Here is a 60,948-nt window from a genome sequence, read left to right as displayed (position 1 = left end):
TTTGTTAGCTTTGAATTCTTTCAAGTTGGAGGCTTGCCTCCAATGACTGCTCCTATCTAAAACTTAGTCATTAAAAAGAATGTGCCTGAGTGAATATTTTCAACTGGGAGACTTCCCCATACAGGGATTTTAACTGGGGGCTCCTCAAATGTTTCTATTCATGTCTTTTTTCTGGGCACATTCATTTTCTCCATCAGCAGCGGTATAAGCTTCCTGCGCAGTGTTTTTAATAGCCGAGGAAGAGGTTTGGGCCCTCATTTTTCAGTTTTTATTCTTCTGTTTTTGGTCAAGTCCCCTGTCCTCTGCTGTGCCTGGTATCCCTGATTTTGCAGTATTTTTTTTTAATTCACATTTTCCAGAAAGTAAACTTCCCTTTATCTGCCAAGCTGAGGAGCAGTCTTCTGGCTGTGTGAACAAGGGAGAAGTTTGAGAAATTTAAAAATCTTATTACTCTGAATAAACTTTCAACTAGAATCTTTTTGTTTTTTAAATGTTTTTATTGATTTCAGAGAGAGAGAGATAGAAACAATGATGAGAATCATTGATCGGCTGCCAGCGCAAGCCCCCTATTGGGGACTGAGCCCGCAACCTGGGCATGTGCCCTTGACCTGCATTGAACCTGGGACTCTTCAGTCCACAGGCCAACGCTCTATCCACTGAGCCAAAGCAGCCAGGGCCAGAATCAGTTTTTATCCCAACCCTTGATCCCACGTCCCTTAGGACCTCTGGAGCATATCTCCTCACTTCCTGTTAGTATTCCCCAACTCGGAAGGCATTCACACTTTGGCTGCCTCTGGTCTGCTAAGTCAGTTACCCCCTTCCACCTGCTTTTCATTTTCCAAGGACTGTTGGCACTTTTGCTATTTCCTCTCCCACCTTCTAGTCCTTGAGGTGTATGTCTCTTTTGAGTCCTCTGTTGTCAACTCAGGGGGGGAATGCAAACCTTAATCTGGGGGTTAAATCCCCTGGTCCAGGATCAGGGAAAGGTGAGAAAACTCTCTACTTGGTCCAGACTCTAAATGTGTTAATTGATTCATTTGATAACACCGTAAAAGATTCAGAACTTCAAGGATCCAAACATTAGTCAAGTGACTTTTCAACAAAATGCTTTTTATTTAATTCACTAGAAATCACTTTACTGATGAAATCATCAGAAATCTTCAGCACAAAATTTAACATCTTAATGACCACCACGGCCTGGGCTCTGGGGCTTGCTCTGCCTCTCCCAGTCCTTAAAGGGGTTTAGAGGAAGAGACATCATTAACAGAGACCAGGACAGATGGTTGCAGGTCTTCCTTTCCCAGTCATTGGACAAGCTGCTCAATTCTTGTCCAGAGCAGGAAAGAGACAGTATTTCAGAAAAGTCTAATAAAGAACCTGTCATTGCATTATAAGATCTTTCTTAACAATTTATATTTATCAACCGTATTGGTCCAAATTTAGTTGCATATGTATATGCATTTCCCCCCAATTCTCAGATGGGAATTTCCTCACTTTGCTCTTGGAAAGAGGAAACAGGTTTTTGTGCTCCCCTTCCAAGCCAAAATAAAACCACCTTCTCCCAAAGTCCAAAATGGTACTTCTGGCCTCGGATGTGCAGCTTATGATGGGCTGACTCAAATCACCTAGAAAGGGCAACTGTGGAACTACTATGCAGGCAGCCTTCTTTGGAAATCTGTTCCTAAAGTTAACTCTTCAGAATCACCCATGATTGTGTCCACAGGCTGTAAGGTCCAAACAACTTCTGCTATTCCATCTCAAGAGCTAGGTTCAGAAGAGGCACTGGAATGGTCTGGAGCGAGAGCTGTAGCAGTGGTCCCACGAGGTAGGACCTCAATAACTCGAGGCTTGTCGATGATGCGGGCCGTCCGGTTTCCCTTTTCCACAATGCCAACGATCCATGCTTGGTGACCCTCTCCATACTTGGAAGATTTTATTTCAGAACAAAAGCGAGCAGCCTGTTCCCTTGGCAAGCAGATCAGTAACCCCCCAGAAGTTTCTGCTGAGGTTCCTTGAAGGAGCCCAAAGCGCCCACTGGCCTTGCTGATGGCGGCCATCTTGGCAATGATTGGCAGATTGTGGATGACAAAGGACACCTCATTTCTTTGTTGTTTGGCAAGATTCTGAGAGTGCCCCAGAATGCCAAAGCCTGTGATATCTGTGGCTGCATGGGCATTAAATGTGTGCATTAGCCCAGCAGCAGTTCTGTTTAGGGTAGCCATATTGAACATGGCTTCCTGATAGGCCAGCTCTACCTCTTCTTTGGAGACCACCATCTTTATCTTATTCCATCTTTCGGGGTTGTCCAGCCATTGGTGGGCATTGACAGCCACTTGGGTTCCTAAGGGTTTGGTTAACACCAGCACATCCCCAACCACTGCACTGTCAGGCATGATGAATTCATTGGGCTGACATACCACAGTGGCAACCCCACCCACGATTATCCAAGGGTTTACCACAGTCTGTCCACCAGTCACTGCAGTCCCTCCTTCCTCGGCAGCATCCCGAAAGCCTTTGACCAGGAGCGGGGTTATCTTTTCTCGTTCCTCCTCAGTCATATTCTGGCTGACGCTGAGTAACATTAACATGTTGTCACATTCAGTAATGCCCATGGCATAGAGGTCGCTCAGCACGTTGGCACAAGCTATGCGCCCCATCATGTAGGGATCTTCCACCAAGGGGTAAAAGAAGTCCGTGGTTTGCACCAGTGACAGGCCTCCGTGCCTCAGGGGTATGACGCAGGAGTCCATCCCAATGCCCAGGGCTGGAAAGGTTGGGCTGGGTTCCGCCATGACCTGCAGGCCGGCTTCCTGGGCCACCTCTTCATGGCCTCCGACCAGGTCCCGGCCCAGCTGGGGCCGCTCGTCGGGCCGCGTCAGTCCCGCCAGGAGTTTGAGCAGCGTCTCCTGGGGGACCTTGCAGCCTCAGCCCTTCATGCCGGAGAAGCCTGTCAGCCGCCAGCTCGGGCTGAGCCCCAGCGCCTGGGGCTCGAAGGGCCGGTAGCTCGAGAAGCCGTGACCCAGAGACAAGCCCGCCAGACCCGCCGAACCTGCCGCTGCCGCCGCCGCCATCGCCTCCCCACTGGCACCCGTCGCCGCGGGGTCTGCCATCACGCCTGCCTGGCCGGGAGGGGAGAGGAGGAGAGGAGAGGTCGCCTTTATTTCCTACTCCAGTGACTGTGGGCGAACAGTCGGCTATGACCGCGGCGACTGTAACCGGCACGACTCGCGCCGCGGAACTACAAGCACGCCGCGCGGTCCTGGCCTTCCTGAGGGCGGAGCCCACGGCCTCCCGTATTTATGGTCCTGCTGATTGACAGCCCTTTCCTCCAATAACCACCTTGGCCCACAGAGGCGGGCCTCCTTTGGTCTGAAAGACTGACGTATTACAAATCGACCTCCAACTTGCGAACTTGGTGGCGGCTACTTTACGGAGCTGGCGCTTGGTTCGCTGCCCTCGCTGTAATTTAAATGAACTCTCGCCCGTGGCTGGCGGAACTCTGCTCCCCTAGAGGCAGTTTACCAAGTACAGCATGTTGACACAGGGAAGATCGCTAGCTTGGCAAACCTCAACGGTCCAAGGGTCACTTGACAGCGCACACGATCAATCCAGGGTAGGAAAAATAACCCGTGGAAAAAATAGGAAAGAATGATAAGAAATCGGATAAGCAAACTCCTGCATAAGAATAATGCAAGGTTAAAAAGGACTTTAACGAATTTGAGGACTCCAGACACCGGCATGGGTTCTGGTGCTCTTTCCACCACCAACTCTGTTTGAGAGTCTCTCTCTCTCTCTCTCTCTCTCTCTCTCTCTCTCTCTCTCTCTCTCTCTCTCTCTCTCTCATCAGTTGACTCATCCAGACAAAACAGTAGCTCACCTACTTTTCTCTTCTTAAGTTTCTGTATCCTCTAAGTTAATAGATGCGAGAATCTATGCTGTATCCATGAAGGGTCGTTTGCCAGTATCTATTAAAGTTGTAACTGCACATAATACCTTTGATCCAGCAGTTCCAATTCTAGAACTTTATCCTACAGATGTCACCAGCCCGAGTGGAAAATAATATGTTAGTTATTGCTGTGCTGTTTATAATATCAACATACTGGAAACAACTTAAATGTTTATCTATTATGATTAAAATAAATTGTGATATCTGTAATAATAAAAGCATAATATGCTAATTAGACCAGACATCCTTCCAGAGGAAGCAGGGGCTGCCGGGTCCTGGGTACAAGGGGAAGCCAATGATGGCAGCCGGGGACGGAAGGCCCACTCTTTTTTTTTTTTTTTAATATATTTTATTGACTTTTACAGAGAGGAAGGGAGAGAGATAGTTAGAAACATCAATGAGAGAGAAACATCAATCAGCTGCCTCCTGCATAACCCCTACTGTGGATGTGCCCGCAACCAAGGTACATGCCCTTGACCGGAATCGAACCTGGGACCCTTCAGTCCCCAGGCCAACGCTCTATCCACTGAGCCAAACCGGTTAGGGCGGAAGGCCCACTTTTGCACAAATTTCATGCATTGGGCCTCTAGTAGTTATATAATAAGCTACCAAACAACTGTAAAAAAGGATGAGAAATCATTGATGTAATTATATTGCTAATAGTTACAATTCTAATAGGCACAGTTCTACGTTATTAACTTATTTAATTTATATTAACTTATTTAATTCTCATGAAACCTTTTGAGTTAGGATTCTTTCCACACCGCATATATAAGGAATATAAGGCACAATGCGATTTATTGACCTATTGAAGGTTATAGGCAGTGTAGAGGAGCAGTATATGCATCCAATCAGATCCAGAGACCACCAGGTTATGTGCCTGTGATGTTTGTTAAGAGGAGTAAGCAAGCTTCAGAACTGTATGTATAGAATACTATTATTTGTTGTAAGAGGGGGAACTACTGCCGAGACCGGTTTGGCTCAGTGGATAGAGCGTCAGCCTGCGGACTGAAAGGTCCCGGGTTCGATTCCGGTCAAGGGCATGTACCTTAGTTGCGGGCACATCCCCAGTAGGAGGTGTGCAGGAGGCAGCTGATCGATGTTTCTCTCTCATCGATGTTTCTAGCTCTCTATCCCTCCCCCTTCCTCTCTGTGAAATATCAATAAAATATATTTAAAAAAAAAAAAAGAGGGGGAACTACTAGTATATGCAACTAGAAACTGTTAATATAGGTTGCCTCTGGGAAAGGAATGAAATGCTTAGGGGATACGATATTTTTCATGTATTGCCTTTTTAAAATCTTTTGTTTATATTGATTTCAGAGAGGAAGGGAGAGGGAGAGAGATAGAAACATCAATGATGAGAAAGAATCATTGATTTGCTGCCTCCTGCATGCCCCCTACTGGGGATCGAGCCCGCAACCTGGGCATGTGCCCTTACCAGAATCAAACCCAGGACCCTCCAGTCCTCAGGCTGACGCTCTATCCACCAAGCCAAACTAGCTAGGGCAGTGTATTGCCTTTTTGTTCCTTTAACATTTGGAACTTTATAAAGAACATTTGTAAACATTTTAATATATTACATAATTTTTAAAAAGTAATTGTCAATGGGAGTATAAACTGGTGCAACCATTTTGGAAAAGAGTTTCATCTTAACTGATAAAGCTGTACATATGCAAACCCATGCATTCCACCTATAGGTGGACTGCCTTAGCAATTCTACCCATAGAGGAAATCTGGCACATGTGCCCCAGGATATAATGTAAGAGCCCTGGAAGTGGATTGCAGAGTACTGGGGATGTACTTAATACTGCTGAACTGTACGGTTACAAATGGTTAAGATGGCAAATTTTGTGCTATGCGTGCTTTGCAATCATTGGAAATATAAATTATATAGGAACTACTTGTAAATCTTGTAGTACATCATTTCACTTGTTTTTTATCAGTGCACAACACAGTATTAAGGCCTGGAGTGAACTTGAACATTAGAATTAGATTGAGTTGTGATCTTGGCTTAGATGAATTGACCTTGGGCTAATTGTCTAACCTCTAGGAACCTCAGTTTCTATTGCCTATAAAAATAGTCATTTAACCTAAAGATAATACACACTAGATAGGAATGTTATGAGAATAAAATTTTTAAATGTGTGTAAAAGCATCTAACATAATTCCTGGCTGACGGTAAACTCAAAATAAATGACAGAACCTATTATCAATTTAAATTCATAAAACTTAGGACATCTTGGAAAGTGTTTTTTTTTTTTTAAATATATTTTATTGATATTTTTGCAGAGAGGAAGGGAGAGGGACAGAAAGCCAGAAACATCGATGAGAGAGAAACGTCGATCAGCTGCCTCCTGCACACCCTCCACTGGGGATATGCCCGCAGCCAAGGTACATGCCCTTGACCGGAATCGAACCCGGGACCCTTCAGTCCACAGGCCGACGCTCTATCCATTGAGCCAAACCGGTTTCGGCAATCTTGGAAAGTTTTTAAAATATATTTTTAATGATTTCAGAAAGGAAGGGAGAGGGAGAGAGAGATAGAATCATCAAAGATAAGAGTAGTATCATTGATTGGCTGCCTCCCACAGGCCCCACACTGGGGATTGAGCCGGAAACCTGGGCATGTGCCCTGACTGGAAATCAAACCGTGACTTCCTGGTTCATAGGTCCATGATCAACCGCTGAGCTATGCTGGCTGAACTTGGAAAGTTTTTTATAAAAACAAATCCAGCCCTGGCGGGTCTAGCTCAGTTGGTTGGAACGTTGTCCCCTAACCTGACAGGGCCGGGGTTTGATTTCTGGTTAGGGGACATTCACAGGTCATGGTTTCAATCCCTGGTGTGGGTGGGTAAGGGAGGCAATTGGCAGATGTTTCTCTCTCACATGGATGTTTCTCTCTCTCCCTCTTTCATCTCCTTTCCTCTCTCTCTAAAATAAATTAAATAACAAACACAAACCCATTTACAGTCCTTAAGAAAAAGGATAACTATAAGAGCAAAACACTGAAAATAACCCAAGTATCTGTTAAAAGGAGAATACATGCCTAGCAGGCGTGGCTCAGTGGTTGCGTGTGAACCTATGAACCAGGAGGTCACTGTTGGATTCCCAGTCAGGGCACATGCCCAGTTTTGAGCTCTATCCCCTGTGTGGGGCCTGTGGAGGACAGCTGATCAATGATTCTCTCTCATCATTGATGGTCCTATTTCTCTCTGAAATCAATTTAAAAAATATACATATACATTTTAAAAAAGGAGAATACATAGCCCTAACTGGTTTGGCTCAGTGGATAGAGCATCAGCAGACTGAAGGGTCCCAGGTTCGATTCCAGTCAAGGGCATGTGCCTTGGTTGCAGGCACATCCCCAGCAGGGGGTGTGCAGGAGGCAGCTGATCGATGTTTCTCTCTCATTGATGTTTCTAACTCTCTATCCCTCTCCCTTCCTCGCTGTAAAAAATCAATAAAATATATTTTTTTTAAAAAGGAGAATACACAAATAAACGTGGTATAATCACACAGTAGAATATTATTTATCTGGGAAAATGAATTATAGGTCTAAGAACCCATATGGATAATATTATAAAAAATGTTGGTAATAAGAAGCAAGTTACAGCCCTGACTGGTTTGGCTCAGTGGATAGAGCATCGGCCTGCAGACTGAAGGGTCCCAGGTTCGATTCTGGTCAAGGGCATGAGCCTTGGTTGCGGGCACATCCCCAGTGGGGGGTGTGCAGGAGGTAGCTGATCGATGTTTCTCTATCATTGATGTTTCTAGCTCTCTGTCCCTCTCCCTTCCTCTCTGAAAATAAATCAATAAAATATATTTAAAGAAGAAGAAGAAGAAGAAGAAGAAGGAGAAGAAGGAGAAGAAGGAGGAGGAGGAGGAGGAGGAGGAGGAGGAGGAGGAGGAGGAGGAGGAGGAGGAGGAGGAGAGAAGAAGAAGGAGAAGAAGAAGGAGAAGAAGAAGGAGAAAGTTACAGGGTAATTGCCGCCAGGCCCTGCAAAGGTTGCAAAGGTTCACGCAGAGGCCTGGGCGGCGTGTGGCTAGCCAGGACTCTGAGATGGCCTCGGTGGCAAGGCCTCCCAGATGCTTGGTTGGGCTCTGTGGAGCAGAATGGAGGTTGGGCCAGGGCTGCTGGAAGGGTAGGAGGCGGATGGGCCCGGAGTGGGGTGGATGCGGCATCCACCAATCAGAGTGATGGACATACTAGGAAGAGAGTTTAGGTCTGTCTTCCTCTTTAGCCTTTGATGCAGAATTGGATACTGTGGTTGGCTATTTAGAGGACATTATCATGGGTGAGAGTTCTAGTTATTACAGAGAAATTTCATGGACAAGTACTACCAGGAGTTTGAAGATACAGAAGAGAATAAACGTACCTACACACCTATTTTTTAAAAATATATTTTTATTACCCTAACTCAGTGGTCGGCAAATTCATTAGTCAACAGAGCCAAATATCAACAGTACAACCATTGAAATTTCTTTTGAGAGCCAATTTTTTTAAACTTAAACTTCTTCTAATGCCACTTCTTCAAAATAGACTTGCCCAGGCCGTGGTATTTTGTGGAAGAGCCACACTCAAGGGGCCAAAGAGCCGCATGTGGCTCGCGAACCGCAGTTTGCCGACCACGGCCCTAACTGGTTTGGCTCAGTGGATAGAGCGTCGGCCTTCAGACTCAAGGGTCCCAGGTTCGATTTCGGTCAAGGGCATGTACCTTGGTTGCGGGTGCATCCCCAGTAGGAGGTGTGCAGGAGGCAGCTGATTGATGTTTCTCTCTCATCGATGTTTCTAACTCTCTCTTCCTCTCTGTAAAAAATCAATAAAATATATTTTTTAAAAAATATTTTTTTTATTGATTTCAGAGGGAAAGGGAGAAAGGGGAGAGAGAGATAGAAATATCAATGATGAGAGAGAAGCATTGATCGGCTGTGGAGATTGAGCCCACAACTCAGGCATTTGCCCTTGACTGGAATCAAACCCTCACCTCCTAGTTCATAGGTTAATGCTCAACCACTGAGACACGCTGGCCGTGCTGGGCCTATTTTTAAGAATATATTTATTTGGTAGAAAAGAATATTGAAGAACAGCTGCTTAGGAGACACCTGGGTGGCCCTGCTTGTGTCATTGGGAGTCGTTGTCTCTGCCACTACCCTCAGTCCATGAGGAAGATTCTCACTGCGTGCTGTCAGGTGCTGCCCACCCAGAAGCGGGCAAGCTGAGTCCTGGTGGCATCCCGTAATTTTGCAAATGATGCTACATTTGAAATTAAGAAGTGTGACCTTCACCGGCTGGAAGAGGGCCCTCCTGTCACCACAGTGCTCACCAGGGAGGATGGGCTCAGATACTACAGGATGATGCAGACTGTTTGCTAATTGGAGTTAAAGGCAGATCAGCTGTATAAACAGAAAATTATTCATGGTTTCTGTCACTTGTTTAATGGTCAGGAAGCTTGTTGTGAGGGCATGGAAGCTGGCATAAATCCCACAGACCATCTGATCACAGCCTATCGGGCTCATGGCTTTACCTTTACTCGTGGGCTTTCTGTACAAGAAATTCTCACAGAGCTTACAGGATGAAGAGGAGGCTGTGGGGGAGGAGAAACCAAGATGGTGGCATGGGTAAACATCTAAACTGCTGCCTTGCACAACAATTTCAAAACTACAACTAAAAGACAAAACGGACATCATCCAGAACCACAGGAAGGCTGGCTGAGTGGAAATTCTGCAACTAGAAGGAAAGAGAAAAGCACACTGAGACCCAGAGGAGCTGCAGGAGGCAGAGGTACTGAGGCACACGCAGAGAGAGTGGGCAACTGATTACGCGGCTGGCTTTCTCAAGCAGAAGGGAGACAAAAGCTCCCGACTGCACTGAACTCCAGTTCCGGGCAAGACTCTGGGGACCCAGACTCATTCGGGGACAAACTGGACTGTCTGGCAGAAGGCGGAACTCGAGGGTGGCTTTCTCTCAGAGGTGCTTGCAGTGATTACCAAGGGACACTGAGACACAGGGACCTATTAGGGCAGGGCTGATGGGAAACCAATGCTGTCTGCTCTGCCCTGAGACTCTACCCCATCCAAGCTGTGCACAGAGGCTTTTGCAAGTCTTGTCTCATAAGGGTGTCTCCAGCACAGAAGTTCTCCCAGCGTAGACACAGCTGATCCTCACAGCCAACTGGCCTGGAGGTCAATTCCTCCCAGTGACACCAACAATAATCAAGGCTTAACTACAACAAGACTGCACACAGCCCACAAAGGGGTGCACCAAGAGTGTCCACCTCATGTAACTGGGGAGGCTGAGCCACTGGGCCCTATAGGACACCTAGCACACAAAGCCACTCTATCAACTCAGGGAAGCAGCCAAAATGCGAAGACAAAGAAACAGGTCACAAATGAAAGAAATGGAGGAAAGCAAACAACTGGATATAGAGTTCAAAACCACAGTTATAAGGTTTTTCATGAATTTTCTAGAAAAGGCCGATAAATTTAGCGAGACTCTTGAGGATATGAAAAAGGACCAACTAGAAATTAAGCATACACTGACTGAAATAAAAAATAATATACAGAGATCCAATAGCAGACTAGAAGATCTCAAGAATCAAGTAAAAGATTTGAAATACAAAGAAGCAAAAAACACCCAACCAGAAAAGAAAAAAGAAAAAAGAATCCAAAAATATGAAGATAGTGTAGCGTCGGCCTGCGGACTCAAGGGTCCCAGGTTCGATTCTGGTCAAGGGCATGTACCTTGGTTGCGGGCACATCCCCAGTAGGGGGTGTGCAGGAGGCAGCTGGTCGATGTTTCTCTCTCATCGATGTTTCTAACTCTCTATCCTTCTCCCTTCCTCTCTGTAAAAAAAAAGATAGTGTAAGGAGCCTCTGGGACAACTTCAAGTGTACCAACATCCGAATTATGGGGGTGCCAGAAGAAGAGAGAGAGCAAGATACTGAAAACCTATTGGAAGAAATAATGACCGAAAACTTCCCCCACCTGGTGAAAGAAATAGACTTACAAGTCCAGGAAGCACACAGAACCCCAAACAAAAGGAATCCAAAGAGGACCACACCAAGACACATCATAATTAAAATGCCAAGAGCAAAAGACAAAGAGAGAATATTAAAAGCAGCAAGAGAAAAACAGTTAGTTACCTACAGGGGGGCACCCATACGACTGTCAGCTGATTTCTCAACAGAAACTATGCAGGCCAGACGGGAATGGCAAGAAGTATTCAAAGTGATGAATAACAAGAACCTACAACCAAGATTACTCTACCCAGCAAAGCTATCATTCAGAATTGAAGGGCAGATAAAGAGTTTCACAGATAAGAAACTAAAGGAGTTCATCACTGCCAAACCAGTATTATATGAAATGCTGAAAGGTATTCTTTAAGAAGAGAAAGAAGAAGAAAAAGGTAAAGATAAAAATTATGAACAACAAATACATATCTATCAACAAGTGAATCTAAAAATCAAGTGAATAAAAAAACCTGAGGAACAGAATAATCTGGTGAATATAATAGAATCAGGGGCATAGAAAGGGAGTGGACTGACAATTCTCGGCAGGAAAAGGGTGTGGAGGGTACAGGAAGAGACTGGACAAAAATTGTACACCTATGGATGAGGACAGTCGGGGAGGGTCAGGGCAGAGGGTGGGGTGGGAACCGGGTGGAGGGGAGCTATGGGGGAGAAAAGGAGGAACAATTGTAATAATCTGAACAAGAAAGATTTATTAAATTTTGAAAAAAAAGAATTTCTGTGGGGGCAATGGCATCATTGGAGCTCAGGTGCCCCTGAGAGCTGGGATTGCTCTGGCCTGCAATTATAATGGAAAAGATGAGGTTTGTTTGACTTTGTATCATGATGGCACTGCTAACCAGGGTCAGATATTTGAAGCTTACAATATGGCAGCTTTGTGGAAATTATCTTGTATTGAAGCATAGTAATAATTCCTCCTTTGGAAAAATTGCTGTTTGAAACTGCTGTTTGAAATTCTCTGCTATTTTTAGATAGTCCCTTGCTCTGTAAGTCAACTATGTTATTTTTAGACGGTCTCTTATTCTGTAAAAATAACCTTGTTTTTTTAGCTTGAATAATAGAAAAGATAAACTGTCTGACCTTGCAAGCTAGCCATCTAAAGGGGCTGATACGCTGATACTGATAATAATTCCCATATTCTCATGCCACATGTTTGTTCATTATGTATCCAAGGTTACATGTGTCTGTATAGATATATGTACTCAAGGTTACAAGTTGTCTGTATAGATATGAAGGTGTTTGTTAGATATGATATATACTCAAGGTTATACGCTGTTTGCAAAAATAACTTACACAAAGACCTAGAAGGATATAAAGAGGGAATATTCCTTCCTGTGGTTGTTCAGAATTTGACAGAGATATTCTGCTCTGAACCCGCAGGCAATAAAAATGACTCCTAATTAATTGGCTCATTAAGGTGTCTCGTATCTAGCTCACTGATTGACAATACAACAGTATTTTCATCTGTGAAAATAACTGCTATGGGATGGGAACGTTTGTTGAGAGAGCAGCAGCCAGCACTGATTACTATAAGAGAGGCGACTTCATTCCTGGGCTGAGGGTAGTTGAAATGGATGGCCTATGTGTCTGGGAGGCAACAAAGTTTGCAGCTGTCCATTGTAGGGCTGGAAAGGGGCTCGTACTAATGAAGCAGCAGACTTACTGTTACTATGGACACAGCATGAGTGATCCTGGAGTCAGTTCTCGTACACGAGAGGAAATTGAGGAAGAAGTAAGAGTGACCCTATCATGCTTCTCAAGGATAGAGTGGTGAACAGTAGTCTCGCTAGTGTTGAAGAATTAAAGGAAATAGATGTTGAAGTGAGGAAAGAAATTGAGGATGCCGCCCAATTTGCTACAGCTGATCCTGAACTACTTTTGGAAGAACTAGGGCTATCACATCTACTCCAACAATCCACCTTTTGAAGTTTGGGGTGCAAATCAATAGCTCAAGTTTAAGTCCATCAATTAACAGGAGACTGCATGTAATGGATGGTTACATCTTCAGTGGGCTACTTGATAGCAACTGTAAGGAACTCTTGTTGTTCTCACCCATAGAATGTATGTACATTAAGGTAGTAATTGCATGCAGTCTATCAGTATTGCAGGGGTCCTCAAACTTTTTAAACAGGGGGCCAGTTCACTGTCCCTCAGACCGTTGGAGGGCCAGACTATAGTTTAAAAAAAAAACTATGAACAAATTCCTATGCACACTGCACATATCTTATTTTGAAGTAAAAAAACAAAACAGGAACAAATACAATATTTAAAATGAAGAACAAGTAAAGTTAAATCAACAAAGTTACCAGTATTTCAATGAGAACTATGGGCCTGCTTTTGGCTAATGAGATGGTCAATGTCCGGTTCCATATTTGTCACTGCTAGTCGTAACAAGTGATGCAAGTGTGCATCAGTTAGTCTAGATCTGGTTGGAGATTCAGATGTTTCATTCTGGAAGAAATCTGTTCACAGACATAAGTGCTGCCAAAGATGGTTGCCATTTTGAGTGCATGATTCCTGAGATTAGGATATGTCTCAGAGGGGAGAGATGCATAGAAATTAGGAAGGCTGCTTGACTTGAATGCGTCTTTCAGAGAGTCACAATTCTGCAGTTCAGCCAGTTCCAATTGGTAAATTGTATCCACATTTTCAATGTCAATAGAAAATGGGTTATGGAAAAGCTGTATGTCCTGTTCATGGAGATAAAGCTCTTTAAATCTAAATTGGAACTCCTTTTGCAACCTTTCCAGTGAATCCACACATGTTTTGTTTGGGAATGCAACCAATGGTTCTTTCACTAACAGATTTTGAGTTGTGGGGAGATGGCAAAAATTTTCCTCCTTCACTTGTTTGATGAGGAGGCCTGATTTTACTTCAAATGCTTTCACATGTGATTGCATATCACAGATGAGCTTTCCCTTTCCTTGAAGTTGCACATTGAAACTGTTAAGTAGCTCTGTTACATTTGTCAGAAAGGCAAGGTGCCATTTCCATTCTGCATCAGTGAGCTCTGGTACTTCTTTGTTTTTTGAAAGCAGAAAAGCTGTAATCTGTGGAAGTAAGTTATAGAAATGTTTCAAAACTCTCCCTCGACTCAGCCAATGGACTTCTGTGTGGTATAGAACATCTTCATAGGCAACATTTAGCTCAGACAGAAATTCCTGAAATTGTCTGTGGTTTAGTGCATTAGCTCTAATGAAGTTAACACAAGATACCACAATTTTCATAACAGAGTCCCACTTCAGTGATTTACTACACAGCGCTTGTTGGTGGATGAGGCAGTGTATGGCTATTGGATGAGAATGGTTATGTTTGTCCATCTCTTGGTTAATGTGAGCAATTACTCCTTTCTTAGACCCCACCATGCTAGGAGCACCATCAGTTGTCACACTGGCTAGTTTAGCCCAGTCCAGCTCCAAACCATTCACAGTTTGGCAAACCTTTTCATAGATATCCTCTCCTGTAGTTGTTCCTTTGATGCTTTGCAGTGCAGCAAGCTCTTCTGTGACTTCGAAATAGTCATTCGTCCCACGAATAAAAATTAGAAGTTGTGCAGAATCATGAACATCATTACTTTCGTCGAGTGCCAAGGAAAAATAGGAAAGTTTTTTTGCAGAGTTTTGAAAATGCTGATGCAAATTGTCTCCCATTTCTTCAATCCTTCGTGTAATTGTAGGTCCTGAAAGACTCACTGTACTAAATAAATCGGCCTTCTCTGGACACATCTCTTTGGCAACAGAAAGAAGGCATTCTTTAACAAATTCTCCCTCCACAAGTGGTCTGCCAGTGCACGCTATTAGCTTGGCAACTTGAAAACTTGCTCGCAGTGATGAAATATTTAGCTGCTTCTGCTTCACAAAAGTATTTTGCTGAATTGTCAATGTATTTTTCAGTTTTAATATTTTATCTTTTCTCACTTCTCCGACCAAACAATCATATTTATCTTTATGTTGAGTTTGATAGTGTCGACGCAAATTGCATTCTTTGAACACAGACACTATATTCTGGCATATCAAACACACAGCTCTTTCCTTGTACTGCATGAAAAAGTAATCATAAGTCCACTGTTCTTTAAATATCCTACACTCCGAGTCAATTTTTCTCTTTCTTGATATCATTGTTTCCTAGGGATTCCAAATTGCTATTAGCAAAATACCAATATATATATATAGCGCTACAAAAACAATATACCAGCAATAACTTTGCCCACACAGAGACATATAGACTGCACTGCCCATCAATGCAGTCTGATCAGTGTCCATCAATGCAGCCTTGCCAGTCCACATCATTTCAGCCTCACCAGTGCCCATATTGGTGGAACTCCGCTTTTACCTCAGGCTCACACTGGTGCGGTGTGGGAACCAGCACGATTACAGAGCCGGTTCCTCCACCACCTTTCCAGTTCACACTACCCTGTGCGAACCGCACTGCGAACTGTGAACTGGCACAGGAATCTGATCGCATGGGTGAGAAGACCCATGCGATCAGATTCCACTGCAGGAAAAAAGAAGGCACGTATGCCTTTTTTCTTCCGAATCTAATGCGAGTTCAGCCATACAAGCATATGGCTGAACTCGCACTGCTCAGAGATCGCAACAGTGTGAACCGGGGCTTACACAGCACACAACATACAACATCATACACAACTGAATAGCAATCAAAATATAAATGCACTTACTGTCAATTAAATTGGGTTTCCTACTCCTCGGCTGTCTGCAGAGCCGGATTAAGTTCCCATGGGGCCCTAGGCAGATTACCAGTTTGGGGCCCCCATGCAATAACACTGAGCACTGACCATTTGCATTAACACTGACCGCTGACCATTTGCGATAACACTGACCGCTGACAATTTGCATTAATACTGAGCGCTGACCATTTGCATTAACACTGAGCACTTACAATTATCATTACCACTGAGCACTGACTATTTGCATTACCTCTGAGCGCTGACCATTTGCATTACCTCTGAGCACTGACAATTTGCATTAACACTGAGCACTGACTATTTGCATTATCACTGTGATGCAACCCCCCTAGAAACCACCCCCAACCAACTAACCAACTTTAAAAAAAAAAGGCTCTCCTAACTTCAAAAAAAGGCGCCCCCTATCTGCAAAAAAAAAAGACCTCCTAACTTCAGAAAAAAAAAAGGCCCCCTTAACCGCAAAAAAAAGGCCCTACTAACTGCAAAAAAAAAAAAAAAAAAAATAGACCTCCTAACTTCAAACAAAAATAAATCCTAACTTGTTCTTACCTCGGTCCTCAGGCAGCAGCAGGCTCTGCACAGGCAAGCTCGTGACTCATGACTCGTCCATCACACCCGAGACTGAAAGGAGGAGTTGAGAGACAGAGAGAAGGAGGGGAGTCGGAGAGTGCGGCGCACATTCCACACATGTGCACTGCGCACTGCGGCCCGGGATGAGTTGGCTGCTAAGCAGGAAAGGCAGCGGCGGCAAAAACACCCGGCGGGCCGGATAAATGTCCTCGGCGAGCCACATGTGGCCCGCGGGCCGTAGTTTGAGGACCCCTGCAGTATTGCATTAAAGGTTATGTTAGATTTGTATAGATCTAAATAGGTAACAGACTTTGCTTAACCTTCCTTCAGATTATTTCCTTAAAATAGTTCTATTTGATCTAGTTTGTACACTATTTTAACAAGTACTTTTTAGTTTTTGAAATGAAAAACAGTTCCTTGTATGCCTGTTTAATTCTGCACCTTATTGCTGGGGGGTAGGGGCTCATTCCCCTGTCTCTGGCCCAACCCCACAGCTAACAACAGCGTATATTAATGCACACACATGCCTATAAGACAACAGTGGGTAGAAGAACAGTTCCATTTTTAAATAGGACTATTTCACAATCATTTCAAAGGTCAAATAACTTAAAGTGCAATTAACCAGTTACTATTAACTTATAACCTAAAATAGTGATTCCCAGGCTCTTTGTTAAACACCCATTGTTTTATCTTTGCAGCAAGTGCTATAGAGGATGTGCTGATTTTTTTCATTGAAGTAAATTAAAATTCATTTTTAAGAATTCCATAAAAATAATAAAAAAGGACAGCTGCTGGAGCGGATTTCTGAGTTTAACATAGTGGCCTTCACTACGACTTTGCAGCGCCACAGAGATGAAGTGGCTGGTGACATATTTGACATGCTGCTCACATTTACTGATTTTTTGGCTTTTAAAGAAATGTTTCTGGATTACAGAGCAGAAAAAGAAGGCCGGGGATTGAATTTAAGCAGTGGTTTAGCGGTGATGTTACTACTGGAACTGGTGAGCAGGAATTCTTCCCAGGATCATGTCTCACGGAATCAAAGAATGAAGCCAAGGACCAGAGGAGTTCAAACAAGGCAGGAATTTATCATAAGCGAACACAGGCTCCCCGCCTGACCCAAGGGGGCTGACCCTGAAGCATTCTGTTCTTCCCCTTATATCTGCTAAAGGCCCGCTCTTTGTCTATCTGTGCCGCTCTCTGATTGGTTCCTAGCCTTTTTGCAACAATTTATTTTGCACTTGCAAGAAAAGCATCCTTGTTTCAAAACACCCTGTTTTTCTGCTAAACATTTTGTGGTTTCAGCTAGCTCCATAATTTCTCCTTCCACCCCTTACCCCGTCTACCTAATTCTGCTTTAACTCCTTTCAACGTAACTGTGCAAGTCATTCTCTCTGCCAGCTTCCCAGAACAACCTGTGGCACGAGGTGCCCCTCCAGCAATGAAATTGTTCCAAACATCAGCCCATTGCATGGGGAGAGCTTCAGCTAGCAATGGAAGGATAGATCTTGGGGAGACCAGCTTTGTTCTGCAACTCTTTGTTAATGCCAAGTACTTATGGGCCAAGAAAAAAAATTGTGTGACCCTCCTGGGATCCGTTTCTTCAGAAAACCCTTGTGTTCAGTGACCCTACTACTCCTCCCTCGGTGGACATTCTCCCTTGAGTTGGCTCCTCTGGACAAATCCACATCCAGCATTCCACCTGGGGGGCCTTCCCTAGTACACGTGTTGATGTGTTGCACCAATGGGGTTTTTACTGTTTGGGAGCATTTATCGAGAGTGTTCCTCAAGCCAGCTGCCTGTCTTGAAATTTCTGGAGCTCCTATTGTCACAGTGAGTCTTGGCTGTAGGAATCAACCAAGATGTCCTTTACCTAAAAGCTACATGTCCAAGTCAATTCCTAGTCTCACATTTGTAGTCCCTGTATTGCTGTCTTCTGCTGGTCCGATATATAGTCTCCCTATTTCTAGAACTCTCCTTTAAGCATTTTTGAAAAAACTTTTTATAGATAAATGCTCAGGCTAACCTAGTGGATATAATCTTGGAAGCTCCATGATTACCCACTTCAAAATCAAAGTATTATATACCCGGTGCTTTTTAGTTGTTAGTGCTGGTGAAATGGAATTTTTGGACTGGAACACGCGGTGTTCCCCTGGGCAGATTGGTTCCCGGGTTCTTTGTCGTAGGAATTGAAGAATGAATCCACAGACAGAAGGTGGTATAGCAAAGGTGGAGATTTATTGAAGAACAAGTACAGACTCCCACATAGGGAGAGGGACAGAATCTCACAGCACAGACGCCCACGTCGGGAGGGGAAAGAGTCCCCCTGAGTTCCCTTTTCCAAGGTTTATAAAGGCTGTAGATCTTTGTGCCTTGATATCCCCTCTAATTGGTCACTATTCCCTTAGACTGGTTACTATAGTAACTTCTGAACTCAAAGGTCAAACCTCACGTGGGACATGGGAGGTTTTCCTCCCCTCCTTCCGTTTATTTTATAAATATAGACCTTTTGCTGTTTTCCGCTCCCTCATTCTATGGAAATGTACCTGTTGCAGTTTTTCAGCTCCCCTATTCTATGGGAATGTACCTTCTGCTGCTCTGCAGCCCCGTGCTTTTCCATGGTCCCCTTAATTTCTAAAATTTCCTAAACCTGTCTTTTTCACCCCTAAAAATCCCTGTTTCACTGGGAAAGCAGAATGCTCTCTGTCGGCGCTCCAGTGAGTGTGTGCTTACGCTGAAAGTAAAGATCTCCTTCTCTTATAGCATGTTGAGTGTTTGTGCAGGTTTGCTTACATTTTTTCTGTATAGCTCAGTTGGTTAGGGTTTCTGTTGGGATAGAGGGTCTATAATGCCTTCTTCCTGTCAAAATCTTCCTGCCAAGACAGACTTCTGCTGGTCTAGCTCAGCAGAAGCAGGAGGGAGCAGACAGCTTTCCTGTGCAGGCTGCTTTGATTTAGTACATCGGCTTAGTGCTATGTGTGATAGACCAGAAAACGTGGCTGTCACATCTCTAGAAAGAGAAAGCAGTTCCATTCCCAGTGTGTACCTTAGATTTTTAAGTAAAAATGAGAATCTGTATGACTCTTCACGTGACTGTTCTGGTTTTAAAGGATGAGCTATATATAGGCTGTGTGTTTTCTGTACTGATGTGGCACTTATTAAATACTTTTGCACCATGAGTAAAATTTGAGGTGTTTTGCAAGAAAAAAAAATTAGAAGCAAGTTACAGAATAATACATAAACTATGATGCCATTTATCTAAAGTTCAACACAAGTAAGGGAGAATTGTGGCCAGTCGCTCTAGTACAGACATAGAAGGCCCATCACTGATGCTCTGCTTACTGGGAAACCCGGCTTCCCTGAGTCTTTTCTTTTATATTTGTCAAGAAATAGGTCATTTGGCTGAAAACCCTAAAGTCTTTATCCCCTGGAAAAGGCAAACATCCCATGGATTAGGAGCTGACTCCATTTCCTAGCTTTTTCCAAGGAGGATGTCAATAGGGAGGAAGGGGTGAGAGGAACTGATATGACTGGCCAGGGACAAAAATGACTAAGGCGGATCACCCACCTAAGAAATGAAGTACAAGACTTTCACTACTTCACTAGTTGGTTGCCTCTGCTAATCTGCATGCGGGAGTGGTACCCAGATAGAAGCTCTTAAGAGATCACAATAGTTGGACAGGCTTGCCTAGAAACTGATAAAAATTGTTACAGTGCAGTCTCTACGCCCCGCGCGCCCCCCCCCCCCCCCCCCCCCGCTCCCACCGACCAAGTTGTTATACACACTCAAAACCTTAGAGTTGTGCATTCAGGCCTGGGATTCTTGGAGGCTTTGGCACACAAACCCATAGGCCTAACTGGAGGTCCTTTGGGGCTTTTGGAAGGTCCTCCTTGCTGGTTTTCTTGCCTCCCCTCCTTGGCAGATTGGCCCTGAAGCCCACCTTCAGTGATTTGTAAAATTACATCTGATTATGTTATTCCCCAATTAAAAACCCTGCCTATCTTTGCATGTCTCCTATAAAACAGAACTCCTTAGTTGACATTCAAGGCCTTCCACTTGTGTGGTTTCAGCCATTTGCCTCTTAAATGTTGTTTCCTTTTATTGATGTCCCTTCCCACCCACCCCCTGCCCCCACCCCCGCCCTCACCACACACAATATTTGGTTAACCTCTCCAGTCCAAACACCTGGAGCATTACTTCCTCCCAGAATCCTTCCCTTCGCCTCCATCCTGAGTTAGAATCCCCTTCATCTGAGCACTTAACAGATCTAGAGCTTCTTGAGGATAGTCACTCAAAAGCACTACCTAGTGTGTGCTGGTTACTGGGGACAGAAGGATGAATAAGACCAAGTCTCTGCCCTGTTTCTACACAGAAGATTGCCACTGAACAGGTGATTTCAAGTGTGGTAAGGACTATGCTAGAAGCACACATGCAGCAGAGAATTCTGCGTGATCCAAAGACCTCTCCAAAGAAGAGGTAAAGAATGACTTGGGCCCTAGCTGGTTTGGCTCAGTGGATAGAGTGACGGCCTGTGGACTGAAGGGTCCCGGGGTTCGAATCCAGTTGAGGCACATGCCCAAGTTGTGGGCTCAATCCCCGGTAGGGGGCATGCAGGAGGCAGCTGATCAATGATTCTCTCTCCTCTTTGATGTTTCTCTCTCTCTCCTTCTCCCTTCCTCTCTGAAATCAATAAAAATATATATATTTTTTAAAAAGACTTGAAGTTCTAGTGAGGCTGAAGACAAATACTGTAGTGACATGCAGAGTAATGAGGAAGATAAAGACTTTCCCAAATTCAACTTTCTATCTCCCAGTCCTCAAAGGGGCCGGGCACACAGTAGGCCTCACTAAATACTTCGGTGAAGTGTCCTTGGACCATCTCACAAGCTGCTACCTCTTTGTTAATCTGGCAAACTCCCACTCATCTTTGAAGGTCCTTTCACATTTGTCTCCTCAGTGAGGCCTGTACCCAATACCCACTCCCTTCAACAGTTATTCATTTACCTCTCTATCTGCCAGAACTATTGTTTCCTTTTCATGTGTAATCAATTTATATATACTCCTATGCATTTTTCATCACAATCTTCTTTACTAGACTATGAGACTCTCAAGAACAGGAACTAGCTCCAATTCTAGGTAGATACTTGTACATGTTTGCAGAGCAAATGGATGCAGTCCTTTTCCATTTCAAAGGACTGTTCCTTAGTCCTTCCATAGCAGAAGGCCTTTCTAGAAGGAACTTTCAGTGCTCCCAGCCCAGTCTCCTCACTGACTCTCTGAATCAGGGCAAGCAGGCCTTGCCTTTTTAGAGGTGGGGTTTCAGCCATAACTGGGTCCCTGCCTAACCCACTTCCATCTTCCACACTACATTTTCCCTCCTTAACTTACTTGGCTCCAGCCACACAAGCCTTCTTTCTGTTTCTCAAATAGGCCAAACTCATTCCTACCTTAAGGCCTCTGTAGTTCTCTCTCTCACTCTTTTTATTATTATTATTATTATTTTTAAAATATATTTTTATTGATTTTTTACAGAGAGGAAGGGAGAGGGATAGAGAGTTAGAAACATCAATGAGAGAGAAGCATCGATCAGCCGCCTCCTGCACACTCCCCACTGGGTACGTGCCCGCAACCAAGGTACATGCCCTTGACTGGAATTGAACCTGGGACCCTCGAGTTCGCAGGCCAACACTATCCACTGAGCCAAACCAGTTAGGGCTTATTATTATTATTGATTTCAGAGAGAAAAGGAGAGGGAGAGATAGTAACATCAATTAAGACAAAATCATTAATTGGTTGCCTCCTGCACACCACACATTGGGGATTGAGCTCCCAACCCAGACATGTACCTTGACCCGGAATTGAACCATGACCACCTGGTTCATAGGTTGACGCTCAACCACTGTGCCACGTCAGCCAGGCTGTAGTTCTCTTTAGACACTCTTCCTCCAGAGTTTCAAATGGCTAACGTTTTTTCATCATTCAAGGCATCTCAGATTATTACTTCCTCAGAGATGCCTTCCCTGCCCATTCAAGAAGCCCCCAACCACACCACTCCCTATCTCATCCTCTTGTACCTATCAGGATCTGAAATTCTCTTGATTATTGTTTACTAGAGGCCCAGTGCACGAAATTCGTGCACGGGGGGGGGGGGGGGCGCGTGTCCCTCAGCCCAGCCTGCACCCTCTCCAATCTGGGACCCCTTGAGGGATGTCCGACTGCCTGGTGGGATGGGGCCTAAACGGGCAGTCGGACATCCCTCTCACAATCCAGGACTGCTGGCTCCCAACTGCTCACCTGCCTGCCTGTCTGATTGCCCCTAACCGCTTCTGCCTGCCAGCCTGATCACCCCCAAACCACTCCCCTGCCAGCCTGATTGATGCCTAACTGCTCCCCTGCCAGCCTGTTTGCCCCTAACTGCCCTCCCCTGCAGGCCTGGTCACCCCTAACTGCCCTCCCCTGCAGGCCTGGTCGCCCCCAACTGCCCTTCCCTGCAGGCCTGGTCACCCCTAACTGCCCTCCCCTGCAGGCCTGGTCGCCCCCAACTGCCCTTCCCTGCAGGCCTGGTCACCCCTAACTGCCCTCCCCTGCTGGCCTGATTGCCCACAACTGCCCTCCCTTGCAGGCCTGGTCCCTCCCAACTGCCCTCCCCTGCTGGCCTGATCGCCCACAACTGCCCTCCCTTGCAGGCCTGGTCCCTCCCAACTGCCCTCCCCTGCTGGCCTGATCGCCCACAACTGCCCTTCCTTGCAGGCCTGGTCCCTCCCAACTGCCCTCCCCTGCTGGCCATCTTGTGGTGGCCATCTTGTGTCCACATGTGGGCAGCCATCTTTGACCATATGGTGGCAGCAATCTTGTGTGTTGGAGTGATGGTCAATCTGCATATTACTCTTTTATTAGATAGGATAGAGGCCTGGTGCATGGGTGGGGGCCAGCTGGTTTGCCCTGAAGGGTGTCCTGGATCAGGGTGGGGGTTCCCTTGGAGCATGGGGCAGCCTGGGCGAGGGGCCTGTGGTGGTTTGCAAGCTGGCCACGCCCCCTGGCGACCCACGCGGAGGCCCTGGTATCTGGGATTTATTTATCTTCTACAATTGAAACTTTGTAGCCTTAAGTGGAGGCCAAGGCAGGCCAGGGCTGCAGAAGCTTGGCTTCCTCCATCGCCGGGGGCAACCCTAGCCTCCTGCTCTCTCCAGCTCTGTGGCTGCCGCCATTTTTGTTGGAATTTATTTATCTTCTATAATTGAAACTTTGTAGCCTGGAGTGCAGGCCTGGGCTGGCCAGAGTGTGCGGAAAGCTTGGCTTCCTCCATCGCCGGGGATACCCAAGCCTCCCTCCTGCTCTCTCTGTGGCCGCAGCCATCTTGGTTGGGTTAATTTGCATACCCGTTCCTGATTGGCTGGTGGGCATGGCTTGTGGGTGTAGCAGAGTGATGGTTAATTTGCATATTACTCTTTTATTAGATAGGATATTTTTTACATCCTTAGAAGGACCCTGGTAGTCACGATTTTTGTCTGCTTTGTTCACTACTGCATCTCCAATACCTAGAATGGTACCAGGCACATAGAGGGCTCACTGAATACTTGAGAGAATGAACACAATCAAAGTGGCTTTGGGGATCTTAGGTGTGAATATTCAGCCATTTAACACCTTTGCCTACCTCTGGGGAGGCACAAACATTCGACCAGATTTAATCCCAACATCCAAATTATGCACTGGGCTCTGCGGACTGAGGCTCAGGTTTGAGTCCTGGCTCTGCTACCAATTTCCTTGTGTAACCTCATTTCTGATAGTTTGGTGCAATAGAAAGAACATAAGCTTTGGAATCTGCTACTTACCAGCTGTGTGACTTGGAACAAATTAAGTTTTCTAACATTTAGTTCCCTCATTTGTCAAAGGGAGATACTGGTCCACACACAGCTGTTGTAAAGAGGCAAGACAGGTTTTTTAAACATTTACTGATTTATTTCTCTTTACTTTCATCAATTTTGATCTTTACTTGCCCCATCCATAAAATGGAAGAAATAGATCTCTTTTTCAAGAGAAATGGGAAATACAGAACCTTTAAATGAAATATCCAAATTCTGAAATGTTAGAAATAAAAAACTGTAAAGACTTTTTTTAAGCAATTTTTAAATATGAAAACACCCTGAGGATCAAAAAAGGTACTACTGTGCACTGGATTTGGCCTGTGAGCTACCCATTTTCCACTTAGGCTCCTGGGTTGTGGGGTTAGGGTTCTGATATGAGAACCCTTACTATGTAATTTAGGCAAATCAGTTTACTTCCCAGAACTTCCATTAGCCCATTCGTAAAATGGACCCACCTTTGTGTAGATGAAAAGAGATCAACAAACTCATACAGACAACACCAGGGAAGGTAGTGGGGGGAGAAGGACGTGGATAAAGGCGATCAAATATACTGTGTCCGAAGGAGACTAGACTTTGGGCGGCGATATTTTACCCCAATACATTTAATTTTTTAAAAGAGATCAGTTGTGTGAAATGCGTAGCATAACACCAGCGCATAGTAGGCACACCACAAAGGGCAGGACAGCGGTAGTTTTTTGGTGGGGTGTAGATTGGTATGCACGTATTCAAGGAGCAAGCTATGCCAGAGTCCAGGAGACCGGAAAAGCGTCGCTGTTAAAGGAGAAAAGAAGGCAAAGGGGGAGAAACAGGAAAAGGGAAGAGGTGAGGAGGAAACTGGGTCCGCCCTCCAGGCGGGGCGCCAGCGAGAGGCCCAGGCCCGGGCTGGAGCGCACGTGGCCTATTTTGGGCGGAGCGGACGTGCCGGGCCGCAGCGGAGACCTCCGAGCCGGACACAGGAGAAACGCCTAGAAGGTGGGTCAGAACCGACTGCGAGGACCTTGAAAGTCGGGGTAGAGCGGACTGGGGTCCTGGGAGCTGGGGAACAGCGGAGCCACAGGCTCTGGCTTCTCCACCCTCCCGGGGCAGCTTGGACCGGACGCTCGGGTCCTCCGGACCCCTCCCCTAGGGGCGGGGTTAGCAGTTCTGACCAATGACCGGACGCCCCGAGGTCCCGCCCCCGAAGCTTCACGAATGCCCAACCGCCGGGAGCCCTGGCCTGGGGCTGCGTGAGCTCTGAACCTGCGGCTGGTGAGTGCGCACCCTCAGGGTCTCCGCCCCGATCCCGCCTCCAACCCGTGCCCTAGAGTTCCGGGCCGCCGACCCAGGCGCCCGGCAGTGACTCAGCGCGGGAGGGTGGCGACTCGTTGGGACTGGAGATTCGAACTGTTCTGGGCCTTGAATGCCGGGATGAGTGGGGTGAACGAGTGTCTTCGGAGCTGGTCGCGGGCAAGTGCTGGTGCCTAGGGCCGAGCTGGGGTGGGAGGGAGAGGGCCAGACCCCAGGGTCGGGCAAGAGAAGCCACGGCTGCACCGCCTTGCCTGGGCCAGGGCCGGGGTGCGGGGTGGGTCCTGAGCTTCTGACCCAGCTGCCCGCCCTAGGACACCAAGATGCCTGGCGAACAGCAGACACTGAAGGTGGAGGAGGAGGAGGAGATGCAAGAGGAGATGGTGCTGCTGGTGAAGGATGAGGAGGATGAGGGTGAGGAGAAGTATGAGGTGGTGAAACTCAAGATCCCCGTGGACAACAAGGAGGTATGTGTCCCACACCCTGATCCCTAACCTGGTTCCGGCTCAGCCTCCATCAGACAGAAGCCATGGATCCTGCCCCCGGCAGCTACTGTCCTATGTGAAGAGAACAGGCACCAGCGGGGAGAAGCCCAGAGCTGGGAACGTAATGCAGACGTGGTGGGGGAGGGGCCAGGTTAGGCAAAGAAACCCCTGACTCTTGGTAGCATTTACTATTCCCCAGACACTGTTTTAAGCACCTCAATTCTATAACATAGGTAGTATTTGTTCCATTTTACAGGTGAGGAAACTGCGGCCCAGGAAGCTTGATAGCTTGGTGACTGGCCAAGGTCTCAAAGTTAGTAAAGAGATGGCTTATCTGAGACCAGTGAGAGTGAGGGGTGAGGTGAGTGACTACTCCAGGCAGAAGAAATGGGCCTTTCAGTGGCTCAGAGGGGGTAAGTGGGGCACTGGGAGAAGCGTGGATGAGCTTAGGGTGTGTGGCAGGCCAGGTAGGGCATTTGGGATTTATCCTGAGGGTGATGAAGGTTTAAAGAGAGGAGCTTTAATATCAGAATATGAGTTAGATTTTCCCATTCAAGCCCCGAACTGCCACAACTTCCAGTGCAACCCTGCTCATACCTGGAGAACTCTGGCTGGGCCAGGTTTCTGGGCCCAGGCTCTGGTTTCTTTCTGCAAGGGAGCCAGTTGCCAGGGAAAGAACGTTCTGCTGCCCCCTAGTGAGTGTGGTGGGCCCTAGGGGGCGGGGGCTGGCTGCTTTGGCCTCTGCTCCCAGTCAAAATAACTCTGTAGGTCTGTTTTTCTCAGGCCTCCTTGGCCCATCATCCTAGCTTAGTCTGCCTCTTCTGGCCCTGTGGATCTCCTGATCTCCTCATTTCACCTATAAGTTAAGAACTCAGACTCCAGAGCTGAGGGTGGACTTCCTTTAAACATTTATTGATTTTTTACAGAGAAGAAGGGAGAGGGATAGAGAGTTAGAAATATCGGATCAGCTGCCTCCTGCACACCTGCGGGGAATGTGCCCGAAACCAAGGTACATGCCCTTGACCAGAATTGAACCTGGGACTTTTCGGTCCACAGGCCGACGCTCTATTCACTGAGCCAAACCGGTTAGGGCTCAGGGTGGACTTTTATCTCGGTCATTTACCAGCTCTAAGACCTTGGGCAAGTTTCTTAACCTCTTTGTGCCTCACTTTCCTCATTTGTAAAAGGAAAATCATACCCACATCTACACTTCTTAGTGTTGTGAGGATGAAATGAGTTAACACACTAAAGAGAACTGTTTACATAATAAACACTATGTAAATATTCATTCTGCTATTATTCCTTCTTCCCCTAAAGTTTAGGACCTTGGTCTAGGTCATCCTGGAGGATTTTCAACTTATTTTTATCAGAGGCCTTTTTGGGCTGTATCCTGACGCTGGGTATGAAAGGGGAAACCAACATGGAGGCCCAGACGGAGGATTGAGGGCAGACAACTCAAGGCAGTGGGGAAGGTTCACAGACAAAACTCAGTGGGGATTTGGCAAATGGAGGCAGAGGAGGGGCATTCCAGGAGGAGGAAACAGCAAAAGCAAAGGCTCAGAGGAGATGGGGCCAGAGAGCTACAGGTGTTGGAAACCAGCATAGGAATTTTACCTACCGCGTGAGGTTATACGGTGACATCAGAAGCCTCAAATCAGAGGAGACACATTGGCTTTCTGTTCAGAAGATTCACTGGCTGTTGTGGGGAGAGCAGGCCATGTAAGGCTGGTAGCCTGCTCTCAGGTAGTGACAGCAGTGGAGACAAGTCAGAAAGCTGGGGATATTTGCGAACCTTGATTGGACTGGCTAGAGCTAAGGATGGGATGAAGGAGGCTGGGCATGGCTAGTCATGAAACATACGGAGGGCTAGACTCTAACCAGTAGCAGTCAAAAACATTGGTTCAAATCCCAACTGCACCATTTATCAGCTTTGCCTTGGCTTTCTCATCTGTAAAATGAGATAATGAAAGTAAGATTTTTGAAAGCCTGACTGAGTATCCTCAGGGTGACTGGATTTGGAGGAGGAGAGTGGAAGTGAGGATTACTCACACACATCCCATCAACATTTAGCACAGCACTCTGCCCTCAAGATGGCTCATGAGCTCGCTGTGTGGTCTCCTTGAGCCTCCGTTTCTATGAAAATTGTCATCTCCCAAGCTCTCTCCAGTGCTGACATCCTGTATCTCTTAGCTATCATCACCCAGTCCCATGGCCACAACAGGTCTGAATCATGCTGCACGCAGGCGCCGAAGCATTCTCTCACTGCCTATCAAAATCTAACCTCTCCTTAATGAACACAAAGATTTTCTCCAAGGGCTCTGTGCACATCTAATCCTCTCTCTCTGTCTGTTCAAACCTTTGAGTGTTTTTCTGTTTCCCTCAGGATAAAGTCTCAGCTTCTAGGTCTGTCATTCAAAGCTCTACACCACCTCACCTCATGTCCTGACTTAATGACCCAACACCCATCCCCCGCCCCAGCTTCAAACAGACCTGGCCCTTTCTCACCTCCAAGACTTTGCCTGTGTGGTCCTTCAGCCTGTAACACTCTCTTCACCTTTCCACCTGCTTTCTCCAGGAGGTGTCCTCTCTTCTAGATTAAAAGTGTCTTAATTTTAACAAGCATACGAAACACCTGGGAATCTTGTTAAAGTGAAGATTTTGATTCAGTAGGTCTGTGGTAAGACTTCAGATTCTAGCAAGGAGCTAGAGGATAGGGATTGTATTACCAAAAAGAAGGGGGATTCTGAAAAGGGTCCAGGGCGGGGAGACAAGCTGTGTAGGGTGACCTCAAACTTGTCAGTGAGGTAGACCTGCATCATGATTAAGAGAACAGGTGTTTTGGATGATGAGATTTGGAGTTCAGACCCCAGTTCTGCCATTGATTGGCTGTAGGGCCTTGTGTGGTCACTTTCCTTCTGAGTCTTGTTTCCTTATCTATAAAATGGAGCTAATGAAACCTAACCCAAAGGGTTGTGAGAATTTAACCAGAACATGGGTGAAAAGCACTTAGCACAGTCCCTGGCACATAGAGAACTCAATTCATGGTAGTTGTTGTTATTTTAAAATAAACTTTTATTAATTTCAGGAGGAAGGGAGAGGGATAGAGAGATAGAAACATCACTGATGACAGAATTATTGATCAGCTGCCTCCTGCACGACCCACACTGGGGTTTGAGCCCGCAGCCCAGGCATGTGCCCTGACCGGATATGGAACTGTGACCTCCTGGTTCATAGGTCAATGTTCAACAACTGAGCCATATTGGCCAGGTAGTAGTTATTACTAGAAAAGTAATGGCTAAGGAGGAAATTGGGAACTTTGCTCTGTTTAAATAAAACAAAATAAAACTTAAAACAGGAAGACAAGCACAATCACTTCATGTACTTGGGTTATCATATTACTATAGTACATTGTATTCCCATTGGACCTTCTTGTTATAGTGCAAATAACATTTATTCTAATTTTTAAATCTAATAGCTGTAGAATTTAACACATGTAAGGGCCTTGACTGACCACCTAGTCTGGTATTTGCCCACCTTTAGTTGCATGTTTATCACTCACCTGCTGTGCTCATTACTGAATGCTTTTCCTCAGGTTCATAGTGTTTGTAAATCCATTTTTATCCAAAAAATAATACTGATGAAACTGTGGGTTTCATGTGATGCATCTTTTTTCTAATATCTGTGAAAAAAAGATACATAATGATCATAATGAGATAGGAGTGCGCCAGCAGAAGCCTTTGAATCCTCTTACATCCTGTGATGTGTGCCTACCTCCAGCTGGGCACTTTTTAACCCCCCTAGCCGACCTCGCCTTCCTGGGTTCACTGGGGCCTGGGAAGGGAGTGACCTGCCTATGGTCTTAAGAGTTAGTCTCAGCCCCTCTTACCTAGATTTTTCCTGGGGCATCCAAAGCCCTTTCTCTTGGAGCTAACGATGTCAAGAGTACTTGTGTGAAGAGTTTCCTTTTCCTGAGTCAGTGACCCTGCATAAGGACATCCTCAGGAAGGCTTTAGTCATCTTAAAGAAGGGTGCCAGAGAAAAAAGGGCCAGAATAAAATGTAGATATAATAAGAAAAGTTCTCTCCACAATGGCTGCTGTGCTGCAATAAACCCAACAGGTGTCAAAACCAATGGAAAGTGTGACCTTGAAGTCTCCCTGTGCCAAATCAGCTATGGGGAGTTTCTTGATCTAAAGTATCAGGTTGTACTTTAACTTTGAATCCCTTTTGGAAAGTGCCAGGACTTGGAGTCCAGCCTCTGTCACATCTTGGCTGTGCGAGCGCAGGGCAGCGCAGAGTAGCCTGCTAGTTAAGTAAGGGTCCTGACTCCCACTGGTTCTGGGAATTTAATCTGCCTCAGCCTGTTTTCCTAAATATCAAAGGATAACAACTGACTCAAGGTGGGTGACAGGGAGATTTAATACAATAATGTACATCCAATAGCATTTAGAAACTTTACGCTGTAATGTTGGTATCACTGTTATTATTATATATACTGTTTAAACCAGAATTCTGATCTTCAAGGCCTTGAAGTTCCTCCTTGCAGCTTAAGAAAGTAAAGGCCTGAACTGCTCACAAGCTGTCACCCTCTCTTAACCAGTTTCCTTATCTATAAAATAAGACTATGGTAACTGCTTTGTGGGGAGAAGCTAAGATTGTCTTGTCCTTAATATGTGTCAGGTATTTCATTTAATCATTAACTAATGTACCTAACTGCTCCGCCCGCTGTAGATACTCAATATCACTTTGCCTGGATGAGCCCTCTCTTTCCTAAGAAGGGAGCAATATGCCCTCAATAGTCCTCTTCCTTCTACTGTTAATACAAAATGTTAACATAATACAATGTTAACACTGTTAATAGAATGTATGCCCTTCACCTGCCTTTTATGAAACATTTTTCTGATTTTATCTCTAGAAGCCCAGGCTTCATGAAACTGACTCATTTTCATTTCAGGCCTCAGAATTGTATTTGGGTTTTACCCTTGCCTCCTTCTTCACAGCTTAAAAAAATGCTACGTGCTGTATCTTAAAAGTTTATTCAAAAGCCTGGATTTGTTTTTTGCCTCGCTTCTAAGTCGCCATCCTCTCCTACCTCACTTGGCTGCTCCTCATCTTGCTGCCCCTGGTTCTATCTGCCAAATCAGCTATGGGGAGTTTCTCGATTTAAAGTATCAAGTTGTATTTTAACAATTAACATCTCTAGGCCTATCTCCTGAGCTCCAGATTATCAAGAAATGGAGAAGTGACCTGAAACAGATCTCACTCTTCAACTTGCTCTTTCCACCATCCTCATGTCTGCAGATGGCAGCTCGACTTCTGTTTGAACCTAAATTCAAAATCTTTGGAGTAATTTTGACGACTCTTTTCCTTACATCTCATGTCTGATCTTATTTATCAAATCTGTTGTCTCAAATGGCAAAAATATATTCAGAAGCAGACCACTTCTCGCCACCTTCACTCCTTCGCTTTTCACCTGTCACCAGGGCCTGAGCCACTGTATTCTCTTGCCAGATGACTGCAGTGCAGTAGCCTCCTCCCTGGGCTCCTGTTCTGCCTGCTGCCTCCTTCTACCCCAGCATCCTGATGGAGGCTTTTAAAATGAGTCTGATCTAGTCATTTCTCTGCTCAATACCACTAACATCTCTAATGGTTCTCCATATCTTTCTTTTTTAAAAAAATATTTATTAAATTGATTGGGGTGACATTGGTCAACATGAACATATAGATTTCAGGTGTGGGTTTCTATGTTTAAGATCTGTATGTTGCACCATGTACCCACCACCCCCCTACTCCTACTACCTCCTTCCGTCAGGTAGCTCACACGCTGCTGTTTGTGTTCATGAATTTCAGTTTTAAGATCACATGGTTTTGATCCTTCTTTTGTTAATGTGGTGTATTACATTGATTACATACATTGAACCATTCTTGTGCCCCTGGAATGAACTCCACTTGATGGTGATGTATTATTTTTTGGATGTACTGTTGTATTCAATTTGCTAGTATTTTGTTTAGGGTTTTTGCATCTGTATTCATCAGAGATATTGGTCTGTAGTTTTCTTTTTTTTGTGTTATCTTTCCCAAGCTTTGAGAAGGATAGTTTTAAATCTTTGAAAGTCTGGTAGAATTCACTGGTGAAGCCATCTGGTCCTGGACTTTTGTTTTTTGGGAGTTTTTTTGTTTGTTTTGTTTTTGTTTTAATCTTCAAAAGGGATATTTTTCCATTGATTTTTTTAGAGAGAGTGGAAGAGTGAAAGAGAGAGGGAAAGACAGAAATAATCAGTGTGAGAGAAACACGTCGATTGGTTGCCTCCTGCATGAACCCCGACCACAGCCTGGTTTGGGGAGGAACCTGCAACCGAGGTACGTCCCCGTCCTTGACCAGAATCAGGCCAACACTCTATCCACTGAACCAAACCGGCTAGCTTCTCTATATCTTTTGATCTCAACTTCTATTTCTTTAACCCAGTCATTTTTTAGTAGTATGTTGTTTAATCTGCATGTATTTGTGGGTTTCTTTATTTTTGCATTTGATTTCTAATTTCAAGGCATTGTGGTCAGAGAACATGCTTGGTAAACTTTCAACCTTCTTGAATTTGTTGATGCTAGTTTTGTGACCCAATATATGGTTAATCTTTGAGAATGCTGTGTACTGGAGAAGAATGTATAATCTGATGCTCTGTGATGAAAGGTTCTGTAAATGTTAATTATGTCCATTTGGTCTAGTGTTTCATTTAAGGCCAATATTTCTTTAATGATTTTCCGTTTGATTGATCTGTCTAGAGCTGTCAATGGTCTATTTCTCCCTTTAGTTCTGTGAGTAGTTTTATATATTTCGGTGCTCCCTAGTTGGGTGGGTATATATTAAGAAGTGTTATGTTTTCTTTTTCTTTTTTAAAATATATCTTTATTAATTTAAGAAAGGAAGGGAGAGGAAGAGAAAGGTAGAAGCATCCATGATGAGAATCATTGATTGGCTGCCTCCTGCACACCCCATACTGGGGATCGAGCCCACAACCCAGGCAGGTGCTCTGACCGGGAATCAAACTGACCCCTCCTGGTTCATAGGTCCACACTCAACCACTGAGCCACACCAGCTGGTCAGTTTTTTCACTTTTGAGTAAATCTGATCTTCATCTTCCTTTTCCAGTTCAGACCTTTCCCCCTCCCCTTTTATGTTTTTGTTGTCACAAATTATCCCTATTTATGCTGTAAGTTTGTTGTTGAACCTACTCGTAGTGTTATGGCCTTATGTTCTTTGTTTCAGGTAGAATAACTCCATTGAGTATTTCCTGCAATGAAGGTTTTCTGGTGATGAAATCCCTCAGCTTCTGTATGTCTGGGAACGTCTTTATTTCTTCTTAATATTTAAAGGATAATTTTGCTGGATATATTATTTGTGGCTGGTAATTTCTCTCTTTCAGGAGTTTGACTATTTGCTTCCACTCTCTTCTAGCTTGTAGAGTTTCTGCTGAGAGGTCGGATGATTCTGATGTGTTTTCCTTTGAGGTCACTTCCTTTTTTTCCTGGCTGCTTTGAGAATGTTTTTCTTTGTCATTATTTGTGACAGGCCCTTGAAGAAGGCCTTTTTGGATTGAGGTAACCTGTTTGCTTCTTGGACTTGAGGATCTAGTTCTTTCCATAGATTTGGAAAGTTTGCATCCACTATTTGTTTTAATAGACTCTTCATTCCATGCTCCCTCTCTTCCTCTTCTGCAATGCCTGTAATTCTAATATTGCTTTTTTCTGATGGAATCAGATAGGTCTTGTAGAGCTCTTTCATTTTTCTTTATTCTCAGGTCTCTCTCTTCTTCCCTCTGCACCATTTCTTGATTCCTGTCTTCGATATCACTAGTTCTTTCCTGTATTTCATTTGTTCTGTTTTCTATGCTCGGTAGTTTACTCTTAATCTCCTTAATTGCATACTTCACTTCCAGGATTTCTTATTGGTCCTTTTTTTAAAGTTTTTAATTTCATTGGTAAAGTACTCGTTTTGTTCATTGATTTATTTTCTCAGTGCACTGAATTGCCTGTCAGTATTTTCTTGCATCTCATTGAGTATTTTCAGGACTGCAATCTTGAAATCTCTGTCATTTATTATTTTTAAATTTTTAATTTTTCCATTGATGTTTAGAGAGAGTAGAAAGAAGGGGGGAGAGACAGAAAGAAGGAAACATCGATGTGAGAGAGACACATCGATTGGTTGCCTCCCATATATGCCCCGACTGGGGCTGCGGATCGAGCATGCAACCAAGTTATGTGCCCTTTACTGGAATTGAACCCAGGACCCTTAAGTCTGTGGGCCGACACTCTATCCACTGAGCCAAACCAGCTAGGGCGAAATCTGTCATTTATATCACATATTTCCATGTGTTCCAGCCTGCTTTCTGAGGATTTTTCATTTTCTTTCTGGTCATTGTCATCACTGTGGTTCTTCATGGTATTTGCTATCTTCCTTTGCTTATGCATTTATCTCTGAAGAGGTCTTTCTACTATTTTCCAGTAGATGGTGCTGAATCACAAGATTTTTACCTCTGATCTCCTGGTCTTGAACCTCCGCTGCTTCCCCTAAGACCGCATAGCTGTGCTGCACCTAATGGTGACCTCCGTGGATCCCATCCCCAGCACCCCTCCTGGGGATCAGTCACAGAGGGAAACAGGGATTCTATTGCAGTAGGTTTTGGTTTACAGATAATATGCTCCTGAACTTGACTTCAAGGGCAACAGGAGGCAAGTTTTGGGAGTCCAAGCAGTGGCAGGGCTCTGTGGTACATTTCTTTGTCTGAAACACCACTGTCTGTCTCCGAGCCACATGTACACGGCAGAATCCTGTGCTCTGTCAGGCGTCTGCTGACTCAGACACTGTTCACTCTCTCACTGTTTGCCACTTGCTATGAGCTCCTGGCTACAGGGCTGCACCTGGGGCCATCTACGCTTTCCGCTCTTGTTGTCTCCCGTTTATTCCTGGTTTCCCACCATTAGAAGTTTCAGTGTGCAGGTCTCTCAGGCGTGCGTCCGTGTTGAGCAGGGATTTCTTTGTTGAATTATACATGGTTAACTTTGAAATTTCAGGGGGAGAGGAAAAGATGCAGCCTTACGCCATCATTCCTCTGACATCACCTCCCATGTCTTTCATATTAGAGGGTCCTAGGCTAAGAGATCTCCTCCAGGAACATTCCATCCATTACTCTCCCCTCCATGCATTCTGGGCTAGGCACTTTTTCTTGCCATTCCTGGGTCTTCACTGGCAAAAGCCCTGCCTCAGGGTCTTGCTGTGCCCTCTGTAGACTGCTTTCTCACTTCCTTAGTTTTTGCTCTTGTTACATCAATAGTTTCTTAACCTTATTTGCAGCATTCACCCAATACCAGCACTCATCCATTTTTCCCGTAACCAGGAATTTAAAAAATATAATACTGAATCCCCAGTGCCTAGAACACAGTCTGGCACATTGTACGCCCTTAATAAATACTTGCTGAATTATTAAAGAACAGGCAGGATGACACTGGGCATGTGCTATGTACATTAATGCAGTACCTAATTTAATGTGCACAGCAGTGCTATGAGGGAGGAACCCTGGCTTTCCTGTTTTCCATAAGTGGGACTGAGATTGCAGCTTGCGGAGACCCAGGTCTCTTGCTCCCGGGCCTGTGGGTCAGGACTGACTTGTCTCCTTTCTCCCCACAGGTCCCGAGGGAGGCAGCAGCGCCTTCTGCAGACCCGGCGCGTACACACGTGTGCTCGGACTGTGGCCGTGCATTTGCACGCCGGTCCACGCTAGCCAAGCATTCGCGCACGCACACGGGTGAACGGCCTTTCGAATGCCCCGAGTGTGGCCGGGGCTTTTCCCAGAAGTCGGCGCTGACCAAACACGGCCGCACGCACACCGGCGAGCGGCCCTACGAATGCCCCGAGTGCGGCCAGCGCTTTTCGGCCGCCTCGAACCTGCAGCAACATAGGCGGCGCCACACTGGCGAGAAGCCCTATGTGTGCACGCAGTGCGGGCGCCGCTTCGCACAGAGCTCCAACTACGCGCAGCACCTGCGCGTGCACACAGGCGAGAAGCCTTACACTTGCCCCGACTGCGGACGCGCCTTCGGTGGCAGTTCGTGCCTTGTGCGCCACCGACGCACGCACACAGGGGAGCGGCCGTATGTTTGCGCCGACTGCGGCACGCGCTTCGCGCAGAGCTCGGCGCTGGCCAAGCACCGGCGTGTACACACGGGCGAGAAGCCGCACCTCTGTACCGTGTGTGGCCGCTGTTTCCGCCACCGGTCCAACCTGGCAGATCATACCCGCACGCACACAGGCGAGCGGCCCTACCCCTGCACCGAGTGCGGACAGCGCTTCCGCCTCAGCTCAAACTTCGTCCGCCACCGTCGTTCGCATATGATGCGCCGTCTCTATATCTGCGCTGTGTGCGGCCGAGACTTCAAGCTACCCCCTGGCACTAAGGCCACCACTGTCACTGAGCGCTGCCCAGAGTGTGAGAGTAGATGAGCCCCCTTGTCACTGCGGGCTGCTAGTGTCTGGCTGAGGAGGAGCATGACAGGGCCCTGACCCCCAGGGCCTGGACTAACCTGGACAGGGACCATGGGACCCTGGTTTGGGAAAGGGTGGGATGGCAGAACTGGCTGCCGGGGACCTGGGAGACATAGTTAATCCCCTACTGGGATTTTTGGAAACCGTGGCCTCTTTCCCCTCACTACAAATCCTTGACCCGTGTTAGTGAATAAAGTCTTATATATTCACGCACATGTGCCTGTGAATGAGGTTAATGGGGAGAGGAAGCAAAGTTGGGATTTCCCCTGGGCTTAGGTGACTTAAGTGAATCGTCATGGAACCAAGTGGGGCTATTAGTCCAAAAGGGTTCCTGGAATTGGGTTTGTGTGTGTGGAGTCATCTCACACTCGGCCCTTGGTTATGTCCTCATAACCTCTGATCTGGAAGGGTCCATAAATATAGCACATTCGTGTTTAAATAGGCACCGAATTTTGCAGAGCTTTGGTGAGCAGCCATAGCATCATGGGCTCAGTATAGTGAAGAGACAATACTTTAAAAAAATAAATAGATTTTTTTTTTTTAATTTCAGAGAGAAGGAGAGAAATATAGAAACATCAATGATAGGAGAGAATCATTGATTGGCTGCTCCTGCACACCCCATACTGGGGATGGAGCCTGGAACCCTGGCATGTGGCCTGACTGGGAATCAAACCCATGATTTCCTGGTTCATAGTTTCCCGCTCAAGCACTGAGCCATGCCTGTCAAACATACTTTATAGCACTATGTGAAAGACTTAAGTGCTTTTTATTATTGTCAGCTCATTTTCTTCCTCAGCATCCAAGTTAGGTGATCATATCTCCATTTCTGCAGATAAATAAGTACTGACAGGGAATGGCAGAGCTGGGACAAGTATACAGGCATTTGCAGGACATTGTCATTTGCCTATGATGGGGGGAGTTGTTAGGTTTTTAACGCAATCTTGGGAGTTTAGAGAGGTTGTCCTTGGAGGTATGTTTAAGCTGGTGGTGAAGGCTAAAAGTGGGAACTAGGGAGAGTCCCTGAAAGTGCCTGACAGACTTGTTAGAGCTTGAAGATAGGGACAAAGAGCAAGGAGGTTGGCAGGAGCTAGACTGCTAGGGATTTTAGAAGCCAGGTGACAGTATCCAAGGCAGCAAAGAAGCCTTGAGTGGTAAGGGGAGGGGTGGAGTGGACATATTAAGGAGCTAGAATTCTGGGGATAAGGGAGGTAGGGCTGACTTCATTTCTTAGCTTGGATGACCACAGGTAGTGTCACAGATGGTACAGGATGAGTAGAACAGTTGAAGTGGCAGCAATTGTTATCCCCAATCTGGGCATGTGGAATGTGAGGTCGATGTAGAGGGGTCAGAGAGGTGATTGAAAATAACACCTTGGGATATCAGGTCTGAAGTGCATGACTCCACCCAGAATAGGGTACCTGTGAAAGAACAGCCAGAGATAGACAAATTCAAAAATGCCTCATTTGGGAAATCTAAAGAGAAGTGTTTCAGCCCTGGCCAGTTTGGCCTAGTGGATAGAGCGTCGGCCTGCGCAAGAAGGGTCCTAGGTTCGATTCTGGTCAAGGGCACATGCCTGGGTCACAGGTTCGGTCCCCACTGGGGGGCGTGTATGAGGCAGCCAATCCACGATTCTCTCATCATGGATGTTTCTCCCTTCCTCTCTGAAATCAATAAAAGTATTTTTTAAAAAAGTCTTTCAGAGGAAGTGGTCAGATTTTGCTCTGGTGCCCACTGGTTGTAGGAGTTTGGGGAAGTGGTGAGCAGTTTCAGTGGAGTGATGGTTAGGATATAAATGGGAGGATGAGGAAACAGAATGGGTGGGTGTAACAACCTTTCTCAAGAGGTGGCTGTGAAAAGTATGAGGGCAGTAGCTGGGGAGTTTGTTGGTTTTGTCTATAGGGAGGAGAGTCAATTTTTTTTAAAAATATATTTTATTGATTTTTTACAGAGAGGAAGGGAGAGGGATAGAGTTAGAAACATCGATGAGAGAGAAGCATCGATCAGCTGCCTCCTGCACACTCCCCACTGGGGATGTGCCTGCAACCAAGGTACATGCCCTTGACCGGAATCGAACCTGGGACCCTTCAGTCTGCAGGCCGACGCTCTATCCACTGAGCCAAACGGGCTAGGGCGGAGAGTCAATTTTTGTGCTTCTGGTGAGGGGTAATGGAAAGGAAGAGAAGTTGATTATGTAGAGGGGAGATAATTGATCAAGGAGAGGTAATGAAATCAAACCAGTAAGGATAAGCTCCCACTATCACTGGTAGGGCGCAGGGTGGGCTTGGGAACACAAAGCTGAAGCAGTGCCAATCTGGAGTTTTACCTGGGAAGTAAGAGATCACTGGTAAGAGGGATAATGTCACCGAGAGGAATGAGGCCAGTAAAGGGGAACCCTCATTTTACTGATGTGGAAACAAGTTGACAAGGGCAGCAAAAGTAATTTAAAGGTCTTTTTTCCAGCATTATCCCAGGCCATGGGCATCTCAGAAAAATGATGTGTCTAAGGTCACACAACAGGTAAATCACACACCTAACACTATTTTTAGGGATAGAAATGGAATGAGAAATTGATCTGGAGATGGCAGTACAGGGGCAAGAGGCCCAAGTCCAAGAGGAGTGGAAGCCCTGTTCTGCTCTACTTGAGAGATCTGATCCCAGTTTGTGCTGGGGCCTGAGGCTTAGCCCTGGACCCAGGCCTAACTCAACTGTTGACATTTCCTACTCTGGTGATCTGAAAGTTTTGAGTTGAAAGTTAATAACTGGATGCCCTAGCCGGCTTGGCTCAGTGGATAGAGCGTCAGCCTGTGGACTGAAGGGTCCCGGGTTCGATTCTGGCCAGGGGCACTTGCCTGGGTTGCGGGCTTGATCCCCAGTGGGGGGTGTGCAGGAGGCAACCAATCGGTGATTCTCTCTCATCATTGATGTTTCTGTCTCTCCCTCTCCCTTCCTCTCTGAAATCAATAAAGAAATATTAAAAAAAAAAAGTTAATAACTGGAAACTTACAAAGTCCTATGTATCAGGCACTGTCCTAAGCACTCTACTGAAAGTAATAACTCACCTAAGTTGTTTTTACATTTTTATTGATTTCAGAGAGAGAGAAACATCAATGAGAATCATTGATTGGTTGCCTCCTGCACACCCCCTACTGGGAATCGAGCCCGAAACCCAGGCATCTGCCTGGCTAGGAATTGAACCGTGACCTCCAGGTGCATAAGCCAATGCTCAACCACTGAGCCAAACCAGCTGGGCTCACCTAAGTTTAAAACCTTATCAGGTAGGCACTTTATTTTCATTTTAGATGAGGAAATCAATTAACACTATCAGCTAAGTATGAAAAATGTCATTTGATCCCTGATGGCCTGGCTCAAAAATCTGGGCTCTAAAGCTATGTATAGCCTCCAATCTGTTAGAGGCCCCGAAGGGAAAGGAAACCAGCTGGAATCTCACAGGCAACCTGCTAGAAATCAGATCTCTGCCCTGCAGGTGGGAGCTACAATAGAGAAACATGGGAGTTGGGCTCAGAGGAAACCCTGGTGCCCCTCTTCAGCACCTGCTGAGACGGAGCCTCCCCAGCCACCGCAGAAAGAATCTGGAGGTAGTTGAACAAAACTTTTATTGAGGGAGAAGAGTACCAAGAGGCTGTCTTCCAGAGGTTCTTGAGCCTCAGACCTCAGGACGTGCCCCTAGGTCTGTGATCTGTTGGGACTAGAATGAGGTTCCCTGGGCAGGCCACTGTCTTCCTCACATGTAATGCTGAGCTGCAGATCTTGGTTCCATGTTTCTAGGTTGAGGCCTGGCCTGTGGACTCACAGGCAAGGTCTGCAGTCCCCACAGTCTGGTCTTCAGAGGTGGCCCCATGGGGCAGGTCTGTATACTTGCGAGAAGAGCCACGGGACAGATGTGCTGGGTAGCGTCTCCGGTTGGTGTCCATCTTGGAGAGCACTGCTTGGGGAAGATCCACACGGCAGCGGGCTGCTAATGCTACCAGGTAGATGAGGACGTCACTAAGCTCCTCTTGAAGGGCTGCCCGTTCCTTAGGGGGCCAGGCTTGGGGACCAGGCTCCCCATCGGGCTTCCACTGACTGGGGATGGAACACACAGATAGGCACACACACAGAGATGCTAGCTAGGACAATGGGTTCCGCCTCCCAGGGCACCCCAGTTCTTACAGCAGTGAATTCACACGTCCTAGGAACTTTCTCCAAGGAGAGTTCAAACCCATATGGGCCCTGGGTAGAGGAAGAGCCTCCAACAGATGAGTCACCCAGACCTCTGTGTCCCCACCCGAGCCAAAGAGTTGGCAAGAGATCATTTCACTTGTCAAGACGCAATTCTTCTCTCCAGCCCTAGCCACTGCCACCCCAGACTAAATCTCAGACCTGGACTACCGGGGAAGCTTGCTAACTCATCTTCTACTCTTGCCCAGCATCATCTTTTATATATATTTTATTGATTTTTTACAGAGAGGAAGGGAGAGGGATAGAGAGTTAGAAACATCAATGAGAAACATCAATCAGCTGCCTCCTGCACACTCCCCACCAGAGATGTGCCCGCAACCAAGGTACATGCCCTTGACCAGAATCGAACCTGGGACCCTTCAGTCCGCAGGCCGACGCTCTATCCACTGAGCCAAACCGGTTAGGGCCCAGCATCATCTTTTAAAAGCACATTTACACATTACATTTTGTCCCTCTGCTAAAACTCCCCTAGCTATGCTTGGAATAAAATCCATGCCCTCCAGGTCCTGCATGAGCTGAATGACTCCTGCCTCTTCCAATGTCATAATCCACTACTTTCCCTAACTCCCTACCTAAAAGTCACCCTGGCCTTTTCTGACTTGCAAACAGGTCAAAGTGTCCCAGGGCCTTTGCACTTATTGCTCCCATTGCCTCAAATGGTCTTCCCTGCTCCCCCCGAGCTTTCCCATGGCTGGCTCCTTCCTGTTGTCCAGGTCTCAGCTCAGATGTTACCTCCTCAGAAAAGCCTTCTCCCTCCAGGAGAGGACAGTTGGGGAGGACCAGGCCTGCAGGGGAGGGCAGTTGGGGGCGACCAGGTTGGCAAGGGAGGGCAGTTAGGGGTGACCAGGCCAGCAGGGGAGGGCAGTTGGGGGCGACCAGGCCTGCAGGGGAGGGCAGTTATGGATGACCAGGCCAGCAGGGGAGGGTAGTTAGGGGCAATCGGCCGGCAGGGGAGCAGTTAGGCATCGATCAGGCTGGCAGGTAGAAGTGGTTAGGGACAATTAGGCAGGCAGGCAGATGAGCAGTTGGGAGCCAGCAGTCCTGGATTGTGAGAGGGATCCCAGATTGGAGAGGGTGCAGGCTGGGCTGAGGGACCCCCCCCCCCACACCCCGTGCACGAATTTCGTGCACTGGGCCTCTAGTAGAATATATTCCTTTCTATCCCAGAGGCAGAGGTAAAGGAAGATTGCCCTGGCCCTTTCTTAGACCAAGATCTGCCTTGCTGTTTTCTCTCCCAGGAGGCTGGGCACCCCTCAAGGGCAGGGACTGTCGAGTCATCTGTATCCCCAGCACCAGGAACAGAGCCTGGCAGTGGGAAGGGGAACTTAAACCCATGGATGTTTGATGATCAAATACCACCCCCCCATCCACACACACACACCACATAAAGATTCTTCTAGGAAGCCTTTCATCTACTCACAAGAGCTCTGCCAGCTCCCCCACTTCCCCCACTAAGGCCAGGAGGAGGTTCCGAGGTTGGTGGAACTGGTCCCAGTCTCTTTCAGCAGCAAATTCAGCATGGAGGCAGCGGCTGGTATAGGAGAAAGGGGTGGAAGCCCAGTCTCAGGGTTAGGGCATGGGGGAGGAGATGCAGGGCCCAGGCAGCTATCTCTGATCTGTAATGGGGGCATGGGTTTCCGACAGGATTCTGCAAGTAACCCTTAAATGGCCTTAAGTCATGTCTTTTCTAGGGGACTATAAAATGGACCAGCCCCTACACAGACCCTAACCTCTATGGAAACAAAATACCCTCTTTACCATTCCATCTCCTGTTGGTGCTGCTGCAGTTTCCTCCACCTGGCACATGCCTATCTGCATATCCAAATCCTATGATCTTACAGGGACCTTGTAGGTCCACGGGGACTTCCCCTAAGGAGCCTTTTTTGGTTTCCTCCAGCAAGAAATAATGCCTCCCCCCTCTCACTGCATTTGTCTATGTTCTCTCTCCCATTCCTGGAGGGCAGAGCATCTGACCGAGTATTTCCTCAGGGCGGGCCTTAACATTACTCACCAGACGTCACCATCCCCCCTGCCTCATGTGTGCACTGCTAAGCCCATTTAGAATATGAAGTCAGAGGTCATACGGTAGAGCTGGGACCCGAGCACAGCTACTAGACTTCTTCCCGACACGTGGAGGGACCCGCCCCAATAAAAGGGCGAGAGGGGGTGATTTCCCCAGCCCAGGTTGGGGAAAGACGGCTTACATGTCCTCGAGCGTGGGTTCCGGGCTGAAGCTGAAGGGGCGGGCAGTTTCGGTGCCCTCGCCCACCGCGTCCCCAGGCTTCTCCCCACCCACAGTGGACATGTCGCCCACCGAGCCGCTGCCCAGATTGCACGGAAAAACCCCGCGCTCAGCTCGGAGCCCGCCTCCAGAGGCTCTGACCAGTCACAGGCGTTAGCGATTGCTTCCGGGGGCGGAGCCTCAGGAAAGGCCAGTTACTTGTGTGGAGCTTGCTATAGCCCGCCCCTTACCCGGACTGGACCAATAGGAGCAAGCTTCAGGCGTGCGCTCATAGGTCTCTGCCCCGGAATTCTTCAGGGTTGGCCAAGCGTCTTAAAGGTGTGGGTAACCAGATTCCACCAGGTTAAGAGACAAAGGGCAGAGGGCGGGGAGAGCGCCGGCGCGTCACTTACCTATGGCGCCAGATGGCGCCAAAGCGAAATGACGGGATGCGACCGGGAAGGACGCTCAGCGGAGAAGCCCAGAAATGACGAGTTTAAGTCAGAAAGGAGAGTTTTATTATTAGGATACAAGAATATCTCCAGAATACAGCTCGGCCCTAGGAATAAACAGGAACCAGGTAGCTCTTTTAAGCATTTTACATATTTAACCCTTACAGCAACTCATTTAATCCTCACAACAACCTATGAGGTAGGTAGTATCATTGTCCTCCTCCTCCTCCACCTTCACCTCCTCATCCTCATTTTACAGATAAGGAAACAGACATTGAGTCATTTAACTCAGCAGTTAGTAAAGTGGTAGCCAGGTTTTAACTCCAGGTAGTTTGGCCTCAGAGCCTGTTTGGCCTACTATTGCATCAAATGGTGATAACTACTATGAAAACAAATTTTAAATGTATTCAAACATTATGAAAAGTAGGGGCAAATTTAGATTGTGTGATCCAGGGAAGATATGGTAAGGACTGTTGTTTACTCAGCTGCACCTCTCATGCCTCCATTTTTTTAAAAAATATATTTCTTTATTGATTTCAGAGAGGAAGGAAGAGGGAAAGAGAGATAGAAACATCAATGATGAGAGAGAATTATTGATCAGCTGCCTCCTGCATGCCCCCCACCGGGGATGGAGCCCACAACCCAGGCATGTGCCCTTGGCCAGAATCGAACCTGAGACCCTTCAGTCTGTAGGCCGATGCTCTGGCCACTGAGCCAAACTGGCCAGGGCCTCATGCCTCCATTTTTGCAGAACAGTGATTTTATTCTGGGATCTATCCTTCTCTACTTGATTATGTGGCCCCATTGCCCTGCCATTGATCGGTTTATGGGTGAGCATGTAGCCTAGTTTTTTACAATGAGGAGATAGAGGAAGTGTGGTAGAGACTTCTGAGAAAGGTTCTTTATTCTTTTTTTAAAAAAAGACATAGTAAGTTATTTTTTTAAAAATATATTTTTATTGATTTCAGAGTGGAAGTGAGAGAGCAAGAGAGAGAGAAACATCAGTGATGAGAGAGAATCATTGATCAGCTGCCTCCTGCATGCCCCCCACTGGGATCAAGCCTGCAACCTGGGCATGTGTCCTTGATCAGAATCAAACCTGGGACCTTTCAGTCCACAGGCCTACACTCTATCCACTGAGCCAAACTGGCTAGGACAAGACATAGTAAGTTTTAACCTTTGGTATTAGTATGTGAAGGCTGGATATGAGGAGAGGTAGCCCACCAGCTGAGACTGGTAGATAGCAAGATGGAAAGGACCTGGGTCCTTGTTGATATTGCTGGGCCACTTATTTTCACACATTACAGAAAAACCCTAATTTAGGATTTTGGATATATAAGTTTAAAAAATCTCTATTGGTCAGCCACTTTTAGTTTTTCTGTTACTTGTCTTTGAGAAGGTGCCATTGAAGCTGATTAAAAATTAAGGGAAATAGAGTTCTGGGTAGAGGGAACACCAATGCTTAAAGCAGGAGAGACTTAACATGTTCTAAAGAAAAAGGAATTCCAGTATGGTAGGAATGTAGTGAGCAAGGGAGAGAGTTGTTGGTTATGGTGTTAGAGGCCAGATCAGATCAATTACCCATGGTTTTTAAATTTATATAAATTATAGTACTTTGGGATTTTAAGTATTATGGAAGCCCTTTGGAGGGTTTTAGGTAGGAGAATCATATAATCATACTTTGTATTTATGAGCCCTTTGGCTGCTGTGTTAAGAATGAGTTGGAAAAAAAAAAGAATGAATTGGAGAAGGGCAAGAAAAGAAGCAGGAAGATAGGTTACTACTGTTGTCTAGGCAAGAAATGATGGTGATGTGGACCAGGCTGATGGTGGGTGAAGATGGAGAGAAGTGGACAATTTGAGACATATTTTTGAGGTAGATATATTGGCTTTGTTGGTTTTGAACTAGCTGGAAACGGTAGAATCAAACATGGCTTTTAGGTTGTGAGTGTTGAACAATTTGGTGGATGGATGATTCTTACTGGGACAAAAAAGATGAGGTGCAGGATTTAACACATGTGGCTTCAGGAGTTTGATTTATGACAAAGCAAGTTGAAGATATATGTCAATTAAGCAGGTGGATTTATGATCCTAAGCTTTAGAGGAGAAATTCAGATTTGGTAGTCTCAGACACTTAGTACTTAAAGAAGGAATTGGAGAGGCATAATAATACAAGAGTCTATGTAGTCAAGACCATGATTTGAGGTATTCCAACATTTAGCAGTTCAGCAGAGGAGAAGTGGCAGGTGAGTAGAAGGGAAATTGGCAGGGTGTGCTGTTATGGAGGCAAGAGCGGAGAGTGCTCCAGATTGAGTGGACATCTGATTTGGATGCTGCTGAGCTGCTGGGTGAATTGAGAGCACAGAATTTGCCACTGGATTAGGCAACATGGAAGTTGGATACCAGAGATGGGAGAAAAGATGGGAGAAAACTTCTTGGGTTTCTAGCTTGAGTAAATGGATGGGTAGTTTTGCCATTTGTTAAAGAGGACACAGAAATCTGGATGTTGGGTGGGAGGGAAGATAAAAACTTTATTTTGGGAAACATGGAGTCTAAGATGGCTCTAGGACATCCAGATGATGTCCTGCAGGCAGGTAGACACACAGGCCTGAAGTTCAGAGCACTGAGTTGCCTTATGGATCTGTGAACTGAAAGTTTCAGGATCCAACTACCTTCCCTAGCACCTTCCTTGGTGTTTGCTAAGCTTCTCCAATAAGAACCCAAAAACTTCTACTGGAAAATAAAACACACTTGGAGAGCAACGTTTTTAGGAGTCTTCTGCATCTCAGATTTTTGAATAGCCGAGGACTAGGAGTTCTAGAGCTCACAGGTCAGATGGTCCTTGGAGATTGACAAGGAGGAAGAGGCATTCTGTGGGACTGCTTCAGCCCTCTTCCCAGGAGATCCCTGGCTGAGCTGTAAGGCTCTCGTGAAGAACCTGCAGGGACATCCAAGTTCTTTGCTCCACAGCATCATCCTCTGAAGACCAACCAAACCCAGCTCCAGCACAGCATGGAGTTGGGGGATAAGGGAGGACCTCATGGGGGAGACGGAACAGACCTGCACATATGATTGGCCCTATCATCTGGACTCCTCATCCCATGCTCTTTCCACCCTCACCCTCATATCCAGTCAATTTTCACCATCCCCCCAGACATATCTAGGCAAACCCACCTCCCTGCTTTTGTCAGGGCCACAGTGTGCTTGGTCTTGTGTTTTGGTCCACGCTTATGATGAGCCCTTTTTAAGCCGTTCTCTCCTCCACCCCCTCCCGAGACTGGTGCCTAGTCTTTTCAAATAAAGGTGTTTCCCCAGCACAGGCTGACAAATGTTTAATGACAGGATGGACGGGCTGGGACAGGCACACATGAGCATGCACACACATGCCCTTCTGCTACTCATAAGAGTTTGGCCACCTTCCTTATTAGAGCCAAGCTGTGCAACTGCTCCCAGTAAGGCTCTTTGGGAAACCCTGGAGTGGAAGAGGCAGAAGCAGCGGGAGAACAAAGTAGTAGAGGCCCATAAGCTGGGTGGGTGTTATGGGGGTGGGAGAACCTGAGCCAGTCTGAGATCCCAGGGTTGTCATCGTTTTATCCCCAACCTATCACAGTGCTATTATTATTGGAGGTAGAGTCATAGGCCTTGTTGGTTTTGAACTTGGAGATGGGAGAAAGCATTTTGCTATAATTAAAAATGTTTGTTCTTGCCCTGGCAGGGTGGTTCAGTTCATTGGAGCGTCATCCCATGGACTGAAAGGTTGCCAATTCCATTCCCTGTCAGGGCACTTACCTAGGTTTCAGGTTTGATCCCTGGTGGGGGTGGGTACAGGAGGTAACCAATTGATGTTTGTCTCATACATCGATATTCCTCTCTCTCTCTCTCTCTCTCTCTCTCTCTCTCTCTCTCTCTCTCTCTCTCTCTCACACACACACACACACACACACACACACACACACACACCCCTTCCCCTCTCTCTAAAATCAGTAAGACATATCCTTGGGTAGGATTAAAACAAAAGTTTGTTCTTATTAAATGTTTCAGGGGGAGCCCTAGCCAGTTTGGCTCAGTGGGTAGAGTGTAGGCCTGTGGACTGAGGGTCCCGGATTTGATTCCAGTCAAGGGCACATGCCTGGGTTGCGGGCCCAGTCCCCAATAGGGGGTGTGCAGGAGAAAACTGGTCAATGATTCTGTCTCATCATTGGTGTTTCTATCTCTCGCCCTTCCTCTCTGAAATCAATAAAATATATTTAAGAAAATAAATGTTTTAGGGGGAGTCATGACAAGGGCTTTTAGGAATCTTTAGCTTAGCCCATTCAGGATGAGTTGCCAACACTTTCAGAAGCTCTTCCCCAACTTACTTACCCAGGCTTGCCCCCTTACACACATGCCGAAGTCCAGCTAGATATTCCCCACCCTCCGCCTTCCTGCCTTTGTTCACACAGCTCACTTCTCTGCATGTCCAAATCTAAATTCCATCCATCCTGTAGAGCCCTGCTTCAAAGTCACCTCCTCTGGTAAGCCTTCCAAAACTTTCTCCAAAGGACAGAACATTATTTTCTATAGCACTTCATTCACTCTAACTCTCATGCACTTACCACTTTTCACCTTAATTTGGGGTGACTGGTGCTCTTTTCTAGATGTCCTACACTGGGTCTCCTGGAGAACAGAAGCAGTGTCAGGCTTTTATTTTCTCAGGGCCTGGTACTTGAGTAGATTAAATAAATACTAATTAATACAAGCACATCACATGGGATCCCCTCCCTGACTTCCTGCCACAGGTGGGTGTGGCTGCACCTATTTTATGGATGAGAAAACTGGGACCCACGACTTGTCTGAGATCACTCAGAAAGGCACAGGCTGTAGCTCACCAGCACTCCTCAATGCTCCTCAGCAAGTGGAACAAGTCTCCCACCCCCTGAGAAACCCTGGAGTGGAAGAAAGAGGTGGCAGCAGCTGGAGAACAAAGTAGTAGAAGTAAAGGAAGCCACTCACAGGTGCTTGGTGGAGCTGAGGTCACCCAGTCACTGCCTTTCCATCTGTCATTCTGTCCCTTCATCCTCCTCCAGCTTCAGCTTCCCCTTTCCTTCTCTTCCTTTGGCTCCCTTTTCTTTTTCTTCCTCTTCCTTTTCCTCCATGGCTTCCCCACCTGTGCTTGTACCTGTGATTCTTTTCTAATTTCCACCCAAGGCCCTATCACCTCCACTACCTGCTACCTCCATTTTGATGCCCAGCCCCTCCCCAAGGAGAAGTTGGATGCCTACCTTACTCTCAACCCCTCATCCTTTCTAAGTTAACTAAGCAGGCCCAGGCCAAGGAGGCATCCAGTCATTTTCATCCCCTTTCTACTGCCCACTCCAAGCTGGAAAATGAACCAGTTAGAGAGTTGTGTAAAGGGATAACCAGGACCAAGGTCCTAATTTCTTCTCCAAAGCCTTTTCAAAGAGATTGGTGGTATCAGCTTCCACTGCTAGGAGACAAGAGCAAGGAAAGTGTCAAAATAGAGGGTGCTAGGGTCCCCAATGTGACCCTAGCACCCTCTATTCATTCAGTGAATATATTCTGAACACTTACTATGTGTTCATTCATTCATTGAATATATTCATTCGTTCATTGAATATATTCTGAACACTTACTATGGACCAGACACTGTTCTAGGTGCTGGGAATACTGAACATCCCCTGCCATCTTGGAGCCCACATGCTAGCAGAGACAGACAATTATAAAGTAAACTAATACATTCTCAAGATAAGTACAACTTAGGATAAAAGGTATGAAGCCAATAGGGAGAATAACTAGGTGTTGGCAAAGGTCATAGATGGCGTTTATGAAGAGTTTTTATTTGAGCTGAGCCAGGACTGAGAGTGAGCCAGCCAGGTAGAGAGCCTGCGGTGAGGTTCCAGATGGAGGGAACTGAAAGCACAAAGGATCTTGATTTGTTGGAAGCACCATGGAAGGGCTAATGGCCTAGTGCAGTGTTCGGCAAACTCATTAGTCAACAGAGCCAAATATTAACAGTACAACGATTGAAATTTCTTTTGAGAGCCAAATTTTTTAAACTTAAACTTCTTCTAATGCCACTTCTTCAAAATAGACTCACCCAGGCCGTGGTATTTTGTGAAAGAGCCACACTCAAGGGGCCAAAGAGCCGCATGTGGTTCGCGAGCTGCGGTTTGCCGACCACTGGCCTAGTGTGTGGTGAGAGAGGCAGGGAGAGTGCCAGGGATAAAGTTGGAGATAGGTAGCAGGAATTTTATGGAAAGCTATTAGGACCTTTGAGCAGGAGAAAACTGGATTTAATCAATCAGTTAACTTACTTATTTTTGTTAGGTAATATTAACATTACTAGCTATGTAAAAATTTATTGCTGAGTACTATATGTGATTACATTTTATTTGTTATACAAGATTTTAATTTTGACCAGTTGATGGGCCTCATTCTTTTCTTCCATTTGCCAGTTTTCTATATTGTTGTTAAATACCATTGAATGGGCTCCAACTCCTGGCTTGAATGAGTGATGTCCACAACGTCCTGTCCTCAACAGCCCTACTCAGCTCCTGTCCACTCATGTGACTTCTTTTATGGAGTCAATCCAGCTCACCTTTGATCTTCCTCTTTTCCTGCTGGCTTCTATTTTCCCCAGCATTATTGTCTTTTCCAAAGAACCCTGCCTTCTCATTATGTGCCCGAAGTAAGACAGGTTCAATTTTGTCATTTTTTTAAAATAAATCTTTATTGTTCAGATTATTACAATTGTTCCTCTTTTTCCCCCCCATAGCTCCCCTCCACCTGGTTCCGACCCCATCCTCTGCCCTTACCCCCTGCCACTGTCCTCATCCATAGGTGTATGATTTTTGTTCAGTCTCTTCCCGCACCTCCCACACCCCTTCCCCTCGAGGATTGTCAATCCACTCCCTTTCTATGCCCCTGATTCCATTATATTCACCAGATTATTCTATTCATCAGATTTTTTGATTCACTTGATAGATATGTATTTGTTGTTCATAATTTTTATCTTTACCTTTTTCTTCTTCCACTTCTTAAAAAATACCTTTCAGCATTTCATATAATACTGGTTTGGCGGTGATGAACTCCTTTAGCTTTTTCTTATCTGTGAAGTTCTTTATCTGACCTTCAATTCAATAGCTTTGCTGGGTAGAATAATCTTGGTTGTAGGTTCTTGCTATTCATCACTTTGAATATTTCTTGCCACTCCCGTCTAGCCTGCATAGTTTCTGTTGAGAAATCAGCTGACAATCTCCCTTGTAGGTAACTAAAAGCCTGATAAATTTAGCGAGACCCTCGAGGATATGAAAAAGGACCAACTAGAAATTAAGCATACACTGACTGAAATAAAAAATAATGTAGAGAGATCCAACAGCAGACTAGAGGATCGCAAGAATCAAGTAAAAGATTTGAAATACAAAGAAGCAAAAAACACCTAACTGGAAAAGAAAAAAGAATCCAAAAATATGAAGATAGTGTTTTTCTCTTGCTGCTTTTAAGATTCTCTCTTTGTCTTTTGCTCTTAGCATTTTAATTATGATGTGTCTTGGTGTGGTCCTCTTTGGATTCTTTTGTTTGGGGTTCTCTGCACTTCCTGGACTCATAAGTCTATTTCTTTCACCAGGTAGGGGAAGTTTTCGGTCATTATTTCTTCAAATAGGTTTTCAGTATCTTGCTCTCTCTCTTCTTCTGGCACCACCATAATTCGGATGTCGGAATATGAAGATAGTGTAAGGAGCCACACCCAGAGGCTCCTTACACTATCTTCATATTTTTGGATTCTTTTTTCTTTTTTCTTTTCAGGTTGGGTGTTTTTTGCTTCTTTGTATTTCAAATCTTTTACTTGATTCTTGCGATCCTCTAGTCTGCTGTTGGATCTCTGTATATTATTTTTTATTTCAGTCAGTATATGCTTAATTTCTAGTTGGTCCTTTTTCATATCCTCAAGGGTCTCGCTAAATTTATCGGCCTTTTCTAGAAAATTCTTGAAAAACCTTATAACTGTGGTTTTGAACTCTATATCCAGTTGTTTGCTTTCCTCCATTTCTTTCATTTGTGACCTGTTTCTTTGTCTCCGCATTTTGGTTGCTTCCCTGAGTTGATAGAGTGGCTTTGTGTGCTAGGTGTCCTATAGGGCCCAGTGGCTCAGCCTCCCCAGTTACATGAGGTGGACACTCTTGGTGCACCCCTTTGTGGGCTGTGTGCACAGTCTTGTTGTAGTTAAGCCTTGATTGTTGTTGGTATCACTGGGAGGAATTGACCTTCAGGCCAATTGGCTGTGAGGATCAGCTGTGTCTACGCTGGGAGAACTTCTGTGCTGGAGACACCCTTATGGGGCAAGACTTGCTTCAGTGGGGCTTTGGTGCTCACTGAGTCTTCCCCCTGAGTGTATCCCTTATGGATCTGAGGAGTTGTAATCTGGATGATCTTACTCTGACCCCTGGGTACACTGGCTCTTGGATCTCCAAGGAGGTGCTAATTTAGCCTGTGCCTGAGGCCACCCAGCAGGAGCTACGGAGAGATTTGCAGATTCCTCTTCTTTGTTTGGGTTTTGGAGATGCCCAGATGAGGCCCAGCTGTGAAGCAATGCAAGCTGCTGCGGGGCCTTGGGCCTTCTTTTGGATGTTCTGGGTCTCACTGACTCAGCTGCAGTTTGTTAAGTAATTTTAGATTGTAAAGGGCCAGGTCATTCATATGCAAAAGCCTCTGTGCTCAGCTTGGATGGGGCAGAGTCTCAGGGCGGAGCAACCAGCAATGGCTTCCCATCAGCCTTGCCCTAAGAGGCTCCCCGGGTCTCAGTGTCCCTTGGTAATCGCTGCAAGCACCTCTGAGAGAAAGCCGCCCTCGAGTTTTACCTGCTGCCAGGCAGTCCAATTTCTCCCCGTATGAGTCTGGGTCCCCAGAGTCTCGCCCAGAACTGGAGTTCAGAGTAATTGGGAGCTTTTGTCTCCCTCCCGCTTGAAAAAGCCAGCCCTCTCCACATGCGCATGCGCCTCCGTACTTCTGCCTTCCACAGCTCCTGTGAGTCTCAGTTTGCTTTTCTCTTCTCTTCTAGTTGTAGAATTTCCACTCAGCCAGCCTTCCTGTGGTTCTAGATGATGTTCGTTTTGTCTTTTAGTTGTAGTTTCGAAATTGTTGTGCAAGGCAGTTTAGCTATGCCGCCATCTTGGTTTCTCCTCCAATTTTGTCATTTTTATCTTCAGCAATGTTTCAGGCCTTATTTACTCTAGGACCCACTGTGTGTGTTTTTTTTAAATATATATAATTATCACTAATTCTTTTTACATTAGCCTTCCAATTCAACTTTTCACAAAATTAATAACGCATCAATACCATATCTGTTCCACTTTCCTTTTTCTGGAAGCCTCCCAGGCTCCTGTTCCAGCATGGACTTGCTCTCCAGGCATCTACCTTTATAGCCCCTTTCACCTCTCTCCCTGGGTGGGTTGGATTTCCTGAACCCCATGTTTTTTTCTTTCTTGGTTTGCTCCCTTCTTTTGCTGGAGCATATCTTCCAGTAGTTTCTTGAGAAAGAGTGCATGGGATGAAACCCCTTTCATACTTAAACATGTCTAAAAATACCTTTATCCTACATTTTTGAAAAATGTGGCTATAAATAAAATTATACATTTTAGAAAACCATTTACCCTTGGAATTTTGAAGGCATTCCTTCATTGGCTTTTAGCTTCCAATTTGCTGTTGAGAACTCTGATACCATTCTTTTTTAAAAAATATTTTTTATTGATTTCAGAGAGGAAGGGAGAGGAAGAGAGAGAGAGGAACATCAATGAGAGAGACTCATTGGTTGGTTGCCTCCTACACGACCCCTACTGGGGACCCAGCCTACAATCCCGGCATGTGCCCTGACCGGGAATTGAACCCATGACCTCCTGGTTCATAGGTTGATGTTCAACCATTTGAGCCACACTGGCTGGCCTGATACCATTCTTATTCCAGAACCTTTGTACATGATCTTCCCCGCTCCCCAGAAGAATATAGGAGAGCATAGTGAATACAAGCTTGAACTCCAGAGTCACCTTGGGCAAATTTATTTTTTTAATATATTTTTATTGATTTCACAGAGGGAGGGAGGGAGAGAGAGAAACATCAATGATGAGAATCATTGATCAGCTGCCTCCTGCATGCCCCACACTGAGGGTCAAGTCCGAAACCCGTGCATATGCCCTGCCTGGGAATCAAACCGTGACCTCCTGGTTCATCAGTCGATGCTCAACCACTGAGCCAAGCCGGCCGGGCTTGGGCAAATTTCTTAATCTCTTGGCGCCTCAGCTTCCTTATTAACAAATGGGGTTGTTGGAATTTTAAATGAGTTAATACAGATATAACACTTAGAACAGTGCCTGACAAAGAGTATGCACTAGAATCATTTGTGATTATTATTGTTAGGGTCTCTTTATTCCTGGCATTTTACATTTTAGTAATAAAGTTAATGTCTTTTTTCATTCACTGTACTGGGAATTAAGAGGTATGTGACACAACTTTTAACTTAAAAATTTTTTTTTGTATTACTCTTTGATAATTTTCTTTCTTCCATATGCTTTATTGCCTCGTCCTGGAATTCCTCTTAGATGTTGAACTTCATGGCTCACCTCTGACTTTCTTTTTTTTTTTCCTTCTATTGTATATCTTTTTTTTGTTGTTGTTCTACTTTCTGGAAAATTTCCTGAACTGTATTTTCTTTAAAAACACACACACACACACACACACAAAAACAACTTCACCCAAGGTTATGTTTATTGATTTTGGAGAGAGGGAGGGAGGGAGGAAACGAGGGACAGAAGCATTCATTGGTTGCCTCTTGTTTGTGCTCCATCCAGGCACTCAACCCCCAACCTAGGTATGTGCCTGGGCTGGAAATCAAACCCACCACCTTTCAGTGTGTGGACAATGCTCCAACCGACTGAGCAGCCCAGACAGGGCTCAACTTTATCTTCTAAGTCTTCTACTGAATTTTAAAATCTTAGCTATATTTTTATATTCTAAGTGCTTTGTTCTTATCTTCTCATGGACACTTTATCTTTTTTCTTTGCCTCCATTTTTTTCTTCTTCCACTCCCTGTATTGTCCCTTTCCTGAATTTGTTAGCTTTGACTTCTTTCAGGTTGGAGGCTTGCCTCCACTGACTGCTCCTATTTAAGACTTAGGCATTAAAATGAATGTGCCTGAGTGAATATTTTCAACTGGGAGACTTCCCCATACAGGGATTTTAACTGGGGGCTCCTCAAATGTTTCTATTCATGTCTTTTTTCTGGGCACATTCATTTTCTCCATCAGCAGCGGTATAAGCTTCCTGCGCAGTGTTTTTAATAGCCGAGGAAGAGGTTTGGGCCCTCATTTTTCAGTTTTTATTCTTCTGTTTTTGGTCAAGTCCCCTGTCCTCTGCTGTGCCTGGTGTCCTTCATTTTGCAGTATTTTTTAATTCACATTTTCCAGAAAATAAACTTCCCTTTATCTGCCAAGCTGAGGAGCAATCTTCTGGCTGTGTGAACCAGGGAGAAGTTTGAGAATTAAAAAAATATAATTACCCTGAATAAACTTTCAACTTGTTTTATTTTAATGTTTTATTTTTTTGTGATTAAACACACTTTTTGTTTTTATTTACCAAATTGATTGCTAAATAAAGTAGATATATTTTAAAGAATACTTTTTTTTTCCCAAATTATGAAAGTTGATTTAGAAAGTTACAGAGCTAGAAGTGAGCCAGCTGTGCTGCATAGGTCCAGGAAACAAGTTATAGAAGCAAAAGATAGTCCCTTGGAACTTAGGAGAGAGAAAGGCAAAGGTAATGCACCTGTGGGGAAGAAGAGGGGGAAGGCAAAGGCATGGGTGTGCTCCCAGGAGGGAGGGGAGAGCACCTAATCTGTTTTATTTTAAATACTAGAGGCCCAGTGCACAGCATTGGTGCACTCAGGGGGCACGGCTGTCCCTCATCCAGGCCTGCACCCTATCGCAGTCCGCAGTCCGGGAGCCCTCTGGGGATGTCCCACTGAGAGGCTCCCACCACCGCCTTCTAGCCCAGCAGCACTCCCCCTGTGGTTGAGCATCCGTCCCCTGGTGGTCAGTGAGCCTGAGTGAAGGGTTGTTCCATGGTTTGGTCGATTTGCATATTACCCTTTTATTATATAGGATATTTTTATTGATTCCAGAGAAAGAGAAATAGAAACATCAATGATGAGAGGCATTGAATGGCTGCTGACCACAGGCCCCAAATGGGGACCAAGCCTGCAACCCGGGCATGTGCCCTTGACCTGAATTGAACCCGGGACCCTTCAGTCCACAGTCTGACACTTTATCCACTGAGCCAAAGCAGCCAGGGTCAGAATCTGTTTTTATCCCCATCCTTGATCCCATGTCCCTTAGGACCTCTGGAGCATAACTCCTCACTTCTGTTAGTATTCCCCAACTCAGAAGGCATTCGAACTTTGGCTGCCTCTGGTATGCTAAATCAGTTACCCCCTTCCACCTACTTTTCATTTTCCAAGGACTGTTGGCACTTTTGCTATTTCCTCTCCCACCTTCTAGTCCTTGAGGTTTGTCTGCTTTGTCCTTTGCTGTCAACTCAGGGGGGGAATGCAAACCTTAATCTGGGGGTTAAATCCCCTGGTCCAGGATCAGGGAAAGGTGAGAAAACTCTCTACTTGGTCCAGACTCTAAATGTGTTAATTGATTCATTTGATAACACCGTAAAAAATTCAGAACTTCAAGGATCCAAACATTAGTCAAGTGACTTTTCAACAAAATGCTTTTTATTTAACTCACTAGAAATCACTTTACTGATGAAATCATCAGAAATCTTCAGCCCAAATTTAACATCTTAATGACCACCACGGCCTGGGCTCTGGGGCTTGCTCTGCCTCTCCCAGTCCTTAAAGGGGTTTAGAGGAAGAGACATCATTAACAGAGACCAGGACAGATGGTTGCAGGTCTTCCTTTCCCAGTCATTGGACAAGCTGCTCAATTCTTGTCCAGAGCAGGAAAGAGACAGTATTTCAGAAAAGTCTAATAAAGAACCTGTCATTGCATTATAAGATCTTTCTTAACAATTTATATTTATCAACCGTATTGGTCCAAATTTAGTTGCATATGTATATGCATTTCCCCCCAATTCTCAGATGGGAATTTCCTCACTTTGCTCTTGGAAAGAGGAAACAGGTTTTTGTGCTCCCCTTCCAAGCCAAAATAAAACCACCTTCTCCCAAAGTCCAAAATGGTACTTCTGGCCTCGGATGTGCAGCTTATGATGGGCTGACTCAAATCACCTAGAAAGGGCAACTGTGGAACTACTATGCAGGCAGCCTTCTTTGGAAATCTGTTCCTAAAGTTAACTCTTCAGAATCACCCATGATTGTGTCCACAGGCTGTAAGGTCCAAACAACTTCTGCTATTCCATCTCAAGAGCTAGGTTCAGAAGAGGCACTGGAATGGTCTGGAGCGAGAGCTGTAGCAGTGGTCCCACGAGGTAGGACCTCAATAACTCGAGGCTTGTCGATGATGCGGGCCGTCCGGTTTCCCTTTTCCACAATGCCAACGATCCATGCTTGGTGACCCTCTCCATACTTGGAAGATTTTATTTCAGAACAAAAGCGAGCAGCCTGTTCCCTTGGCAAGCAGATCAGTAACCCCCCAGAAGTTTCTGCTGAGGTTCCTTGAAGGAGCCCAAAGCGCCCACTGGCCTTGCTGATGGCGGCCATCTTGGCAATGATTGGCAGATTGTGGATGACAAAGGACACCTCATTTCTTTGTTGTTTGGCAAGATTCTGAGAGTGCCCCAGAATGCCAAAGCCTGTGATATCTGTGGCTGCATGGGCATTAAATGTGTGCATTAGCCCAGCAGCAGTTCTGTTTAGGGTAGCCATATTGAACATGGCTTCCTGATAGGCCAGCTCTACCTCTTCTTTGGAGACCACCATCTTTATCTTATTCCATCTTTCGGGGTTGTCCAGCCATTGGTGGGCATTGACAGCCACTTGGGTTCCTAAGGGTTTGGTTAACACCAGCACATCCCCAACCACTGCACTGTCAGGCATGATGAATTCATTGGGCTGACATACCACAGTGGCAACCCCACCCACGATTATCCAAGGGTTTACCACAGTCTGTCCACCAGTCACTGCAGTCCCTCCTTCCTCGGCAGCATCCCGAAAGCCTTTGACCAGGAGCGGGGTTATCTTTTCTCGTTCCTCCTCAGTCATATTCTGGCTGACGCTGAGTAACATTAACATGTTGTCACATTCAGTAATGCCCATGGCATAGAGGTCGCTCAGCACGTTGGCACAAGCTATGCGCCCCATCATGTAGGGATCTTCCACCAAGGGGTAAAAGAAGTCCGTGGTTTGCACCAGTGACAGGCCTCCGTGCCTCAGGGGTATGACGCAGGAGTCCATCCCAATGCCCAGGGCTGGAAAGGTTGGGCTGGGTTCCGCCATGACCTGCAGGCCGGCTTCCTGGGCCACCTCTTCATGGCCTCCGACCAGGTCCCGGCCCAGCTGGGGCCGCTCGTCGGGCCGCGTCAGTCCCGCCAGGAGTTTGAGCAGCGTCTCCTGGGGGACCTTGCAGCCTCAGCCCTTCATGCCGGAGAAGCCTGTCAGCCGCCAGCTCGGGCTGAGCCCCAGCGCCTGGGGCTCGAAGGGCCGGTAGCTCGAGAAGCCGTGACCCAGAGACAAGCCCGCCAGACCCGCCGAACCTGCCGCTGCCGCCGCCGCCATCGCCTCCCCACTGGCACCCGTCGCCGCGGGGTCTGCCATCACGCCTGCCTGGCCGGGAGGGGAGAGGAGGAGAGGAGAGGTCGCCTTTATTTCCTACTCCAGTGACTGTGGGCGAACAGTCGGCTATGACCGCGGCGACTGTAACCGGCACGACTCGCGCCGCGGAACTACAAGCACGCCGCGCGGTCCTGGCCTTCCTGAGGGCGGAGCCCACGGCCTCCCGTATTTATGGTCCTGCTGATTGACAGCCCTTTCCTCCAATAACCACCTTGGCCCACAGAGGCGGGCCTCCTTTGGTCTGAAAGACTGACGTATTACAAATCGACCTCCAACTTGCGAACTTGGTGGCGGCTACTTTACGGAGCTGGCGCTTGGTTCGCTGCCCTCGCTGTAATTTAAATGAACTCTCGCCCGTGGCTGGCGGAACTCTGCTCCCCTAGAGGCAGTTTACCAAGTACAGCATGTTGACACAGGGAAGATCGCTAGCTTGGCAAACCTCAACGGTCCAAGGGTCACTTGACAGCGCACACGATCAATCCAGGGTAGGAAAAATAACCCGTGGAAAAAATAGGAAAGAATGATAAGAAATCGGATAAGCAAACTCCTGCATAAGAATAATGCAAGGTTAAAAAGGACTTTAACGAATTTGAGGACTCCAGACACCGGCATGGGTTCTGGTGCTCTTTCCACCACCAACTCTGTTTGAGAGTCTCTCTCTCTCTCTCTCTCTCTCTCTCTCTCTCTCTCTCTCTCTCTCTCTCTCATCAGTTGACTCATCCAGACAAAACAGTAGCTCACCTACTTTTCTCTTCTTAAGTTTCTGTATCCTCTAAGTTAATAGATGCGAGAATCTATGCTGTATCCATGAAGGGTCGTTTGCCAGTATCTATTAAAGTTGTAACTGCACATAATACCTTTGATCCAGCAGTTCCAATTCTAGAACTTTATCCTACAGATGTCACCAGCCCGAGTGGAAAATAATACGTTAGTTATTGCTGTGCTGTTTATAATATCAACATACTGGAAACAACTTAAATGTTTATCCATTATGATTAAAATAAATCGATATATTTATACAATAAGCTACCAAGCAACTGTAAAAAAAGGATGAGAAATCATTGATGTAATTATATTGCTAATAGTTACAGTTCTAATAGGCACAGTTCTAAATCTTTACCTATATTAACTTATTTAATTCTCATGAAATCTTTTGAGAACAATTAAATGACCTATTCAAGGTTACAAGCAGTGTAGAGTGGAGCAGTATACGTATCCAATCTGCTCCAGAGACCACCAAGGTTATGTGCCTGTGATGTTTGTTAAGTAAGCAAACTTCAGAACTGTATGTATAGAATACTACTATTTGTTGTAAGCGGGGGAACTATATGCAACAGCATATTTCTGGAACTGTTAATATTGATTGCCTCTGGGAAAGGAATGAAATGCTTAGAGGATGCGAGATTTTTCAGTGTATTGCCTTTTTGTTCCTTTAACATTTAAAAATAAAGAACATTTTTAAACATTTTAATGTATTACATACTTTTAAAAAGCATCAGTGAGAGAGAATCATTGATCGGCTGCCACCTGCATGCACCTTACTGGGGATCGAGCACGCAACCTAGGCATGTGCTCTGGACCGGAATCGAACCCTGGACCCTTCATTCCACAGGCCAACGCTCTATCCACTGAGCCAAACCGGCTAGGGCAATGATAAAAAATTTTTAAAGCCTGGTCAGGGTGGCTCAGTGGTTGACCATCTGCCTATGAACCCAAAGGTCACGGTTTGATTCCGGGTCATGTCACATGCCTGGGTGGAGGGCTCCATTCCCGGTAGGGGGCATGCAGGAGGCAGCTAATCCATGATTCTCTCTCATCATTGATGTTTCTATCTCTCTCTCCCTCTCCCTTCCTCTCTGAAATCAATAAGAAAATATTTTTTAAAAACTTTTTAAACAGTAAGAGTGAATGAATAACAAAATTTAGCATAAGGATTGCTGGGCTATGTTAAATTCTGTTCCTTGAGCTGGGTGGTGTTGCATGGTGTTCTTTAAACCATACACATTTATTTTCCCACACTTTTTTAAAAAATATTTTTTATTGATTTCAGAGAGGAAGGGAGAGAGATAGAAACGTCCATGATGAGAGAGAATCATGGATCGACTGCGTCCTGCACGGGAAATTGAGCCCACCACCCGGGCATGTGCCCTTGGCTGGAATCAAACCCGGGACCCTGTAGTCCACAGACTGACGCTCTATCCACTGAGCAACACCGGCCAGGGCTTCCCACACTTTTTTGTAAGCTATATTTAAACAATAAAAAAAGAAGCATACTATATTTCAGAATAAAAATACAAAAAAATAAATAAGGTCATGAAAAAGCATTAGATATGGAAACAAAAGACCTTTGGGTTTTGTCTGACCTTTGAATTTGCTCCCATTGAGCTGTCTGGCCTTGAGGAAGTTATATAATCTCTCTCTCTTTTTTTATTTTTTATTTATTTATTTATTTTTTTTTAAAAAATATATTTTATTGACTTTTTTACAGAGAGGAAGGGAGAGGGATAGAGAGTTAGAAACATCGATGAGAGAGAGACATCGATCAGCTGCCTCCTGCACACCCCCTACTGAGGATGTGCCCGCAACCAAGGTACATGCCCTTGACCGGAATCGAACCTGGGACCCTTCAGTCCGCAGACCGACGCTCTATCCACTGAGCCAAACCAGTTAGAGCTCTCTCTCTTTTTTTAGAAATTTTGTTGTTGTTAATCCTCACCCGAGAATCTTTTTCCATTTATTTTTGTTTGTTTTGTTTCAGAGAGAGTGGAAGGGAGGGCAAGAGACAGAGAGAAACATGTATGTGAGAGAGACACATCCACTAGTTGCCT

General features: G+C 45.8%; 4 protein-coding genes and 1 pseudogene across 11 annotated transcripts; 2 read left to right on the top strand and 3 right to left on the bottom strand.

Moving 5' to 3' along the window:
- Nucleotides 1–494: 494 nt before the first annotated feature.
- LOC308253777 (selenide, water dikinase 2) lies at nt 495–3,264 on the bottom strand. Its single transcript, XM_080679521.1, has one exon. It carries the CDS (start codon nt 2,790–2,792, stop codon nt 1,758–1,760), a length of 1,035 nt encoding a protein of 344 aa, XP_080535647.1. The 5' UTR covers nt 2,793–3,264; the 3' UTR covers nt 495–1,757.
- Nucleotides 3,265–8,275: 5,011 nt separating this feature from the next.
- Nucleotides 8,276–12,926, top strand: LOC308252661 (pyruvate dehydrogenase E1 component subunit alpha, somatic form, mitochondrial-like; annotated as a pseudogene). Its single transcript has 4 exons — nt 8,276–8,321; nt 9,171–9,568; nt 11,692–11,882; nt 12,434–12,926. The product of its transcript is annotated as a pyruvate dehydrogenase E1 component subunit alpha, somatic form, mitochondrial-like (transcript).
- Nucleotides 12,927–24,960: 12,034 nt separating this feature from the next.
- LOC308253585 (uncharacterized protein) lies at nt 24,961–36,638 on the top strand. Of its 7 annotated transcripts, none has more exons than XM_080679199.1 (4): nt 24,961–25,091; nt 25,718–25,870; nt 26,145–26,249; nt 35,570–36,631. In XM_080679199.1, the coding sequence occupies exons 2-4, from the start codon at nt 25,727–25,729 to the stop codon at nt 36,380–36,382; spliced, it is 1,062 nt and encodes a 353-aa protein (XP_080535325.1). In that variant the 5' UTR covers nt 24,961–25,091; nt 25,718–25,726; the 3' UTR covers nt 36,383–36,631. The 7 variants fall into 7 exon arrangements, with proteins under 7 accessions (XP_080535325.1, XP_080535328.1, XP_080535327.1 ...); XM_080679198.1 differs by lacking the exon at nt 24,961–25,091 and adding an exon at nt 25,325–25,367; XM_080679197.1 differs by lacking the exon at nt 24,961–25,091 and adding an exon at nt 25,450–25,565.
- A 3,383-nt stretch (nt 36,639–40,021) lies between these two features.
- DCTPP1 (dCTP pyrophosphatase 1) lies at nt 40,022–43,073 on the bottom strand. Its single transcript, XM_080679134.1, has 3 exons — nt 42,868–43,073; nt 42,084–42,194; nt 40,022–40,507 (listed from the first exon to the last, which is right to left on the bottom strand). Exons 1-3 carry the CDS (start codon nt 42,966–42,968, stop codon nt 40,207–40,209), a joined length of 513 nt encoding a protein of 170 aa, XP_080535260.1. The 5' UTR covers nt 42,969–43,073; the 3' UTR covers nt 40,022–40,206.
- An 11,010-nt stretch (nt 43,074–54,083) lies between these two features.
- SEPHS2 (selenophosphate synthetase 2) lies at nt 54,084–58,256 on the bottom strand. Its single transcript, XM_080680012.1, has one exon. It carries the CDS (start codon nt 57,782–57,784, stop codon nt 56,750–56,752), a length of 1,035 nt encoding a protein of 344 aa, XP_080536138.1. The 5' UTR covers nt 57,785–58,256; the 3' UTR covers nt 54,084–56,749.
- Nucleotides 58,257–60,948: the final 2,692 nt, after the last annotated feature.

The sequence above is a fragment of the Plecotus auritus genome, assembly GCF_963455305.1.
Source record: "Plecotus auritus genome assembly, chromosome: 7".
Lineage (NCBI taxonomy): Eukaryota > Metazoa > Chordata > Mammalia > Chiroptera > Vespertilionidae > Plecotus > Plecotus auritus.
This window is presented reverse-complemented; position numbering and strand designations above follow the sequence as displayed.

What these genes read in the sequence shown, in the direction of transcription:
- LOC308253777 (XM_080679521.1), bottom strand. Translation starts at nt 2,792, where the DNA reads ATGGCGGAACCCAGCCCAACCTTTCCAGCCCTGGGCATTGGGATGGAC.
- LOC308253585 (XM_080679197.1), top strand. Translation starts at nt 25,527, where the DNA reads ATGAGTGGGGTGAACGAGTGTCTTCGGAGCTGGTCGCGG. An exon ending in GTCTTCGGAGCTGGTCGCGG is followed by an intron (nt 25,566 to 25,717) that starts GCAAGTGCTGGT and finishes TGCCCGCCCTAG; the next exon opens with GACACCAAGATGCCTGGCGA. An exon ending in CAGTGAGAGTGAGGGGTGAG is followed by an intron (nt 26,250 to 35,569) that starts GTGAGTGACTAC and finishes TTCTCCCCACAG; the next exon opens with GTCCCGAGGGAGGCAGCAGC.
- DCTPP1 (XM_080679134.1), bottom strand. Translation starts at nt 42,968, where the DNA reads ATGTCCACTGTGGGTGGGGAGAAGCCTGGGGACGCGGTGGGCGAGGGC. An exon ending in GAACCCACGCTCGAGGACAT is followed by an intron (nt 42,195 to 42,867) that starts GTAAGCCGTCTT and finishes CTCCTATACCAG; the next exon opens with CCGCTGCCTCCATGCTGAAT. An exon ending in GGGGAGCTGGCAGAGCTCTT is followed by an intron (nt 40,508 to 42,083) that starts GTGAGTAGATGA and finishes TTCCATCCCCAG; the next exon opens with TCAGTGGAAGCCCGATGGGG.
- SEPHS2 (XM_080680012.1), bottom strand. Translation starts at nt 57,784, where the DNA reads ATGGCGGAACCCAGCCCAACCTTTCCAGCCCTGGGCATTGGGATGGAC.